The following is a 72,089-nucleotide window of genomic DNA, read 5'->3' as shown; positions in this document are numbered from 1 at the left end:
GGAAGCACTGAGAATGGATGGATGGTTATTTCATTAATAATTATATTTCATTCTCTGTATCTTCACCACACATGTGACTGGGTGTAGGTACTGTAAATGCAGTGAATGCTTACATTGTACTCACTGCAACATATTCATAGCACAGACTCAGCACACTGTGTTACCGTGTGTTCACACCGAACGCGATGGGCGTGTGAAAAAATCCCCAAACGCCCCTAACTTGACGCCTGCACATTCGCAACCTCTACGCGTGTCCAAGAAAAATCCCTCGCGCCCCAAAATATCATATTTTAACGCGCGTGAACTGGAAATGTGTCAGCTGCCGTTAAACCCCGAAGAAGAAGAAGAAGAAGAAGCTGTGTCCCAGAATTCATAGCGCGGCCCAGCGCAGTTTCCAACAATGGCGGCAGCTAGTTAGTTTTAATATTACTCTTATTATTCTTTCTGGGTTACAAAATAAACGTTTAACATGTTTTCAGGCGAGAATGTAGCTGTGTAAACCTCAAATATCTGCTCAGTTTATCAGGACACCACATATTTTCAAAAGCTCTCCGACATTTTCGGAGACGTCTGTTACCCACTAGCTCGATAGCTAGCCGGGGTCAAGGGTCACTAGAGCCGTGAGAACACCGGACTCCCCGCAGATCGTTTGCAAACCCACCGCCGTCTTTCACTACTCAGGTTAAACATGATATATGAGTCACTTAGATAACTTAAAATGTTATTGTTTGGCTTTTTTTTAGTATTTTATTTGTTCCTGAGTAAATCGGTTTGTCTGAGATTAAAGTTATAGTTTTTACACAGCTGAATAAACGTCAAGCAGACAGCTGATTATCAGAAGTGTGAGATGCTGAGAATTTACTCCGGTGTCCTGTTATATTTTAGAAAGCAAGGAGTTTATTAAACTTCACCGAAACAATCTGCAAATTTCATTAAAATTTAATAAACTATCATCTTGTCTTTATTTTTAGTTAGCACAGACCTTAAACACTTAAAGCTGTAAGCTAATGATAGTTATATAAGAGCAGATGCTGCTGGTGCAATAAGCTGTAGTTTTACGTCCAATGGATGATGATCTGATTAGTCGACTAATCGCAAAAATAATCGGTGACTAGTCGACTATCAAAATAATCGTTTGTGGCAGCCCTACTGTCTAGTGGACGACTTCATGGCTGTGCCTTCACCTGGAGACTGGCGGTCCATCACAGAGGGATTCCAGGAGCGCTGGAACTTCCCTCTGTGCTGTGCAGCACATATATCATATAGGAGACGCACACATTGATATACACTAAATATTCATTTCATTTCTTTTTTGTGGTGCCCAAATTGATGCACCTGCTTGATTTTGTTTAAACAATTATTGCACACTTTCTGTAAATCCAGTAAACTTCTTTTCACTTCTCAAATATCACTGTGTGTGTCTCCTGTATGATATTTAACTGACATTTTTTTATTGTAACAACCAACGATTTATACAGGAAAATGATGTCTATTAACAAGGTTGCCCAAACTTCTGCATCCCACTGTATCAGTATATTTTGTCATTAGTATAATATGAAATAAATTCTATATGTGTCGAGTCGTGTGCCAACATTTGCTGTGTAGTAGAACTGAGACATTAGTCATTATAAACATTTATTTGAAATAATATTAAAAGTCTCAAACAGAAAAACATTAAACATAAATATATAAAATATAAGAATTTACAGAGAGACAGGAATAAAAAGGACCAGCTGCTCTCCAGAGCAGGAACAAGGCTGAGGAGGAAATGCTCCATTGGAGACTGGTGTGGCCTCTTCAGGGACACCAGGATGGCCAGCTCCACCGCCGATGGACCGTCCTGGGACCCGTCCCTCATCTGCCTCGGAGCCGTCCTCCTCTGTGGGCCTGTAAAACAGCACAAAACACAAAGAAATGAGAAGGCTGCTACTAGATTTTAATTTCAACATTGAAAAAAACAAAACAAAAACAGGATATAATCAGGGGTTCTCAGAATAACTAGCCCCTGGCCACAGTTCTCACAATTGATTCTCAAAGTGCAAACCTTTGTAGATTGCAAAACGTAAAAGTATTATTATGCCGCGGTTTGTCTTCATCTGCCCGCCACTTTCGTGCGCCTTTTTCCCTCGCGGTGCAGGTGTCTATTTCCGAATGAGGCTCATAGTTATGGGTGTTTTTGTGCTGTTTTTTCTATTGGACGCGATGGTTATCAAAACCAAACATGATAAATTTGGCAAGCGCAGGAGATTTGTCAATCAGGCTGCAGAATGCAATGCTGTACTGTGCAGAAAAAAGGAAATCAAAAAAAAGAGGCAGTGACGGATGAACAGCGGGACCACTGTGTGCTGTTTATTAATAAACAATAAAATATATTCTTAAATGACAACATGCCTTTAATAAGGAAAACGCTCGAAAGCCTGTGAGAAAAAACAAAAACAAAACACCCCCAGCCTTTCCTATTGGTCGAAAAAATGTACCATGTTGACCAATCAAAACGTGGCATCTAGTTGTTAAGAAACAGGAGGAAGTTTTAGGAGTGACGGCGGTGTTTTGAGATGTGAGAGATTTGCGACGTTTAGCGCAAATCTTGCATAGTTAGTGTGTAGTTAGTGTGTAGTTAGTGTGTAGTTAGTGTGTAGTTAGTGTGTAGTTAGTGTGTAGTTAGTGTATAGTCTAGTCAATAGTTGTGTTGTGTGTCAGAACAATGAGGCGACTGCTGAGTGTTACAGGTGTTACAGCAGTGATACATCTGCTGCTGTCAGGCCTGCAGGTATCAGGCTGTTGTTCTCCTTCATCTCATAGTGCACACAAATTATTTTTTGGAGCGGCACAAATAATTTGTGTGGCATCAGATTTGATGCAGAACAGCTGATTGTTCTGTAAATAGTTTGAAATGTTTGTTTAAAAAACGCCTTGGCTGCAAAAAACTTTGTTTATCAAATCTCAGTAACTTTTTTGAAGAAGTAACTATATAATTAATTGGCCAACATTGGTCATTATTTACTGTATGTTGCAGACAGAGTTACAGACTCTCTCCTAGACCACAGACTCAGAATACAAGTCAGAGCTTTATTTAAAAAAAAAAAGAAAAGAAAGAAAGTTGTGTTTTCAAAATTGGAGTTCAAGTTATTTTTACTTCCAATAGTGTTAACATGCTACAGGTCATGAACAAGATTTTATTTTTCATTGTAAGTGAGCTAAAGCAGTTAATTAAAAGTAGTCTAACATAAATGCTGTAATTTGATTACTTTAATAAACATGTAACTTGGATGCTGGCGTGACCACAGTGCACACGTCTGCTGTCGCTCACAGTGGTCCAAGGGCTGCTCAGGGAGTTTGTGTGTTCAGACACATGAAACATTTCAGGGAACGTTGGTCATCAGGTGTATTCCAGTCAGCTGTTTCCTCATGTGTTTCTACTTCCCCTGATCACCTCCTTGTGTGCATTTAGGCTACGTCCACACGTACACGGGTGTTTTTGAAAACGGAGATTTTCCGTTTTCGTTTTAAAAAAATAATCCCGTCCACACATAAAGGCAGAAATGAAGGAAAACGCTGCTATGAACATGCCAAAGCAGCAGGTGGCGCTAGATTCCTAACCGTGCAGAAATGTTGGCCAATCAGAAGTCTAGAAGCCTCGGTGGGAAAAAGTAAACAAAGCTGGGACATAGAAGCAGAACCGAGTCGTATGTGTGGAGGGACAGTAACTGTGTGTATATGTAAGCATTTAAACACTGCAGAGAGTACAAGTAACAGTATTGTAGAAATTCATTTCACAGAAACAATAACGTGGCGCACAGTGTGACGTCAAAAAAGGCGCACACCTTTGACGCTGCGTTTTCTCCGTTTTTCTCGTCCACACGTCAATGCAAAAACTGAGTTTTCAAAAATATCCACCCTGGCCAGAGTTTTTAAAAATCTCCGTTTTCAGTGACTAAAAACGCCGTTTACGTGTGGAGGAAAGGTGCAAACGCACAGAAAAATCTGCGTTTTCAAAAATACCCGGGTACGTGTGGACGTAGCCTTAGTCTCTGTGTTTCTGTTCATTCCTTGTCAGGTTGTCTGTTTTGTCTTCATGCCCAGTCACATCACATCACAGAGCTTTTCACTGTTCAGGTTCATGTTTATGTCATAGTTATATTGTTGCATGTTCCTGTTCAGTTTCACTTTTGATCAGCTGTAAAACTGCCTGTTTCAGTTTAAGCATTGTTTTAAATAAATTGCAGGCTCAAAAACTGTTTTCTCCCATTTCTTCTTGTTGCATGTTGAAGCTCTACTTGGAACCTTGTTAAGATCCAACCAAGCAAAACAGGATTTTTTTGACATTTTTCAAGCAGTCTTAAACTTTTGATCGGGACTCTCAGATAATTTTATCTTTCAGAGCCTCTGAACAGCTTTACTGCACATTTTCCCTCTTTTCTCTTTCTCTTTCTCACTCTAGCTTGTTCTTTCTTCTTGATAATCTGCCCCTCCCAGCCTGTCAGCTCAAACACTGTTACACAATACATATTATTTATTCACATACAAGATAAATAAACTGACGAAGCATTCAGATCATAATTCTCCTTCTAAAGCTGCTGAACAGGACAGAAAAACAACAATAATAATAAATCTCAAACTAAAAATCAATCATTTTTAACCCTTGCATGAAAATGAAAGTGAAAGTAAGCTGGTGTTTGTGCAGCAGCCTCTGGGAGTGTCTGCAGTGCTGCTGCGTGTGTCTGACTGAGGATCAGATTTATGAAGATGCCACTGATGCTGATGCTCCTCTTACTCGGTAAGAAAGCTGCTCTGATACTCTGCATGCATGTGCGCACACACACACACAGGTTATTATATATGCAGTGCATTGATGTCTGCTCTCTGTGTCCTGCTGAATGAAGCCCTCCCTGCTCGGGTGATGCAGGGTGGATCCCACCATGTGGCTCAAATAACTGAGAACTATGAAGCTCAGTGAGGTTTTAGTTCATCATGAATAAAGCACTGACACACATTCACTCAGATCTCAGTGTTTTATTCATTTTGAAGCAGCTCATGAAGAACAGGTTGATGACTCATGAAACACAACATCACAGCAGTTTGTTTAGAAGCTGTTTATATTTGAAGGTTGAAGTAAGTGTCTTCAGTTTTTTACTTCAGTATCTTAACATTTCAATGGTAACTTTGTTAATATAACATTAGGTCATATTGAACTTATTGTGAACAAACTGCATCTCTGCTGTTCACCTGTTTCATGTCACAGTGGCATCTTTTACATATTTGTCAGCTTCCTTCAGATTATTCTGATTCATTTTGCATTAATTGTTGTAAATATACAAACGAAACCTTACTGATTGTTTTTCATCAGAACCCAACACAAAGCTAAATTCTGCTGCATCATCTCCACACTGAAAGGAAATTCACTGTGTGTGTGTGTGTGTGTGTGTGTGTGTGTGTGTGTGTGTGTGTGTGTGTGTGTGTGTGTGTGTGTGTGTGATTATATCGTATGACATAATCACAGACACGCATACAGTGTAACTGTTTTGGTTGTGCTGCATGAAAGACGAGTGTGTATTGGGGAGGTTGAGTTACTCAGGAGAAATCTCCCCGTACATCAACTGTTACTGTACCCCCTTAATAAACCATGTGCTTAAGACTCTGCGTGAAAGTTAAAATATCTATGTTCAGTGCACATAGATAGATAGTCTATATAGTTATATAGGTATACATGTCACACACAAATCCACAAAATGTTCCAGCATCAGAGCTGTGTCCATCAGAGGGACGGCTCAGAGTCAGACAGGCTGACATGTTTGCACATGTGCAGAGGACGTCTGCTTCTACTCAGTCACTCACTTTCCTGGTTGTTGACTCAGTCGGCTCCTCTTTACCTGTTTAGTTCATCTGTGAACCATCAGGAAACTCTTTGGAACTTTACCTGATGTCCTGTGTCTCTCAGCTGTTACAAAATCACAGCACTCACCTGCTTTATATTTTTATCCTCAGGTTCCCAGCATGCCTCAGGGGTGGAGGTGTATGAGGGGGTGGAGTCTGTCCTGCTGCCCTGTCAGGTACAAGCTGATGTTACCATTGAGTCCACAGCAGCAGTGTGGGACCGTGAGGAGCTCAAGGACCCAACGGTCCACGTGCGTCTGCCGAGTGGTGACGATTTTAAAGATCAGAATATTCGTTACTTCAGTCGAACATCACTGAGAGCCGAGGCTCTGCAGACTGGAGACCTCAGCCTCACTCTGAGGAAGCCCACAGTCTCTGACAGTGGAACCTACACCTGCACATACCGCAAGCATGGACAAGATCGGAACAAGACCTATGCAGACCTGAAGGTCACAGGTCAGTGCTGTCAGGTCAGATGCATGCTAATGGCAAGTTCTAAAAATCTGTTGGTTGATGTTCAGGTTGTTTGTTTTGTGTCGATCACAGAACTTCCTCCTCGTTCTGCAGTCTGGTTCAAAGTCCTCTCAGGTGTCCTGGTTCCTCTGGTTCTTCTGGCTGTTATGCTTGCTGCATGGCTGTCTTGTAGATACAAAACGTTAAAGAACAAAGAAGGTGAGTGTTTTATTGGACCATCTGATGAAATATCAGAACCTTGAAGGTAATCAGCAAAGTTTGATTTGGTGATTTGACAGCACCATAGCTGACGTCTCTGTCCTGAATGAGTTGTTAGTGATCTTTACATCACTGATGGTTACCACGAACTGTTAGATCCCAGTTATCCTGTACAAGACGTCTGGACCGACTCTTTGTTTGAAGGGCCAAAGTTTCTGGTATTATCATTATAGTGTGATATTATTCTGTTACCACATGTTACCTTATATATGTAATCAAAGTAGTTGAATTATGATAACAGCTGTAGGACAGATATTATCCTTTAGTTTAGATGGTGTGATCAGTATGTAGTTTTAGTTTGCATTATACTTCTGACTTAAAAGAGTGTGAAAATCATTAGATCTATTGGATTGACCTGTATTACTCGACACTGTTGAATGTGTTACACTGTTTCTTGACATTTCATACTGCTGAATCATGAAGAGAATGTTGTGTGCAGAGGACCTTGTGCCGATAATAGAAGAGACAGACCCCCACCTTACAGAGAGCAGAGAAACAAGGAGCCGAGGTCATAACTTAGTAAGAGAGAAAGAATGTGAATGTTTAGGCTTTTACGACTAGGTGGGGGCCGCTAGAGGCTATAAGAAGCTGAGCAACCCGTCACCATTTTGAGACTTGCTGTGACCCTCTGCAGGCATGTCTCCCCATCATGATGGTTCTAATGCTCATAAGTGTTGAATTGTATGGAAATAAATGATTGTTGATTGAGCATTTATACACCGAGTACTGTCCTTCCTTCAGCCCAAAGATTCAAAGAATTGGGAGATTTCAACAATAGGCTAACAGAAAGTAACTAAAGCTGGTAGTGAGGAGACGCGCTGAGCTCTAAGTGCCTGCAGGAGTGTCCATCCTGCTATCCACTGATGATGCAACTGACTGATAACATAACAGTTAGGTGCAATCAATAACCACACCTGTTAGTTTCAGCTCTCCTCTGATGATCCTTCTCTTGGTCAGATGGATTAGTCTTATAATAGTTAAAGAAAAAAGGCCCCATGGATAGAAAAAGCTGTGACAACCATTGAAGAAGCTCATCTCCAGGCTGGAAGCAGGACTTCAGAAAACACAGAGTAACATCAGGACAGCAGGTCCATGTCTTACCCTGTCCATGGTTTACTGTAAGTGCAGTCAGATGTGTGATGAGTGTTACAGAAACACTGCGTCCACCTCTCCCTCGAGCTTTTACACTCTTCACAGCTTTGACTGCAGTGAAACCATGAGACGCTGAAAGCTTTGACTCTGTGGTATCTGGCAGACACGTTCAGTTCAGCTCTGCTGCTGATTGGACACCAAACACAGCGCAGTCTCTTCATGGAGCAAAGGAACACGTTTCAGACTGGAACCAGTCCAACATGTTTTACTGCAAACATTTCACTTCATCCTGTCAAAGGAAGTGTGCTGCTGATGCTGTGCAGCTCATGTTGTGCTTGGTTGTTCTTTCAGTTCGTGAGGTAGAGGTGGGTTCAGGTGTGAAGTCTGCCAAGCTGCCCTGCAAAGCCACAGTTCACCTGTCTCAGGTAAATAAAGTCGTGTGGAAGGACAGAGATGGCAGGATAGTCCACGTGTATCAGGAAGACTCTGAAAAACAGCACAGACGTTACAGGAGCCGAACAGAAATGATCGAAGACCCGCTGAAGACTGGAGACCTCAGTCTGACCCTGACATACCCCACACACACAGACAGGGACACCTACACCTGCACCGCCTACAGCAGGGAGGGAAAAGTCCTGATGGAGAAAAAAGTGGAGCTGAAAGTCGAAGGTCAGTGCAGCAGATGATCCTTATTCACAGATTGTGTTTGATAAGTCAGTGGTTTGTAATGACTGAAGTAGTTTGTGGGAGAGAAACTGGTAAATGTCAGCAGTTAAAGCATCAACCAGGCTCAAAGATAAGTTTGTGGGAAACTGTAAATTTGATTCATTTTTGTAGTGGTTCAGATATTGTGAGGACGTTCATGAGATGAGATGAGTGTAAGAGAATCACACATAAGACTTCAGAGCTCTGACTCTATCAGCCCGGCTATAGTGTTGCAAAAACAAACCCTGAGCTCGTTCCCAATGTCCTAAAATGAGACGAGTGATGGAAACCTTTACAACAGCAGCAGGTGTCTGCAGAGAGGCGTGTGAGCCGGAAACATCCTGGTCTCAGTGTTGCATACAGATTTCCCTAAATGCTTCTTCCAAAGCTGGATAGATGCTGTCTCTCCTCATCAGAATCTCAGAGACCCACATGAGTCTACACACCGCTCAGACAGCCAATGGTTTAAGGATGATGCTGGGCTATGAACAGGCTGTAGACGTTTTATGTTGATTCAGCTTTTATGAATCAACATAAAAACTGGGGGATTAAGTAAAAACATAAAGTCCACGACTGGTGTGTCATCAATAACAAGTAAAATGTTAACATGCTCACGTTGTTTGTTGTCCTCTCAGAGTGTCAGGTGGAGGAGGAGGAGGGGGCGGAGTCCATCTGTCTTCCCTTTCAAACCACAGAAAACCTGCCTGACGACAGTGAAGTGGTGTGGAAATGTTATGAACCAGAATACATGAAGGTCCACGTGTATGAGAACGGCTCTGACCGGCCCGACAAACAGGACGACCATTACAAAGGTCGCACTGAGATGAATTAAGACGCTCTGAAGTCTGGAGACCTCAGTCTGACCCTGAGACACCTCAAAGTGGGAGATGCTGGGAGATACGGATGTGAGGTCAACAGCAAGGAGGCCTGGAGATACAAGAGGGTGTGGCTCACAGTCAAAGGTTAGTTAGTTCATTCATGTTTGTGTGTGTGTGTGTGAGGTGTGACTCTTCTGTTTCCTCTGCAGGGAAAAATCAGGCCTGACACCAACATGATGAGTTCACCTCGTGCCCACTAGAGGCCAGCAAAGTGAACCACAGGGTCCCACCAGTGGCCTTTTCTTGAGGGTTTTTTCTTTTCATGTGTGTGTGGAGTCCTGTCTGTGCCCCTCAACAATAATATTTAACTATTAATCACAATTTTGTTAAATAAAATGAGCTGGCTCGCAGCAGTCACATGACTACCATTAACCAATGATCGCTCTTAACGGCAGAGTGCACTGGTTACGAGGTGGGAACGAGCTCACAAAGAGCCCCATGGGTGGTGCAGAGCTGTAGGACAAACTGGGAGACAGACTGATGCAAAGGAAACCAGTAAGCAGGTGAACAGCGCACACTGTAGCCTGTAACACACAGCAGTGTCAGCTTATTATGGACACGTTCAGCTGTTTTGTGGCAACTGATGAGTTGAAACAGACGAGCGTGCTGTGTGTGCAACAGCACGACAAACATCACCTGTGTGATGCTCGTCAGCTGCCAGCTCACTGGGTACAGCAGGCAGGGGTCTGTAGGTCTGTGCACCATTTTAGGGAACATCTTTAGTTTCACAGTAAGCTGCAGGGCTCTGTTTCTATAATATTTTCTATCATCACTTTATTATGGATCAGGTGTAAAGGTGTCATGTGTGGATACTTAAGTAACAGATCAATACAATAGCAAAGTGTTTTCAGATGGGCAGCACGTGGAGAGAAGATGGAAGGAGGAAGAGAGTCAGACAGTGATTCACAGGCAGAGTTGATTTCTCACAGTTTTGTTGCCTTGTGTTTCCAAGCACTGTCATTTTATTATTATCTCATAACACGTGTTTAATCAGCTCCCATCTCTCCTGTGGACTCTGTAATGTCTCAGACCGACAGCAACATTGTACCCATCAGGTAAAACACCGGCTACGTTTGCTCTGCATCGTCCCCACATGATCACAGTGATGTAACATGATGTGCTTCCATATGAGGTTCTTGATGAATGTGTTGTTGTTCTCCAGCCTGGTTTTTTAACTTTGAGCCCCTTCAAACGTCTCTGCACGGCCCTGCCTCTGAGGAGCAATCTAAGTGTGTGAGGGCAAAGGACAAAAGAAGACTGAAACATCTTTTCTACCATTGAAAACACAAAGTCAGAATTTCAACTTCCTGATTCTTCTTCTTCCAATTATCTGCTCGTGTGCTCCAAGTAGAGAAGCCCAGACCTCCGTCTTCCCAACACCACCAGTCCACCCGAGAGATGTAATCCAGCACGTCCTCACCCAGGAAACAGAGACAACAACACCGAAAGAATAAATGAACTCTAATCAATATATTACCTGTAAATTCAGTCAAAATGCTTCCAGAATAACCCAAAATCATGACTTGTGAAAAAAGTTGAAGCCTTTTTGTCCCACGTTGTTTGAACAGTTCGGTCCACGAGACATGAAAGGAGGCTGATATTAACAATATATATGAATACAGTTAAAGCTGTTGAAACATGCAGTAAACACTCGTGTGAGTTAGGAGATTTATAAATAAACTTTATCACCAACACACGGTGATGGACGACAGTCAGGGATGATCATTACAGTAAATGAATGTTTACACTGGCAGGTGTAGTTTTTCTTCTGTCAGCTGACGGTGTTTCACAGTTTGAGAGCAACAATGAGCACAAAGACAGAATTCAGGCGTGTCCTTGATACTCTAATCCATTCAGTAATCAGATTACAGTCACAGTCATGTTCTTACTGCGTGTAACTAAAGTTCATCAGTGATGCTTTTATCTTGCTGCCTCTGCACTCAGCTGCTTTCAGTTTGGGTGGAGGAAATCGCCGTAGCAGCAACATTACACACGGAAAATCACAACTCTGACTTTAATGAAACCTTTTCTCTTGAACATTATTCAGTAGGAACCACTGAGAGGATTTTCCTCCTCGCTGACTGAAAATGTACCAACTCTGACTCAAGCATCACCACAGAAACGTGTGGTGGGGAGATGAGGATCTGCTGACTCTGCTGGAGTTTGCTCTGTGATAAAGACATGAACAGTCTGTGCAAAGTAACCTCAGGGTGTCAGAGCTTCAACACAACGAGGCCGAGCACAAGAAATAAGACAGCGAGAGAGAGAGGGCCTCTCCTGAGTCCTCACATATACACACTATACTATGCTAGCATCACCATGGCAACTGCACAACAGCTCCATCCCAGTGCGCTCTGATAAGCTCCTCCTTCTCCACCCTTCAAGGCCTGTGTACGCTGCTGGGTGGACCTATGATGCAGAGCTGCCCAATCACAGCAGCACACAGCAGACATGTAGCATCAACAGCTCATCACATCAACATCTGTCAGCTGTCTGTGTTTATGGTAAAGCTGATCCTGACTCTGTTCATGCCCATGATACTGGTCCTGCCTGAGAGCTGCTCATCATCACCAGCACAGACTGAAAGTCCATCACTTCCCTTTATCAGCAACGACTCGCGGTCTAAACTCCTTTTAAGGAAAAAGATGAAGCAGGAAAGGAAACAGTTTCAGGAGCATCATGTAGAGACGTGCAGGATAGAAACACAAGCTGAGAGTCGCAGCACTGTGCAGGACCAAAAGCTGACGCTGCAGGACAAACGGACAAACATTTAAATCCACACACAGAGAAAAATGTTAAACACACTGAGCAGGTGTCAGGACTCCATCAGCTCAGGATGAAGGTGATGGTGTCAGGAGTCTGTGCTGACCACTGTGTTATAGCTGTTTACTCCACACACACTGATGATGACCATCAGCAAGGATACACAGCCGGACCTTTTCCTGGAAGCAGGAAGCCCCTCCCCCACCGAGTTAGTCCGTTTCACCTCCTTTGTTCTACACAGAAGCTTCCTGATGGGCAGCTGGACCTGATGAGTCACATTAACATGTGCAGAGGAGATGAGATCAAACTCAGTCACAGAAACAAGTTTCTGTTTGGTGAAAATGAGGCCAAACTGACTCATTTAGTGCAGACAAAGTAAAACTACAATAACATGGTTACACACATGTGCATTTGTTCACCAGTCACAGCACATTGATGTTGGATCAGCACGCACACCACCAGCAAACCAAAGGAAAGCTGCTGCAGTCAGAGCAACAACCCTGGTCCACAGAGAGCTTCAACACAGCATCAGAGGACCACAGAGAAGGAGACCAGAGCCTTACATACATCAGAGATCAGTGAAGACAACACGCAACAACAGACTTCCTCACAACATGTTGCTCACGCTGAGCCTTCAGTGAACTCAAACACTTTTAAGCATGGTGGTTTAGCACGGGAAGAAGATGAAAGTGTCCATCACCACCTTCAGCTAATTGATCACCAAGCATTCTAGCAGCATCGGGGATTCGTCTCTCTGGACAGCTTTGAATCATTTTGTCCATGAGAGAGAATAATGCATGTGAGGATCCCCTCAACATCTCACCTTCTTGCTCCCTTCTTGCATAAAAGGCTTCCTTCCTAGCAATAAAAGACACGGGGCGACTTCCTGTTTGATGCAAACAGCCTTTGTTGCATCTAGGCTGGATTGTTGTAACGCACTTTATTGTGGGGTTACTGATGCATCCATTATGAGTCTGCAGCTTGTGCTGCAGCACGTCTTTAACTGCAACAAGTCTGAGCACATTAGCCCATTTTAATTTCACTCCACTCCCTACCTGTACATGTGAGGCTCGTTTAAAGTCTTTTATTTGTCTTTAATCTCTTAATGGGACTGCACGTGCTGTGAAACAATTCATTCACAAGCTTTAGTGCTACTTCAGGAAGTGCTTCCTGCTGCTCTCCATCAGTCTGGATGACGAGTCTTCAGCCTGAACTCACCTGTGAGCCACAAGAGCCCAAACATGGTTTGTATTTCACCTTCATGCAGTTGTGTTTATAGTGTACATGTTAGTTATTAATGCAGTCTGCACTCCTCTCTCACACAATGTCAGCCTGACTTTGTCTTTAACCAGCTTCATTTCTACTTTACTGTAAATATTAACGTTCCTGCACTACATCACAGTATGAGACCCTTACCTGTGACTCTGTAACTGAATGTGTTTATTGTAGTCTGAACGAATGTATCGTTCTTTATCACGCTGCTGTTGGATCTGTAGAGTTAACCTGCAGCTTCTGTTAAAGACCTGGATGAGCTCTATTGGTTAAAAGGGCTTTGAGGGCTTTGACAACAACCTCACCACTGAGCTGATGGAGCCTCTCGATGACTCGAAAGCTTAAAAAAATTAAAGTCTACAGAGTCTCTGATCTGTTCACTCATCCATCAGTAATCTCCAATTCATTTTTGAGGTGAATGAATGAATGAAAGTGTGGAAACATGAATGCGACTGCCTGATAAACTCAAACTAGTCTCAATACAACAACATGCACTAAATGAAGAAACTAGGGACGTGTAACAGAAACACAGAGCACACTCATGCTGTGTGAGAGATCACACAGCACGAGTGTGAAGCATGAAATGAACAACAGGAGACAATAAACACACAGCAGGAGCAGGGGCGGAGCGTGGGGGTGGCTTACTGGGCTTAAGCCCGGGTTGTTTTGTCAGAAGCCCGGGGTCTTTTGGAGTGTAATTTTTCATAGTTAGATGCCTGGCTGACAACTGCATAAAACAAAAAGTACACACAATATTCGAAGCACATAGTGCACACTGTGGGAATTTACGACTGTGCGTGAATCCCCCCTGATATTGGTATGATCCGAGCTCAGGCACTAAGCGACTGAGCGAGGGGGCGGGGCAGCTGCTGCCTGTGAGTGCGCTGTTGGAGAGACGGAGCCAGCCATACTAAGGAGAGCTGAAGTTTGACCAGGTACCAAAGCAAATCATTCGTACTGTACAAATAATGTAAATATGACGGTGCATCACGAAAGATTGATATGAAACTGATCACTTGACCAATATTACGTTACTCGCTCTTCAAGTGAATCAACAAATGGCGAAATGAAAAGCCAACAAATGCTATTTTTTTTAGAGAGTCTTAGGTTACGTGTGTTTATTTCATATTTTCAGTTCTTACTAGGGTTGCCAACTCCCTGAAAAATAAATAAGGGACACCTCGTGGCCAGGGCCGGGCAACCCAGTTGTCTTCACCCTTCCCAGTGTGGTAGCTCTTTTTTTGTGTGTGAAATTATTCTTTAACCATTTGACTTGAATTTGATTTAAGCAGATGCATATTCTTTGTGATATGACCATATGGGAAACAAATGATCATTTAGCCATTTATTTTTAGCTCACAATGACAACATTAACACAGTAAAACAGGTCTCTTTCTTAAACAGAAGCCTGTCATGCTTAACTTTTGAGAATATAAGTAAATCTTTCTTTAAAAGAACTCTGTCCTGCTTAACTTAAAATTATATAAATTAATAGAAAACAATAGAACAAAATCATTCTTGTAACAGTGCACATTTAGTGCATTTAGTACAATTGGCTTCAGCTGAGGTATTATTTCAGCTTTTCTAAAGCTAATCAGCTGCTCCTGTTTGTAAACCCGCTTGTTCCCATGGTTACGCATCATAACTCATCATCATTATTCATCTATGTATTACTTTTATGTATTATTCATCTATTTGTTGTAATCATCTATCCTTGCAGTTGTTTATTACACAAAATAAATTATATTATTACACTTCTGGCCACATAGCGCTGATATTCACTGCACATGCCCATATTAACCTTAACCAGAGGGTTTAAACAACAAACCAGTGTTTACATACCATATCTGCTTCTGCCGTGGCCTGGTGGACAAGAAATTGGTTAAGGGTTCCCCGAGCTTTCACGCCCCTCATGTTCTTCATGTGCCCACCAATAGAAGCATGCCTATGGAAAAAGTGCGCCGGCACACAGTGCAGTGCGCTTTATAGGCGTTATCGTGCACTTTCCCAGCCAGGTGTTTTCCTTTTCCCAGTCCTCCCTGTACTTTTGCAGCCTTTTTTTCTTTCTCTGAGGGGAACAAACATTGCTGCTCTAATGCTGGGCTTACACTGTGCGAGTTTTGGCCCATTTTGAGCCGATTTTTGAGTCGTGCGACCGATTTGGTGATCGGCCCGATTTTGGCCTTCATCGTGCGTCGTGTAGTATACGTGGGGTAACGAGAAGCGATTAACACCTCGAGCAGCTCCCGATCATCAATCGCTCGTGAGGGTGTCACCACAGGCGCTCACACTGCTCACGCGCAAACACGTAAACGTCGGTGAAAAAGACGGAGCAGCACGGCTGTGCAGCGTGTGATCTGGACACAAGCGATGGAGGCACAACTTGTAGAACTTTGGAAAGCTCATCCGAGCCTTTTCGATGTGGCATCACAAAATTATCACGACCACAACAACCGTGAAAATAGTTGGATTTACACTGCTGCTCAATCACAGCTGATCATGTTTTTCATTAGCAATTTAGCAAAGTTGATGGTGGTAATGTGTCTGTGTGAGTGAGAGACAGAGAGCGCGACAGATTATCTGTTATAACCTTCATGTTATGGAGGCACAGTGTGAGCTCTCAGGTCGCATCAGAGCATCGGGTGAGACCCTGCATCGTGACCTACCAACTTCTAACCCCTGCGAGTCAATCGTGCAGTTTGAGCAGGAGCTGAATAACGTGACTGAAAAAATCGCACAGTGTCTGCCCAGCTTTAGGTGTACTGTCGTCCGAGACTTGCACCGCAGTGTCGGCGTTTGTTTCCCTGTTGGCCATGCTTCTTGTTGTGGTCATCTGTTGTCTTCCGGTATTTTCTCCGTAAGCGACCTTTCCTCGACCAATGAGATGAGCGGTAATCTGAATTGTCATACTCGAATTGTCATAAGTGTGCTGTCAGCTCATTGGTCACAAAGCAGGAGAGGGGCTGGGAATTATGTTTTCAAACAAAGCGTTAATTCCATTAACATTTATAGACTACTTTTGATTCTCACTGTATTACGGGACAAAGTGCGTCCCTTATTAGCTCAATACGGGACGTGTACTTTTGTTTCTAAATACGGGACGATTCAGTTTTTTAAGGGACGGTTGGCAACCCTAGTTCTTACCCTCCCCGACTAAATCGGTTTCAGTTATGTACTGAAATATAAGAATGGACATTAGAGGCTTCTTTCAAAGAAAAAACTCAGGTAAATGTTATTTTATATATTATGCTTTGTATGTTGTTCAGTATATTTCTATGCAAAACAAGAGGGATTTCAGTACACAGCAGGATATTCACATTTGTAACCAGATATTTACACTTTAGGGAGAAAACATAAAACATTTTTACTGTACAACATCAATTTAGAGTAAACTTTTGTTTTAGATAAATATTGAAATATCTTTTGAATTAGTTAAATGTCAGAATAAAGAGAGACAGAGCTTCTATTTTTATCACTTTCATCAAATTTAGGAGCACATGTACACTAAGTTTGTTAATTAATAGGAAAACTCCAGACGAGTCCATTCTGAGCTGAAGAAGCTTCTGATAGGTTAGTAGAGTCCATGTGAGTAAACTGGTGGCACAGCTGTGGATGCATATAAGGCAAAACACAGAGGCTGTTTCTGTGACATGGGAACATCAAGAGATGTCAATCAAAACACCAGGAAAAGAACTGTGGAGCTCCATAAGTGTGGCTCAGTTTGAATACAATTTGGTGCCATTTACAATTAAGAAATACAGACAGTTTCTCTCTTTACTCTTAAAGTTAACAAATATGTTTTTATATTTATTTTTTATTTTTATATTTATCAATCTAAAAAAATAAACATTTAGTCTGATTTGATGTTACAATTAAAAAAGTGTTTTTATCTGAAGAGTAAATATCTGGTTTCAACTGTATATTTGATGATTGTCAGCACAAAGAGAGAGAGAGGAACAGAGAGAGAGAGAGAGGAACAGAGGGGGAGAGAGAGGAACAGAGAGAGAGAGAGAGGAACAGAGAGAGAGAGGAACAGAGGGGGAGAGAGGGGGAGATGGAGAACGAGGACAGAACAGAGATGAACAAGAGCAGGTGAGACACACATGTTAGTCACATGGTTGTTTGCCAAAAGTATCACCGTATCATAGGTCCTCATGTATCTCGTACCTAGTGTTTCTTTTTAGGTTTGCTATTTTTCAAATTCTATATTTATTAAGTTATGCAGGCTTGTTTGCACAACAAGGATAAATAATTATATAAACTTTTCTCAATCTAAATATTGTACTTTGGTAGAATTAAAAAATAAGTGTAGTGCAGGTCTATGATGATTTTTAGTGCTGCTATCATCTAGTTCTGATTCTGGTTCTGTCTTGGTTAAGTCCTCAGTAGTCCTGATTTTGAACTGTTGTAGTCCTGTTTTAATTCTGGATCAGTTCTGGGTCTGGTTGAATTGGGGTTTAGTCCTCGTGTCTTGATACAGCCCTGACCTTGTTCTGCCTCGCTGCTTAATTAAAAAACTAGTTTAAGATGTCCTGCACATGTGATATATATTTTTCCCTATATGAAGTCATTCTTTTTTGAACAAAACTCAAAACAGAGCCTATTAATCTTTCAGTCATTTCTACCCCCCCCCCCCCCCCCCCCCCCAAAAAAAAAATAAAATAAAATAAAAATCCCACATGCAGACCCCGACAGAGCCGAGCTGAAGGAGGAACACCATCAGGACGCCACACCCCCAACCGCACTGAAATAACCTGTAATGACAACATCCACAGACCAACCAGGAGAGAGCACAAAGAGCAGGACTGATCTCATTGGCTGGACGCTCGCTTCTATTTAAATCTAATGACAGCAGCTGCGTCACACCTGAACACGACACTTCTGCTCTCGTGATCTACAACTGTGACTTTAACGTCAGCGACACCAACATCTGACATTATTGTAACGACATGTTTCATTATGTCATCGTTTACAAGCTGCAGAGCAAACACGCTGAGGAGTCAGAGGTCAAAGGTCAGTGGTTTGATTCTCCTGTGAGCAGAGAGAGGATCTGAAAGTGCAGCAGGAAGTGTTGATCAGGAAGCTTTGGACAGTTTCAGACAGTAAAGGAGACTCTTTAATACGTCCTGATTCACACACAGTTACACAATGATGCCATCAATAACATGACCTGCTGCCATGTGTGGTTGCTGTGGGACACCAGGACCCCCTGACATCCCTGTAACAGACCCTCTGTGTGACGTCTCATCTAACCCATCAGCAAAGACACCAACAGTTCATCCACCCTCCTCTGGTCTCTGTGAGGAGCAGTGAGGGGCTCGTAGCGTCTCTGTGCTTTGACAAGATTTAAAGTCACCAACAGATTTTTGTGTCACTTTGAAACTGCACCACAATCTGAACTTGACAAGAACAATTCAATAGTAAAGCAAAGGGTTTAAGTTCTGTACGAGAGTTTAGATTTAGACGTTTGTCTCACTGGTGGATGCAGGCGATGCGTGCAGAGTGTCAGGCAGCAAAGTTACCTGTCAGACTGTCCAGTAGGTGGTGCAGAGGGTGGAGGGGATTCTTCATGATGATAACAGCTTGTTTAATCATCACAGCCTCAGCAACTCATCAGAGTAACACAGCAGCATACTCACACAGAGAGCACACACCTGATGAGATCAAAGGGAAGCTGGAGGCGTCTCTCAGTCAGTGCAGACAGCATGAAGGCTGCAGCTGCCTCCCTGCTCCTGCTCCTGAGTCCCACCTTCATCCTTTCACTCTCACAGCTCAGGAGGTCGAGCGGGCACCTGTTAAGACCCTGGAGGTCGGTAGTTTGACTCCTGGCGGCTCCAGGCTGCATGCTAAACATCCTCGGGCGGGACGCGAACACAAAGTTAGATGCATTGGACTGTGGATGTGTGTGCGTTAGACAGAAAGCACTTTGATAGAAAAAGCACAGAAAGAAGTGTTTGTGTGAGGCGAGTTTCATACAGCCAGTAAATATTGAGTAAAGTGAGAGTTCAGGTGGTGTAGAAGAGCACTACATGAGAACCAATCACAGCACAGACTCCAACAGGACAGGAGGCTTTCAGCCAGTTTGGACTGAGCAGCTCTCATTTCTACAAACCTGCCCAAATGTATGATGTGTTCAATGCTGTGATCATGATGTGCTGTTAGAGCCATTAGAGCAGGCTGTAGGTGTCGCAGGTGCAGTGGTTGGTATCATATCTCATTGATGTCATCAGTAGGAGGTAAGTGTACAGTTTCACTGACATGCAGCTGACACCATTTTTCTTTTGCCTGTCCTGACCTGTAACCATCAGAATAATCAGAACAATCTGAAAGCCAAGAAAAACGCCCCCACAGTTATTTCGCAAAGGGATCATTATGGCTTTGCTATGATAAATGTAATAGATTTGTTTTACTTTTGAGTTATTACACTCAGGACAGACAGGACTGGGCCGAGACAAAAGAAAGACAAAGTAAAGATAAGGAGAGAAACATAGAGGAGAAGAGGGACAGAGAGAAAAGACTAAAATCTGTTTGATCCCATCCTGCAGAAAAACAAGCAAAAAGAAACAAAAAGAAACAAAAAGAAGCAAAAAGAAGCAAAAAGAAACAAAAAGAAACCAGCACACCAAGGAAACAACAACAACTTTATTTATAGAGCACATTTAAAAACCAGCGGTACACCAAAGTGCTTAACATAAGACACAGAGAAGTAACACGAGTCTTATGAGGCCTCAGCAAAGTATCAAATATACTCACAGGTCAATGCCACTAATACACAGGGGTAATATAAAACATAATGAAAGCACAAGGCATTAAAAATATGTATAAGGGAAAATAGAGTAAGTCTAAGGTGCGAGCATGAACGAGCAGGAAAGGCGAGATTAAACAAACAGGTTTTTAACCGTGATTTAAAAGAATCACGATCAGAAGGTTATTCCACAACTCTGGTGCAGCCAGGGCAAACGCCCGGTCACCTCTAGACTTCAGCCGAGATCCAGGCTGCACCAAGAGTAACTGAGTAGATGATCAGGCAGGAACGTACGATTTAAGCAGTTCCTTAAGGTAGCTCGGTGCCGTGTTGTTGGTAAACCACAGCAAACCACAGCAGCAGCATCATGTGCACCAGTAACAGTAACTAATAAACACTGAATCCTACTGAGCAGCACACTGGACTGATAATGCACGATGTGTTTAGTGTCAGCAGCCCAGGACGACACAGTGTGTGTCTGTGTACACCTGTGTGTGTGAGCTTGTGTTCAAAAGGTTTCCATCAAGCCACATGATACACATCAGCTAAAGTGCAGGAATGTGTTGATGACTGAAACAATGCTGTGTTGAACGTCAGAGTTTTCATTTCACACCATATTGTTATACAAGTGTTCTTCTTAACACACAAGTGTTGGTCACAGAGCTCGATGTGCTGGAACGTTTTACATGTGCATGTTTCCCCAACACAATATGATTAGAAAACACTCCAACCATCTATTCTGGGAGATTTCATACAATCAATGAGTTAAACTGCAGGAATGTCTTAAAGACATAAAGACCTGGATGGCCGCTAACTTTCTGCTCCTTAATTCAGATCAAACTGAGGTTATTGTACTCGGCCCTGAAAAGCTTAGAAATATGGTATCTAAGCAGATTCTTACTCTGGATGGCATTACCTTGGCCTCCAGTAACACTGTGAGGAACCTTGGAGTCATGTTTGACCAGGACATGTCCTTCAACGCTCATATTAAACAAATATGTAAGACTGCTTTCTTCCATTTGTGCAAATATCCTCTTAGTTGTTATTAATCTCGGCTCTGCCACCGTTTCTGGAACTGGGGACCATCACACTCCTCTGAGCTCTGTCTATAGGTTCACTTTTAACTCCCACTCTGACTAAACCATCACACTAAACTGGTGCTACTTCCTCCTAAACCAGTCCATGTTTCCTCTGACATCGTCTGTCTTTCCTGTATGTCACTGACAGAACAGGAACTGTTCTTCACCGTGTTCTTCGTTCGCTCCGGTCAGCTGAGCGGCCGTTGCTCTCAGTCCCCAAATCAGGGCTGAAACTGAGGAGACGGAGCGTTCTCCATCGTGGCTCCTCTGGAATAATCTTCCTCTTCACACGAGGCAGTCGACATCAGTGCTGCTTTTAAATCCAGAGAAACACATTTTTATTTGCTTGTTTTTGACTCAGTGGTTAACTGACTTGTATTTACTTACATTTTATTGTTTTTGCTATGTTTGTAATTTTATCCTATTTATTATTCTTATTGTATCTATTATGTTTCTATTGTTCAGCACTTTGGTCAGCCTTGTGTGTTTTTAAAGTGCTATATAAATAAACTATGATGGTGATGATACACTCAGGCTGTGTCACTCTGTGACCTCTGACCCTCAGTGTCCTCTGACCCTCAGTGTCCTCTAACTCTCACTGACCTCTGACCCTCAGTGTCCTCTGACTCTCAATGACCTCTGACCCTCAGTGTCCTCTGACCCTCAGTGTCCTCTGACTCTCACTGACCTCTGACCCTCAGTGTCCTCTTACTCTCACTGACCTCTGACCCTCAGTATCCTCTGACTCTCACTGACCTCTGACCTCCTGTTGCAGGTGTGTGTGCTGCTGCTGTCTGCAGGTGAGTTGATGAAGTCAAACCATCAGTGAGGCTCCAACAAGAACACAAACACATTTGATGCCAGTCACAGATTTATGCATCACTCTGTTTGTGTCTGCTGATCCAATAAAGCTCTGATCCTGGAGATCCCTCCAGATCCTGTGCCAGCAGGAAGTGATGTCACTGCGCTGCAGACAGAGCAATGGTGACATCATCACAGCTCATTTCTTCTTTAATGGAAGTCATGTTGGAAATAAATCAGAGTTCATCATCACAAACGTCCAGCAGTCTGATGAAGGTCTCTACTCCTGTGCTACTGATGTGTTTGGAGAATCTCCTCAGGGCTTTCTGAGGGTCAGAGGTCAGACAATGACATCACATCCTGTATAAAGACCTGAACTCACCTGAAGTAAAAATAAGCTGACTGAACCATCTTCACCATGTCTCCTGCAGATCCTCCTCCTCATCTCCACACCTGCACCTCCTCTAATCCTGTGAACTCTCCTGCTCTTGTTTGGCCTGTAACAGACTCCTCCGCTCCTCCCTCCTCCTCCACCCTCGTGCTGGTTGTAGCAGGTCTGGTTTCGGTGGTTCTTCTTGTTCTGCTGGTTTGGGGAGTTCTCTGGAGGAAACAGAATGAAATCTTTCAGAGTTTAAAGCATGATGTCAAAGCTAGAAGGTCTCCTGACTGCAGACTGGGAGCTGACGCCACAGTAGAGCGGGTAGAACAGGAACCAGTGTGAAACAAACTCTCTCTGGGCTAACTGAAGGCTTTTCAGCGAGTTTTTAGGACGTCCTGATAATAATGAATTATGGTCGTCCAGCCTGGAAGTAATAAATGCATGAACTAGATCTTCTTTTATGAGTTCTTATATTATCTGATCAGGCCGTTTGCTCCTGTTAAAGATAAATGTGCATCGAACGTTGTGGGTATTCATGAGTCTAACAGTTTAAACCTGTGTGTGACGTTGTGTCCTTGAACGGCCCTGACAGACGGCTGTAGTCCATAATATTAATGTTTCCTGCTGACTGAAATAAGCAGCTGAGCTCTGTGAGGGCAGAGCTGCTGCTAACAGGTGAGTCTGTTACCTGGACTGGACTGAGTGAGCTGCTGTGTCACAGCTTTATCAGTGACACACTCAGCATGTGTGTGTGTGATATGTCACAGTGCTTGAAACACACATGAAAATATATTAAAGGTTGAATCTTTTTTCTTTTGGTTTGTGGAACAAAAATCAGCAACGAAGAAACGCGAGCGTAAAACTTGGTGTAGAAGTGCAACAAACGTAAGCCGGCTCATTTGACGCTGTGAAGCTTTAAAAGGATTTGCGCACCTACATCATTATTTACGGTTTAAATTGTGCTGCCTTCAGGTGCACCTGGTAAATTCAGGAATCTCTACTCCAAACCACAGCAGGTTGTTTTAGAGGCTTTTCTGGGTTAATGTTGGTTTGTTGGCAGAAACATGTCTGTGATCGCTGTGTTGTTCTTTTTGATGCAGGATTTCATGTAACTCGGTGCTAAAGTCATAACAATGAAGTTGAACAGTTCTAGTGCTCATGCGTCAGCTAGCATGCATCAGCTAGCATGCGTCAGCTAGCATGCGACAGCTAGCATGCGTCAGCTAGCATGCGGCAGCTAGCATGCAGCCTGTTTCAGTTGCTCCTGCTTTTACTCTTTACTCTAATTTTTTCTTACTTCTTTCTTTGTCCTTTACTGAGTGTGTTCATCTGTTTAAAAGCTTTCTTTTCAAACATGTGGATCGAGAGAGTTTTTGTTCTGCTGTTGCTTTCACTGAGGAATGGGACCGCAGCACAGCAGCTACACACCAGAGATCAGCTGAGCCGCCTGATGCTGCTGTTGCAGATTAACTGGTGTCTCAGATTAACTGGAGACGGTCAAACAGATGTGTGACAGACTTTAAGGAGCTGCTGCCAACAAACCAGCAAATAAACACTGAATATTTCATGTGTGACATTTGTGAGGTGGCCTTAAACACAGTCCGTCAGTCTTTTTGCTCTTGAACAGTGAAATATTAAAAACTGTCTGGAGTTTATTTGGTGATGTTCTCGTGCACGAGGCGAAAACAGCAAACAAACGTCACAGTAAATCTTTCCAGCTGATGTTAGGCATCCTCCACCTGCTGAATCCACTTCAGCCTCTTCCTGCTCATGTTCCTGTTTAGAGGCACAGTCGGCCTGTAAATGGAGAAAACTGAACACAGGAATATTTGGATTTGCTTCTTTTTCTCTGCTCATGTTCAACTTGTCTGATTCAAGCTGGGAATATTTATTAGAAACAAAGTGAATAATATTATTTTATTATCACGTTGATGCAGCACATGGTTCAGTTAGCTTTGTATAAACACGTGTTAGAAATGTTCTTCAATCAGCTCTTTTTACTCTCATTTCACAGCCAGTACTTTTTACTTTTACTTCAGTAAAGAAGTTGAATTAGTACTTGGAGTATTTTTAACAGTAGTACTTCTACTTCAGTACACACTGTGTACTTTTACCACCTGTGTCTGAGACCTCCTTCAGGGTCCACCTGAAGCTCTCAGTCTGCTGTGGAAAAAGGAAATCCAGGTGAGTTTCTCCTGATCACCTGAGGCCGTCATTACTGTGTGAACCCACACACCACTCCTCACTCCTCCACCCGCTGCACACAGTCACTGAGTACAGACCGGCTGATTCCTGTAAAGGGAGAGGCAGGAAGAGGCGGAGCAACAGCTGAAAAACAAGAAGCCCAACGTCATTTTGCAGAAGTGAAAGTGTGAGAGAGCAGCAGCAGAGCTGCAGTCGAGTCCTGTTTGTCTCTAAAAGAAGATTCACTGGAGTCCATCAGGTTCCTCTCAGCAACAGTGGTGAGTGCAGCTGATCACACTTCCTGTTTCTACACAAATCTTCACTCTGTTCACTTCATCAGGACTCATCACAGTCACACTGGATCCATAGAAATCTGCTCATGTAACCACAGATCCACTGTAGGAGCATCGAGCTGCTGCTTCAGTCTCACTGTGGCTCTGCTCAGGACTGTGGACTCAGGCTGTGCTCTGGACTTCAGACTGACTCCACACTTCCTGGTTATTCATCACTTCCTGTTCCTCTTAGATTGATTCTGGATCTGATTGATCATAAGGATTACAGACGTGAAAACACCTATTTATTCTTTATTGATATAAAGCCTTTGATACTGTAAACCAGCAGATTTTGGTCAGTACTTCAAAAAGTCATTCACACATTTTACAAAGATTATCTGACTTAGTGTATCCTGTAAGAGTCACAGATGATCCTCAATCATTCAGAAAACAGTCGATGCTGCACTTTATAACTTTGTGTGGAAACATGAATCTCATTATTTAGACAGATGTGTTTGAATCATCCTGATAATCAGGCTTTAAACATGTCAGAGTTCCACACATCAGCTGTGATATTCAAGCTGACCTGGATCAAACATGTCATCAGACACAAACATAGATGATGCTGTTTAATCCCAAAGCTTATTTAAACAAACTGGAGGACAGAATTCCTCCTTAAATGGGATTTTGATCAAATCCACTGATCTCGTTTTCACACACAGGCTTTATCATGGTGGCTTCTTCTCTACTAACATCAATCTTTGATTTGGACAAACAAATATGTGAAACACAAAAATAAATCAATGTTTTCTGAGGATCCAGAATAACATGAATGATGTATCCCAGCGAGTGACTGGAAAAGTTCATCTTCTTCCACATCCTGAGTTTGTGAGGATGTTCCAGTATCTGTGAGAGAAAACAGGACAGTTTTTACTGATGCACAAATGGACCAAATATACAGACACCTCTGAATAAACATGTTCTCATCAATGCCATTAAAATACTGGATCAACAGTTAATAACACATTTCTGAGGTTTGTGATTCATCGTCCTCCTCACTGTCAGCTCTACTGGAACAGTCACTGTTTAATATTAATGGCTCGTTGATCTGGACGTACAATAAGAAGTATTCAGTCACCAACAAGGTCGAAGTTTACTTCACAGTGATTGATGGAAAATATCCAACAAACTGATTTATTCAAGTATACAAATGATCTGGATGAATCTTGGACCTTCTGTAAAACAGAGAAACAATTTCACATCTTTGTAACGACTGTATTTATCTTCATCCCCAAACGTTGATCCTGTCCATCTGGACGCTGCACTGTACAGCAGACACTACGATGTTAGGTTTGTGTTTGGATGAACCAGTTTGTGTCTGAGTGTGTTGCTGGGTCTCCACCAGTTACTCTGAGAACTGAAGAAGCTTCTCTGATGAAACGTCTTCAAGAAACTCAAAGAAGTCCAGACGCTTTTCTCTCCAAGCTCCTCAGACTACTGACGCTTGTTTCTCTCTTTGTAAAATGAAATTTAAAGTGAATTTTGAATCAAATGTTTCTTTTCTTTCTCCCTCAGAGTGCAGACATGTCTGCTGCCAGCAATCTGCGATCTGAAGATCAGTTTCTGTGCTCCATCTGTCTGGATGTGTTCACTGATCCAGTCTCTACACCATGTGGACACAACTTCTGCAAAACCTGCATCAGTCAGCACTGGGACATGAATCAGAGCTGTCAGTGTCCCATGTGTAAAGAGACTTTCTACACTCGACCTCAGCTGAGGGTCAACACCTTCATCTCTGAGATGGTTGCTCAGTTCAGACGTGAAGCTCAGCAGAAAGCCAGCAGCAGCAGCTCAGAGCAACAAGCTGCCAAACCAGGAGAAGTTCCCTGTGACGTCTGCACTGGAACCAGACTGAAGGCCCTGAAGTCCTGCCTGGTGTGTCAGACCTCCTACTGCCAGACTCACCTGGAGCCTCATCTGACACTGAAAGGTCTGAAAAGACATCAGCTGGTTGATGCTGTGGAGAACCTGGAAGGCAGGATGTGCACGAAGCACGATAAACTCCTGGAGCTGTTCTGTAAGACCGACCAGACATGTGTCTGCGTGCTCTGCTCTGTTTTAGACCACAAGAACCACGAGTTTGTTCCTCTGAGAGAAGAATATGAAGGAAAGAAGGCAGAGCTGGAGAAGACAGAGGCTGAGATTCAGCAGATGATCCAGAAGAGACGACTGAAGATTCAGGAGATCACAGAGTCGGTGAAGATGAGTAAAGATGCTGCAGACAGACAGAAAGCAGAAGGTGTTCAGGTCCTCACGGCTCTGATGGAGTCTGTTGAGAGACGCCTGAAGGAGCTCATGAAGGAGATCGAAGACAAACAGGAAGCTACAGAGAAACAGGCTGAAGGTCTCATCAAAGATCTGGAACAGGAAATCTCTGAGCTGATGGAGAGAAGCTCTGAGGTGGAGCAGCTCTCACGCTCTGAAGACCACCTCCACCTCCTCCAAAGCTTCTCCTCCCTGAAAGCTGCTCCACCCAGCAAGGACTGGACAGAGGTCAGAGTTCATCCACCATCATATGAGGGGACTGTGGGGAGAGCTGTGGCTCAGCTGGAGGAGACAGTCTGGAAACTCATGAAGAAGAAGCTGTTTGAGGCTGCAGAGCTGCAGAGGGTGCAGCAGCATGAGGTGGATGTGACTCTGGATCCTGATACAGCTCATCCTAAACTCATCCTGTCTGATGATGGAAAACAAGTTTATCATAGTGATGTGAGGAAGAATCTTCCAGACAACCCAGAGAGATTTTCTAAGTGTGCTAATGTTTTAGGAGAGCAGAGTTTCTCTTCAGGCAGATTTTACTTTGAGGTTCAGGTTAAAGGAAAGACTGAGTGGGAATTAGGAGTGGCCACAGAGTCGATCAACAGGAAGGGAGAAATCACACTGAGACCTCAGTATGGTTTCTGGACTGTGTGGCTGAGAAATGGAAATGAGTACGAAGCTCTTGCTGGTCCTTCAGTCCCCCTCTGTCTCCATCCTGGTCCTGAGAAGGTGGGGGTGTTTGTGGATTATGAGGAGGGTCTGGTCTCCTTTTATGATGTAGGTGCTGCAGCTCTGATCTACTCCTTTACTGGCTGCTCCTTCACTCACAGACTCCACCCATACTTCAGTCCCTGTCCTAATGATGGAGGTAAAAACTCTGCACCTCTGATCATCTGTCCTGTCAATCAAACTGATCAACGACTGATTTTATTGGATGAATGATTGATTTTTCTTGAAGGGAACAAATGAACATATTGAGTGTAAATCCTCTACAGTCTCCATGTTTCTATAGAATCTGATCATCAGGACTCTGATTCACACTTTGATTCTCATGGAGTTTGATTTGAACAGAAGAAAAGTTGAATCAGGAAATGTTCCCACTGATGGAGACTCGAGCTGAAGAGCAAATATCAGAGAACAAATGTCCAAAAGCTTCATTTCCAATAAAGTTTGTTCAATGCTTTGAGTGAATCCAGACTCATGTGTGGCTGTTATACGGAGCATCAGAGTCCAGCTGAGTTATGTTGGATACAAACTGCTTATTTTGGCTCTGTGAGGAGTTTTGTTCACTGAAAACTGATGAGACGGATAATATTCAAAGAACTCTGTAGAGATTCATGCATCCATGTTCTCCACCTGCAGGTGTGGAGGAGAAAGGTGGAGCACAGACTGCTGCATCCTTCCAGTCACATCATTTTGATGATTATATTTGCATGTTGTGATGATTTGGGTTAAAGACAAACAGAGTTGAACGGCTGCAGTCACAGCATGAAGACGATGCTGAAGCTGAGCTGTCAGTGAACATGTTTCACTGTGATTTGATTTGAAGAATAGAAAGTGTGTGTGGCTGCTGACAGCTGCAGTCTCTGCTAGTCTGCATAACACACACACAACTTTCCCCCTGAGGCAACGATGCAGCAACAACACAACAGCTGCAGACACACACACGATTGTGCGCTCCCTTTCAGTCTGAACTCTCAAACACACAAACAAACTCTATCAATGTCGTACTGTTAAAGAACTCCTCCTTCTTCAGTAACAATGATTTGAGGTCTCTACCAGTGTCTCTTGTTTTGACCTTTGACCTCTTTATTCCTTATAACCAAAAAAACCCTTTTATCTGATATTTTCACCTTATTGATTGATTATATATATCTATTATATTTTCTCACCTTATTTTGACCTTTGACCTATGTCCTTGTTAGCCTTGATCTTCCTTCATCAAACGTGAAATTTCTTTCACCTTTGAACTTAAAGCTTAAATCAAACCTTTGTTAAAAAGCTTCTTACCAACTTGTAATTCCAACTCTCTGCATTAAACACGTATCTTATCATATAAACACTGGATCACTGAGAGAACTTTAGGCAGAACCAAATGAAGCAGCTGACCTCGTCAAACTCACAGCGACAGTAACTGACAGTGAATTATTTTAATCTTCTTCATTGTATTTGTTAGAAACATTTATTTTCCTTTAATTGGACTTTGGTTAAGTTCAATCCGATGTATTAACCGACCTTTGAGGTGAAGTGCAGCTGCGAAGAACGCTACGGCAGGCAATGAGGTGCGTTTAATGTCGCTTTGTTAATTTGAGCGTCCATAAATTGAATGTCTTATTTTTTCTTACTTTATTATTGCTCATTTATTGGAGAATTAGGCCATTTAATCAAGATAGATTTTATGTTGTTGGTGGTAAAGATCTGGATGGATGTTTTATTCTGTGTTTCTATTTTTCAGTTTTACTTTTCAAGACTTGGTGAATTGCCTTTTTCTACTTTTTGTTTAGTTTTGTTAAAATTAGCAGCAGTGAGAAGTGTTGTTGTCGGTCTTGAATATATTTGATGTAGCCCATACTGTTAAGGTAAGTGTCATGTTTTTAGTTGTTAGTCTGATGAAGAATCTTTTATTTTTCTCCAAAAGTTGATTGTGTTTATCTGGACATAGTGTTTTTCAGGTCCAGCTGAATGCAGGTTTCCCCAGTCTTATACGTTGTGACAGCCACTATGGTGTGGTGTCCCTTTAAGACACCCAAGTCGAGGGTTGATGGTGTCATCAGTTTGTGCCGCTGCTCTCTCTCTGGGATTATGAGGACACGTGCCTGCACGCTTCTGCTTAACGAGGGACGGATTTACGTTTTCTTCTTGTTTTGTTTGCAACGCTTGGGTTGTATGAACGCTGGGCGTTATGTTGTTGAGCCGCAGCCGTTCAGCCGGGCTTTTATATGGTTGTTGAAGAAGGCGTATTAAAGAACCACCGTGGATTACCGATACCAGCGTGGGTGTGTGTTCTTCCGACTAGCCTGCTAGGTGTTTTGCCGCCTCCTCTCAACCACGCAACACAACCCAACGTTCCAACGTGTCAGGAGCATCAGCACAGCTGAAATGCATTTTTTCTACGCACCGCGTCTCTGTGGCTTTTAAACCCCAAAACACGCTACAACAAAAATGGGTCCACCCCAAGGATGGGGTCCCCCGGTGTAGTTTCCACTGTGACAGACTGTGGGCTTCCTCAGAGTGAGGCTGAGAGCGGCAGGCCCAGGTGGAGTCTGACCTGTGGCCCTTCAGATAAAGCTGAAAAAGGCCAATATATGATATTAAATATAAAATATAATTAAAAAACAACATCAGAATGAACAACGAGCTGCTGTTAAGAACTCCCGACGTCCATCCAAGGCCCGATTGGTTTCTGTTTCCATGACAACAACAACCGTATGTGGAAAAGACCAAAAACTGAAGCGGTGAAAAAGTTTTGTTGCAGATTAACTATTAACTTTATGTTATTCATTGTCAGCTCGTGCCATCATTAAAGCATGTTAGAACACACATGTAGGATTTCACGAATCATCGCTCCTAAATTTAATCGTATCCATTAGAGATGGCACGATACCACTTTATGTCCGATACCGATACTGATATCATAAATTTGGATATCTGCCGATACCGATATGAATCCGATATAGTGTTTTTTAATCAACAAAACTGTTTTTTAAATATCTTGCTGCATTTTGCAAGTCTGCAAGTTCATACTCAAGTTTAAAACAACAACTACACTAAAGCTATTCTGTTATACCTGTATACAAAAAAAATATTTCATAGTTCAGCAATACTGATCAATCTAATAAACTTAAACCTACACCATCCTCCCTATTCTGGTATTTTAAAGAGTACTTAGCGTAAATATTAAGCAACCTAACTAATAGGGTTCCAACTCCCAGCAACAACATAAATAAATAAAAAATAGGGAACCACCCCTCACGCTCCACCTCATGATGCTTAATCGACGTAATCAACCTTAATTTGATGCAGTGTGAAAAAAATACACAGAAATCAATTATTTTTCAAGAAATATTAAATAGATTCAACATCTTTCTTCAACAAAATTGCAGACTGCACAGATGGTACCTTCCCAAAGGAAAAAGTACTATAGCTTACTAGGGTATATATATTAGACTTAATAGTCACTATATACAGTAATTGACTTCTATTCATTTTACATCAAATTAAAACTTTGGGTGTCAAATAATTATTTATTAAAAGCTCGACATTTTAAATGAGAATAAGAAAGAAAAGTATGTCTTTGTGCCCCCTTTTCCCAGTTAATGCCCTACGGCCCCCCTGGCTAAACTTTGCTAGATCCGCCCCTGCACAGTTACCAGCCGTCAGCTACGTAGAAAAAGATCCTGGTGTAGAAAGTAATATTAAATAAATTCTAACAGCAGCTGATCAAGCTTAAACGTGCTGCTGTTGTTCAGCCGCTGGTTTCCTCTTTCTGGTGCAAAGTGGGCCAAAAACAAACAAGAGAGACGGACTCGCGACAGAAAAGCCGATCAGCTGATCATTAAGCAGTTTCATGATTGAAGTAGCAGCCGGAGAGCGAGAGGCAGTCGCTTGTTAAGCTTAACGCAGGAATGCTTTACAAACATTCAGAGATGGACTTACACACTTGCTTTACTTCTCTCGGGGATAACTTTGTCGGAGATGAAATGCCGGGTTGCTAGCGAAGCTCCAAATGCTATCCAGACCACCGACAGGTCCCGCATGCCACAGCCGCTCTATCACGTGATGCATACTGCTCCGACGTGCTAACGTTCTGAGGCGAGTTACGGCGTGTTGCAAGTTTTGTGAGGTGCTTTCGTGATATTTAATGGATCGGATTACATTTTTTATTTTTCTCCGATATCCGATCCAGTAATTTAGGTCAGTATCGGACCGATACCGATACGTAATATCGGATCGGTCCATCTCTAGTATCCATAACAACTGTTTGTACGTGTTCGCTTTGAAAACATCACATTCTTTATGTTGGTTGGTTTAGACGAGTGATCTCCAGGATGAATGAGGGCAGAGGCCCGTTTCATGGAGACTGTTTAAGTGTAAACCTGGATTAAAAGCCACATTTGAACACCTTCATCAGAGGCTGTGACCATGTTGAAGGACTGATGCTGACGTGCTCTGACACTCATTAGCATAGAAAACAAAGTGGTGAAAGCACAGAGCCCTGAGGAGCTCCACTGGACGGTCTGTTCACAGAACATTTAATTATTTCACTTTTATTTACATGCAAAACAGCCTCAGAGAGAACAGCTGTTTCAGAGCTGCCAGCTTTATTGGAAAGATGAACTGAAATCCTAAAATAGTCCAATTCATGACAAACTGACACGGTGAAATGTTGCAGGATTCAAATGTGTCGATGGATGAACTCTTTCAGTATAAGATGCAATAATACAAAACACATGAAGGTGAGGAGGAATTCATTTAAAGTAAGTGTGATTTAAAGAGGACTGATTCTTTCCTGGTCAGGCTGAAGCTTTCACCGTCTGACCTCTGTAAACAAACCGAAACACGTTCAGTGTTTAGTTTTACCAATTAGGTTTCATGAATCACCATCTGAGAACGTCTCCGATGTGGGCGCCACTCACAGGGATCACTTCCTGTAGAAGGGTCACATGACCTGTTAAACCCAGAGAGCTTCGTGTGACCTCTGACCCTGATCACCAGCGTCAGGGTCAGTGAAGGTGAGATACCGTGTGACAGGAGGAGGAACTATAAAGTTTTTATTTGTACGAACACGTAGAACAGATGAAGTCAGAACGAAGCAGGTGGAGCTCAGTCAGGGTGGAGGTGCAGACAGGTGAGCTGAAGGGGAGGAGCCAGTCTGGTCAGGAACTCTCTGTCTCCTCGAGTGAACCTCCTCACCTCTGAAACACACACACACACTCTGAAGGTTGCAGTCAGGGTGGTGAGGGTGGTGTGTGAGGGTGAGGTTACCTTCTGGTCTCTGGTTGGTGCGTTTCCTGCAGGTGAGGCTGAGCGGCCGAATCATGACATCGCTGCTGCACAGACACAACAGGAAGTGGAGGAGGAAGTCGTCAGCGTCCCCGTCACACACCTGAGACAGACACAGAGGTTATGTCTCTGCAGACTCACGGCTCGGCCCTGTGGAAACGTCCTGCAGGACGCCTGTTTCTCTCTGTGGTGGCCCCCCCACAGCGTCCCCACCGTGCTTCACTGTGTGGACGCTGTTCTTTGGGTTGCAGCTGCATCTTCTTCTCGTTTCACCTCCTCTGACCACAGGACGTTTCAGTCTGCAGGGTCTTTTAACACAGCTCCACCTGTGGGTGGAGGGGCCCTGTGGGTTCTCCTGGTGTGACCCGAGTCCTAAATGCCTCTCGCTGTCCTGCCCCTCCCCTGTGGTCTCCACCCTCCATGTGGGAGGTGTGGCATTCACAGTCAGCCCTGATTACCCTCAGAACTACACCACCTGCTGCTTCATCAGGTCGAGTGGGTGGAGTCAGGGGCACGACCTGAGTCTCGCTGAAACACACGGCTGTAAGGCCCCTCCCTCCTGTTCACGTGAGCCCAGCGTGGGTCCGTCACACCTACAGACTTTTAAAGGTGGAAGTGGCCACGCCCCCAAACCAGTTCAGCAGTAAGGTGTGAGCAGACGGAGCTGTTACCAGGATGCAAACAGGATGTGTCCTTTCAAAGTTAAAGCCTCATCTTAAATTTTAAAGACAAAATAAAGTCTAAAGACGACGATGAGCACGTGACTCACCTGTGACAGGTAGACATATACACCTGACAGGTGCTACTGACCTGGCTCTGCCCACGAGGGAAGACTCTGATGTGACCTCTGACCCTGAGTGCTCTCTGAAGCCCCTCCCACTGAGCATCAGCCAATCCCAGCAGAGCAGGAACCAGAGCAGCTGAGAAGCAGACGTGAGCCTCACCTGTCCCGTCATCGATCACCAGCCTGATGGAAGAGCAGAGCCACATGGTTTGATCATGTGACTGTCACCTGACTCATCCAGGTGATTAACACGTATCAGCAGGTGAGCTCAACAGGAAGCTGCTCTTACTTTGCTTTGGACTGAAACACTGACGAGGTCGAGTGACACTGAGAGCTGCTGCAGCCCTGAGAGAGAGAGAGCAACAGGTAAACACACACACCTGAAATCGTGAGCAGTTTCCTCCAAAACGACACTTTACTTACTGCACCAACACTAACACGCCACCAACACGCTAACAACACATGAAGCACTCTGAGTACTTTCACTGCACCCGAGAAACTGACACTAAACACATCCTGTACACACTGTGTGTATTTTATGCAGTACCTGTGTGTACACGCTGCCACACAGCGAGCAGCTCCACTGCAGTTGCAGGAACAGGAAACACACCACGTGACCTTTGACCTGTCCCACAGCGCACCTCTGCTTGCTGCTCAGAGCCCACTCACCCAGGTGCATGATGGGAGCAGGAGGAGGAGGCTGGGCCGAGCTGATAGAAACCAAACAAACAAATAAACAACAGCACGACAAACACGTGAACCAGACTTTACCTGTAAACTTACCTGGTGTCTCCCAGGGAGACCACAGTTATGGAGCTGACAGGTAAGTACGTGCAGTACACACTTCCTGTCCTGAAACACACACACAGGTAAACCGCACAGGTACGTAACCATGGGCGTGACTTTGTATTGAACATTGGGGGGTCAAGATCTCTGTCTAAATAAATAAATCTGGGTACATTTCCAGATGATGAAACAACTATTTTGCTGGTAACACCTGAAACCAGTAAAGAAAACCAGCAGCCTATTGATGCAAGATGATCCAGAACTTTATTGGGGCTGACATTGTTGGAAATGAGTCCAAATAAAGAGTCCAAACTTTTATAAGCCTGTCTATGTGTGTCTCACCTGGACAGCCTCCTCTGGAAACCAGACAACAGCAGAGTGTTACCCGGCAACAGGCCAGGTGGGTAGGGGGTGTGGCTTAGGTCCAGGTACACCTGCAGACTCCTCCCAGCTTGGTCACAAAGAGTGAGACGCACACCTGCACACACACATTCAGCTAACAGTCAGACCTGAGACTCAGACCTGAAGCACTGATGCCTGCAGTTCCTCTAGTGTCCAGCAGAGGCAGCAGTGAGTCGCCCCCATAGATCCCCATGTTACAACTTCACAGCAGAAAAAGCCTGATACACAAACCACCTGTGTGTTTGTACCTGAGTGTGTGTGTCCAGAGTGGGCGGTCCTGTTGTTCACACTGATCCTTTCAGACACCACACCCTGAAAACACACCAGCTCTGAGCTGAAACACACACACACACACACACACACACACACACACACACACACACACACACACACCAGTAAGAGTTTAAAGCAGGCTGCAGCTGCAGTTCCTCGGATGGCCACAGGGGGCGACTCAGTGAGGGACGAGCAGTTTACCTGCAGTCTAAGACCTCTGAGACGGACAAGACTGTGGGTGGGACGGCCTGAAAACACAGAGAATAGAGATGGAAAATGTGACGTCATTCAGGGGTAAAACCGCAAAGGATTGTGGGAACGAGTGGCAAGCGGTACTAGCGCACGCAGGCTTTCACACGTAAACAGTCACACAGTAATAAAAAGAAACACAAAAATGGCAAGAAGCTGCTGTATTATTAACTGTGTTGTATTATTAAGTCTTCTGTTGGAGTTATTACGTAATTTATCACAACATGATTGATGATGTAGGTTACAAATAAGTCTTATATTGATTTGAATTGAATTCGTTGCTATGCTGCTTTGTTCACTGTGGCTTTGCGGGCTAATGTTTGTTGTGTTTTGTAGGAAAACCAGAAACAAAATGCAGGAATGTGATCCAGACTGGCCCCTCTATCAGCCTGGGTCATACCGAGTTTAAAGCTGCTACCACAGCCAGATCTGATTGGTTAAGAGAGAGAGCGAGATCAAAACAGCCACGAAACGTCCGCATATATGTGCCCAAGGGTTGTACTGAAGCAAGCAAGTGATGAATAACTGTTTTCCAGTTTGTTGTTAGCAAAGTTTTTTTTCTTTGCATTGTTGATTTGTTTTTCAGGAAGCAGCTAATAAAGATGGATTTTTACAATGATGCCTCTTTCTTGTAAGATTCTATAATAGAATGAAACAATGATGCCAGTTATAAATAAAGACAATAAATTGAATGAATTACGAAACACTCATTTTATTTATATTAGATCTGAAAATGTTGTGTAACACTACAACCTGAAACGACAAACAGATTGTGTTGGCCTGTACAGGAGATAAAATATTTAACAACAGCTAAATAAACGGTAAATGGCCTGTATTTGTATTCTTTACTTAGTCCCGAAGGACCCCAAAGTGCTGGAAATGCTAGCGCTTAATGCAGTGTTTTGATTTTGTTGCCACTTGTACCCACAATGCAATGCGTGAAAGTCACATGGTCTGTCAATCTCTAAAAAAAAAGTTTAAGGGTCCTGGAGGAAGACGGGGAGCAAACCGAGTGTTACCTGTCTGCAGGTGGGCAGCAGCAGTGGGCGTGTCAGAGTGTGGAATCTCCAACCACATCTGACTTGTAGGGTCGACTCAGCGTGGAGATCCACCCCACTGCGCTCAGAAACTCCACAGCCAATCAGAACACTGGGATCCTGATTGACAGACACATGGGCCAATCAGCTGCAAGGATTCAGGTCAGATCAACTCCCCACAAACAGGAATGGTGGGAGTCATCTGCATAGCAGTAAAAATGTAAGCTGTGTTTTGATGATGCTGCCTAAGGGAAGCATGTATAATGTAAACAGAACTGGTCCAAGCACTGAACCCTGTGGAACTCCATAATTAACCTCAGTGTGTGAACAACTACAGTTAAAGCTGAAAAACGTGTTCATGTGTACTAATATCAGAGAGCAGAGACCGATGAGGCCAACCTCTGGCCACGCCCCTTAGTGACATCATCAAAGCTGGGTTGATACCTGAGTGTTAGCGGCGATGAGTCTGTAGAAACATCCAGGCTGGAGGACAGGAAACCACCGCGTACACACACCTGAGAACGCCAGCACCACCTGCACACACACACACACACACACACACACACACACACACACACGTAACTGTGTATCCAGGTGAGCTCAGGTAAACACACACAGGTGCGTCTCTCACCTGTCTCTCCTGCTTTTGTTCACTTTCTTTCTCTGTCATTGGCTCATTCTTTGGGTCCCGCCTCCAGCTGACCACTGGACCAATCACAGCAGCTTTCACTGAGAAGCACAGTCTCAGCCCTGCCTCCTGATCCTCTGCCTCCGCCCCTGTATTCCTCCAGGACACACCCTCCTTTTGCTCCACCCTGATCACCATGGAGACACAGGGCCAGGGGTTGCCGGAGTTGGCTTCTTCTTCTTCTCTTCTCCTCCTTTTACTCCCAGCAGTCTCTTCTTCTTCTTCTATTGTCTGCTTCCTGGCAGTGACATCCCCTCCTGGCTCCTCCCCCTTGTGTCTCAGGTGTGTCTCCATGGCAACAGATGGACTCAGGATGTGCAGGTGGTCCAGAGAGAACTGCAGGTAAACCCTGTGAATTGAACCGAGCTTTATTTAACTCATAATGTTTACAACCAGGAAGGAAGCTCACACCCTGAACCAATCAGACGCCCTCCTACATCACAGAATGGACCAATGAGCAGTCAGCATGCTGCAGGTTGTGTGTGTGTGTACCTGCAGTGTTTGTGTGTGATGAACCTGTCCTGGTCCAGGTGTTGGTAGGAGGGGAAATCTGATTGGAGGAATCTCTCTGTCACCATGGTGAACTGCACCACACCCACCAGACAACCTGCAGCACACACACACACACATTAAAGAATAAAGCTGTGTGTCCCTGTGTGTGTGTCTGTGTGCGTGCATTGTACCGATCCAGGCGCTGTTAAAGACCGCCCTCTGCGCTCCCTCCTCCTCCTCGCTGCTCTCCGTCAGCACGCAGGCTGCAGCTCCCGCGGCGTCTCTGAGCTGCATCGAGTGTTTGAACTCAGACGTCTGTGACGGCAGCTCCAGCACGCCGACCAGCAGCAGGGGGCGCTGCCTGACACACAAACCGGCAAAAACCATTGGTACGTAATCACACGACTTCATGTGGGAGCTGCTGTCACCTTACCTGACAGCGTCTCCACCCCGAGGCTCGGAGGACAGAGTCCTGCAAGACCAGGACAGGAACCCGTTGATCTGGGCGGAGGTCAGGTTGGAGCCATCAGGGGGCAGCAGAGAGCTCAGAGGGGCCGAAGACCAGCAGCCAGTCTGCAGGGACTCCAGGAGCTCCGACACACCGAGGTACTGCCGGACCGCCGAGGACACGCTGTACTGCAGGGACACAGAGCACACTGAGCATGCTCCACACTCACCTGTAAGGAAGACAGGTGAGAGTGGGACCTACCTGCGTCACAGGACAGGTGTGAGGCTCGTCCAGCATCTCAGCGTAGATGTCTCTGCGTCCTCGTCCTCCAGCTCTGCTCAGAGTCTCCATCAGCCTCCAGGACAGCAAGCACACACACTGCTGCCTCCACACACCTTGGACCAGACTGAGGACCAAGACCAGAACCAGGACCAGGAAACAAGCCAGAGCCAGCGGAGGACAGGAGGACAAAGGTTAGGCTCTGCTGTCTCTGACTGTGGACAGGTGGTGGTGGGTGGAGCCTCACCTGTGTGCCAGCTGCGAGCTTAGGTGACAGGTCCACAGGTAATCGGACACATCTGTGTTTCTCTGCAGCAGTAACCGTGGTAACGCCCCATCTCCCGGGCAGCGGTTGTCGGGTGGCGAGCCTCCCGCCCTGCTGAAGGCCGTCACCCTCAGGCTGGAGCGCAGGCAGGTGCAAAGCATGCTGGGAGGGAAGTCCGGGCAGGGCCGGTACAGGAAGTGGGCGTGATGCAACTGCAGGAGGAGGAACCATCAAACTTTATTAGTCGTGGCTGCCACGAACACAAACGGGCATGATGATGTCACATCATGTGACTCACCTCCACTCTGTCTCCCGCCCTCAGCTTCCTCTTCGCCGCCGGCTGATAGGCCACGCACAGACCCACCTTCCCATCCAGCACGTAGAGCCCCGCCCCCTCACTCACAACCTCAGTCACCGTGCCCTATCACAGCAGAGGAGGCTTAGTAATCAGCACACAGGTACAAACCTGTGGTAGCCAATCAGAGCTCACAGCACTCTCACCTGGTAGCTGATGACTTTGGATTGCTTTATCCTCACAGCTGATTGGTCCAGCTCCACCTCCTCATGCTCCGCCTCCTCACAGTCGTCCTCAGCAGGCTGTGACAGCAGGGACTCAGAGTGTGTGTGTTCCTGTGTGTGTTCCTGTGTGTGCGTGTAGTCGGCGTGCAGCTCGGAGCGCTTCGTCACACACAGGATGTTGTTTCCTCTCCAGCCTCGTAGCACACACACACGTAGAGCTGTCACACACACGCTCTGCCCGACACACACACGCTGGATCCAGCTGAGCCGGCTGCTGTCCTGCACACACACACACACACTGAGCTTCATCGTCCCTCCTCACCATCATCATCCTCAGAGAGCTGGTACCTGTACGAGCACGGGCAGCGAGCGCGACTCATCCGTCAGCGTGAAGCAAAAGAAGGTCGTTCCTGCCACGGCCAGCAGAGGGCAGACTGAGCCCACCTCTCCGAACACGCTCAGCCGCTGACCTTTGACCCTGGAGCACACACACACATCTGTCACACACACTGCTCAGAAACTCCGCTGCAGTTCAGAGGTCATGTGACCCACCTGTGCCTCAGCAGCCTGCCGGCCTCTCCGACTCCCACCGCTCCGCTTAGCTCCACCCTTCCAGGAGCAGCAGCCAATCCCTGCTCAGCACCAGGACACAACAGGACAGGGGAGCCAATCAGCTCCAAGAAGCCTGCGGCCTCTTCCTGGCCCGATGCATTGTGGGGGATGTAGTTCCAGTGAGGGAGGAAAACAGGACGATCGAGCCACAGGGGCGAGAGAGACAGGCACTGGATGAGAGAGAGAGAGACGCGGGTGAGAGAGAGGCGGAGTGTGTCCTGGGTGGATGCTGGAAGCCTGTACTGATGATGACAGCTTCATCAGCTCTGATCTGCAGTGATGCCGTTTGTTTTATAGCTGCAGTAGATCAGATTAGATCAGATCAGATTAGATTAGATCAGATCAGATCAGATCAGACCTGATCAGATTAGATTAGATCTGATAAGATTAGATTAGATCAGATTAGATCAGATTAGATTAGATTACATTAGATCAGATCAGATCAGATTAGATCAGATTAGCTCAGATCTGATAAGATTAGATCTGATTAGATTAGATCTGATAAGATTAGATTAGATCAGATCAGATCAGATTAAACTTTATTGATCCCTCGGCTGCGTTCCTCCAGGAAATTCGGTTTCCAACAGCCCAGCACCGACAGAAGTTACAGAAGGTGAGCAGAAATATACACATATACAAATACAGAGTATAGAAAAGGGATGAATAGAATAAATAGCAATAAGAACACAAGAGAACTGCACATTTCAAGTACTGTGAGTCATTAATCCGTGCGGTGATGCTAGGACCACACTGAGCCTGCTGCAGCTGTCTGACTGTAATCTGTCAGGTTACTGCAGGTGATGCTATCTGTATACTTTATGTGAGGAGGAGGCTCCACATCTTTATAAAGCTCTGCTGTCATCACGTCTGTGCCAGCACAGTTACTCACTTGCTGACAGACTCTGTCTTTACATCCTTACTTATCGATCAGCTAAGTGAATCCATATAAACACAGCTCACATTTAACAAGTCCTGATGTTTCTGAGTTACAGAAATGAAAGTCAGCTGTTGAGCTTGTTTGCTTGTTTCATGCTGATGTAAACATCAGCAGAGAAGCGTGTGATGACCAGACTCTATCAGCACTTGTGTCCCTGCACAGAGAATGAGCTGAATTAAAGAGGAATTCGATTTCATTCACGTTGCACATGAACACCTGCAGTTTGTTGTGACCTCGTTACCATCAGTTCTGACCAGATCCGGTTTAGTGACGCTGCTGTGAAGAAGCTCCTGAGAACTAACCAGCTGATGGACGATGGGTTAAGGTTAGGCTCCTCCCCCTCTGACTCACCTCACACATGACGCTGCCGCTGGCGTCCGTCAGCCTGTACTCTCCGTCAGGGCCTTCTCTCAGACAGCCAATCAGCAGCAGGTTGACCCTCGGCAGCGCCCTCTGACCCGGCACGGCGAGCTCCGCCTCCCTGGCCCAGGCTCTCTGCTGATTGGTGCTCCAGGACAGGTTGCTGACGCAGGCCAGGTACTGCTGGGAGACGAGCTGGGAGACGGACAGCAGCCTGCGGACAGACGGGAGGACAGCGGTAAGGCCAGGTCACGTGACCTGCTACAGCGATGATGTCAGCGGGCGTTACCTGTAGCTGACAGGTAAGCTGTGGGCCACACACATCTGCTGCTGGATCGCCTGCACCGCACACATGCTCAGATCGAAGAGGCTGAGGTCACCGTGGTTACCTGGGAAAACAAAGTTTAAAGGGTAAACACAAACATAAACAACTGAAGCCCCGCCCACTGAGAACACCTGAAGTGGACACCAGAGCTGGTGTGTCAACAGGTGGGACCACCTGAGGAAGCAGCTGCTCTTCATCCTCAGACTCTTAGTCCTCCCTGTTCCTCACTGACAGTCGGTCACCTTCATGGCTCTGACCTTTGAACCACACTCACATCTACACACTGGACTGCTCTGATGACACCTGTGAGGGCAGGTGAGCCCTGCTTTCACTGTTTAAATAATGGTTTAAATAGTATTTGGTTTCATAAGTGGACATCGTCATTAAGGATTTAAAGTACAGCTGATTTATCAGCCAGCTGTTTCAAACAAACAGGAACTCACCTGTCTGCGAGGGGGCGGAGCTACACACCACAGGACTCAGGTGTTCAGAGATGGAGGTGAAGATGCTCTTTAACCACAGGGACTCCTAAAGAAACAAAGCAGCAGGTCGGAGGTCACAATAATAAATGTAGAACAGGCTCACATCCTTATATTCTCTTTTCTGTGTGGATTTCTGCTATAGAATTAGCTCGAAACAGCGATCGGCTGCTGCTCTTAATTGCCAGGACAGGCCGGGTTTCGGCAACCCTCAAGGGTGCTTCGCAACCAGCGGGCCTTAACGCCGTTAAGATGCCGCCTAAGAGGAGCAATGTTAAGGAGGAGGAACTGGAGGACATAAAGAAATCCCTAAACTTTATGTCTGAAGAAATAACAACAATTTCAAAACAACAAAATCTGATACTCAATTTAATGGATGATATTAAAGAACTAAGAAGGCAGAGCGAGGAAAAGGACAAGAAGATTGCTATGCTGGAAGGACGGGTGTCAGATCTGGAACAATATTCAAGAGTAAATGATGTGATAGTGACAGGACTGGAAACCAAGCATCAGACATACGCACGGGTAGCAGCATCAGAGAGAGGGGAGCCACCCGAGCAAGAGCTACGCTCTTTGGAAGAGCAGGTAATGGCCTTCTTTAAAAGCAAAGGTATCAAAATGGACAGTAAAAATATTGAGGGATGCCATCCTCTTCCTGCCATTATCATTCATTTTGTTAATAGAAAACAGAAAAAAGAACTGCTCAAGCAAGGAAGAAAGCTAAAAGGTACAAATGTTTATTTAAATGAACACCTAATCAAGAAAAATGCAGACATTGCAAGACAAGCAAGAATATTAAGAAAACAGAAGAAAATACAGTCAACTTGGACGTCAGACTGTAAAATATTCATTAAGTTAAATGGAACACCAGAGCAGGCTAAGGTTCTAGTCATCAAAGAGATGACGGAACTAGAAAAATATAACTGATAAATGCAAAGCAGTGCTAAATATGATGGGACCGTCCAAGTGCACAACCAACGCAGATGTCTGACAATTTTCAACTAACAACTCATATAGATATTGAAAATAAGACATTGATGTATGACAGCAACATAGATCCTGATTGTAATTTCTTTAACAATAAGACAAATGAATGCAATTATTATACAAATGAGCAACTTAAAAAGGAATTCAAGGTAGAACAGGGTATAACAATGGTTCACTTTAATAGTCGAAGCTTCTATGCAAACTTTCAATCCATCAAAGACTACATAACAGTTTGAACAGCCATTCAATGTGATAGCCATATCGGAGACCTGGATAACTCCTGGAAAAGAAGAAGACTTTAAAATAAATGGATATGAATTCCTTCATGTAGACAGGATCAACAAGAAAGGAGGTGGGGTGGCACTTTACATTGATAAAAACCTAAAGTACAAAAGAATGGGAAGAATGACGACTGTTATTGATGGAGTGATGGAATGTTTATCAGTGGAAATAAGTATGGAAAAAAGGAAAAACCTAATTGTCAGTTGTATATATAGAACACCAGGATCTAAGATTGAGATATTTAAGGATAATATGGAGGACTTATTTACAAATATAAATCAGAAAAGAATGTTCATTTGTGGGGACTTTAATATTGACTTATTGAATCCAAATCATAATAAGAGTACAGAAGAATTTATTGATTCCATGCACAGCATCGGTTTATTTCCACTGATAACAAGACCGACCAGAATAACATCTCATTGTGCAACTCTATTAGATAATATATTTACAAATATAATAGAAGGAAAGATAAAAAGTGGGCTGTTAATCAATGATATAAGTGACCATTTACCAGTCTTTGCATCTTATAAATGCCATTATAAAGTGAACAACGATGGACATAAGATTATTTACAAAAGAATAAGAACAGAGAAGACCTTAAATTGTCTTAGAAATGAACTTTTAAAGCAAGATTGGAATATTGTATATGAACAAACAGAAGTTAATAAAGCTTACGAAGGATTTTTAAGAACATTTAACACATTACTTGATAAAAAATGCCCAGTAATTGAAATCAATAGGAAACACAACTATGCAGGAAGACCATGGATGACAAAAGGACTACAAAATGCCAGCAAAAAAAAGAATACCCTATATCGAGAATTCATAAAAAAGAGAACAATAGAAACTGAAATGAAGTATAAAACTTACAAAAATAAATTAACTAATATAATGAGATCCTGTAAAAGAGAGTATTACATTAAAAGGTTAGAACACAATAAAGATAACACAAGAGATATATGGAATGTATTAAACAGAATAATCAAAAATGAATCAAGGAATAATGATTACCCTGGGTACTTTATAGAAGGGACAAGAAGTATTAATAACATGGAGGAGATAGTAAATGGCTTTAATGAATTCTTCGTAAACATAGGGCCAAAACTGGCAGAAGAAATAAAGGTTGATGGAATAGAAAGGGACACTGGTGAAAATATTGAAAGGAATAGTAGCTCAATGTTTTTAAGAGCAGTGGAAGAGAAAGAGATTTATGACATGGTTAGAGGACTTAAGAACAAAACCAGTACAGACTGGAATGATATTGATATGGTAACGGTAAAGACAGTTATTGATGGTATCGTAAAACCATTAAAATATATATTCAACTTGTCGTTTCAAAAAGGAGTTTTTCCACAAAAAATGAAAGTTGCTAAAGTTATTCCCATTTACAAAACCGGTGAAAGACATCATTTTACAAACTATAGACCAGTGTCAATACTCTCCCAGTTCTCTAAGATACTGGAAAAACTCTTCATAAAAAGATTTGACAGTTTTGTGGAAAAATATGAATTAATGACAGATAGTCAGTATGGGTTCAGAAACAACAGATCAACAGCTTTGGCACTGATAGATTTAATGGAAAAGATAACGGAATGTATGGATAATAAGAGGTATGCGCTCGGAGTTTTCTTAGATCTAAAGAAGGCGTTTGATACTGTTAATCATGAAATTCTATTAAAAAAAACTGGAAAAGTACGGGTTTAGGGGAGTGGTTTTGGAATGGTTAAAAAGCTATGTAGGGAATAGGCAACAATATGTACAAATAAATGAATATAAATCTAATTTGATGGATATAGCTTGTGGAGTACCTCAAGGTTCAGTACTGGGTCCAAAAATGTTTATTATGTACTTAAATGATATCTGCAGAGTATCGGAGATTTTAAAGTTTGTAATATTTGCAGATGACACAAACATACTGTGTTCAGGAGAGGAATTGCCACAGGTTTTGGAGATGATCACACAGGAATTAACGATATTAAAGAAGTGGTTTGATATAAATAAATTATCATTGAATCTAGATAAAACCAAATTCATGTTGTTTGGAAACCAAAAGAAAAACATCGAAGTAGAAATATGTGTTGACAATGTATATTTAGAAAGAGTCAATGAAATAAAATTTCTTGGGGTAATCATTGACCACAAGCTCTGTTGGAAGCCACACATTACTTATGTTCGGGGGAAATTGGCACGGGGCATTGCCGTCCTGGGGAAAGCAAAGCATATGTTGGATCAGAAAGCACTGCACATTTTATACTGTGCTTTACTACTGCCTTAAATGAGCTACTGTGTAGAGGTCTGGGGAAACACATACAAAAGTAACACACAAACAATAACTATAATACAGAAAAGGGCCATTAGATTAATAAATAATGTAGGGTACAGGGACCATACAAATGCACTCTTTGTCAAAATGCAAGCTATTAAATTCCAAGACTTGGTGAAGCTTAAAACAGCGCAAATAATGTATAAAGTCAGAAATAAATTGCTTCCCAAAGAAATCTGTAAATTGTTCATAGAAAGAGAAGGTGGGTATAACTTAAGAGGGAAATGGAATTTAAAAATACAAAGTGCTAGAACAACTTTAAGAACTATGTCAATTGCAGGAGTTAAATTATGGAACAGTCTAACAGAAGAAATAAAAGACAGTCAAAACATAAAACAGTTTAAAGTAAAATATAAAAACCTAATTTTAAATAAGTATAAGAATGAAGAAAACGGGGTTAACCCAGGACGGTAATGTAGCTGGTAATGGTGTTGTGGTTCTTTTTTTTTTGTTTGTTTGTTTTGGTTTGTTGTTTTTCCATAACTTGTGTATCTGCAAATATACACATTCTGTATTTTTCATATGAAAGAAACTATACTGTGGTGGGGCTTGCTAATTTCTTGTTTTTGATTTATGTATGTTATGTTTTGTTTTACTTCATATGTTTCATATGTTGTTTGTTTAATTTAAGACAAAAAAAAAATTAAATGAATGAGAGGTAAAACTTGAAGGGGTAGGGACAAATAAGTAAATACTTCAGCCTACTCCTTTTCAAACAAATACTGGAATGATATTTTGTAATGATTGTGAAGGCACATGTTTGAAATGTTTGAAATAAAAATGAACTGAACTGAACTCTGCCTACGTCATGACGCAGACAGTCTACGTACGCAGGGCTGTGCGTGTACGTAGACTGTTATTTATCGCTCAGTTCGGGCAAACAGGGTCAGACTGGGACTCACCGCCTCGGTGCTGGGCTTGACCCGGTCCAGGAGCTCCTGCAGGGGGTCCATGTCTTCGCTCCGGGTGCCGGTTTCTCCCCCTGCTGACAAACTCCCGCTCACGGCTTTCAAACAGCTTCCGGTCCTCCTCCTGTTGATGTCCTCCCTCTGACCGTCGCCGCCGTGTTCCCGCCTCTTACCGTTCATAAAGCCGCCATGATGCCCTACCGTCCTACTTTGTTTACTTTTGTTCTGTATTTTAAACAAATCATCAAACTTATTAAACTGACTAGTCTCTGCTGACGCAGGATCTCTACCGCGCATGTGCGGAACAACTTTTCCCTACCCTGCATTTCACAATAAAAGCCCTTCACGTTCACATACACTCAGTGGTCTGCTACCTCCTTTCCTAAGCACTTTTCCTTGATAGAAACGTTCTGAGGTGGAGGAAATGTGTTTAGGAGATGTGATAAGAACTCAGGAAAGGAAACAGCTGTGTTTGAACTACAAGTCGATCACGTGACTCCAGCCCAGCGTGTTCTCAGCCTGATTAGTGCAGGTGAAGAACATGCTTTTATTATGAAGGGGTCAGACTTCCTGCTGAGGCTCAGGGTCATGTGACTGACAGCACCTTTTGCAGCTCACCTGACGCCACAAGGTGTTTCCTTTTCAGGAGGATGACACCGTGCGAACCTCGGGAATCTCAAACAAAAACACATTTCTGTCAAGTGGAAACTTTAAAATAAAATAAAATTATATATATATATAATTTTATTTTTTTATTTTTTGAGCTTGCAGAGCATAGATGCAGATCAAACTGAAGGTTTGTCGCTGTTTTTTGTTCACTTTTTATCCAGGCTGCAGGTGTCTCAGTGGAAAAATAGAGCGTGGCTGAGCGCACCTGTGCTGACCAGTGATACAGTTTAAGATCAGAGAATTGTAACCCCCTCTTTCATATGGCAGGTACAACAAGCCAAGTCTTCATCTAGGACCTTTGTTATTCCAAATTAACCAATTAAAGATATCGTTTAACTTCTGAAAGGATTCTTTTGGAGGAGGCAGAGGACGTGACTCAATATAAAAACTTTGCATAACCTTTCATCCTTGTTCAGGAATAGGACGGAGGAGGATTTTGAATCATTTATAGCCAGAAAATCGTCTAAATAGCTCCATTTGTAGCATTAATTTTGCAACTTGGCTAACAGACAGCCAGTCTAGGGCCTAGGGCCAATCTCTGCTCTCGATCTCCTAACTGGAAACCAAATAGTACAGCTCTCATTGTAAGTGTCATCACCAGAGGTTCCATAGTCAGAATGAATAGCATTGGAGATAACGGGCACCCCTGATGAGTGGAACACTCCAATGTGACGGGTTAAGTTGAACCCATCTGAGAAAATGATTTCCAGATCCATATCTTGGGAGAAGGTTAAATAAATCTGACCAGTCTATTCTGTCCGAGGCCTGACGAGCGTCCAGTGATAATAAAGCTGCATCGTTAGCATCACATCTCTCATGAATTATATGAGAACCCTTCTTATATTGTGAAACCCTTGATGCTTTGGTACAAAGTGAATCAAATGTGGGATCCAAGGCTCTGATCTTCATGCTAAACATTTAAAGTATTTTAGTGTCAACCCCCGTCAGACTCTAAATGATGAGTGTTCTGCAGGTTTAGCAGGTTTCTCAGTACTCACTGCCTGTCTCACAGTGGGTGGAGAGCCTCCGTGTGATATGCTTCTACATACATGTTAAAAAGTGGAATTATTCTTTCTTCTGGGAAGGTTTTGTAAAGTCAGAAAGCCATCTGGCCCAGGTGCCTTACCACACAGCAAATCCAACATGTCCAAATGAAGACTGTCAGATTTGATTTCAGCTCTTTTAAAGTCTCTTTATAAGTTAATTTAACTCTTATTGGAGAGTTGGAACGTTAACTCTGACTTAGTGTTGAATACCAAATCTGTCTGGAGTTGATCATTCAACACTTATTCATGCTAACTAGGTGTTAAGAGTTTATATACTAACCCCCACAGAGGATTTTAGTTTAACTACATAAGAGTTATCTTCTAATTCATTCTGTGAATTTTACTGTTCTGAATTTCTAGAAATTCCTTTGGAAATAAACATTATTGCAAAGAGGACTGCATCAGCTGAGGCAACATGGTGTCCTGTGAGCTCAATTTCCTTTTAATCAGAAAAGGTCAGACACAACAAAAGCCAAGCAAAGCATCAAACAAAGGAAAAATAAAGACAAGTCAAATGTCCAGCCAAAGGATTTATGGGAGACTCCATCAGGGATGGATCGAGTCAACCGGAGCCACAGCTGGACTGGCCAGAGTGGCAACAAGCTCATCAGACCTCTGTGTTGGGAAGGTTTGGGGAGTGTCTGTGATGATAAAGCCACGACTCTGAAGACGACTGCAGAGTTTGGTGCAAGATGTTGCGTCCTTGCAAAACTCCTGCAGCTCCGAGAAGCTCCAGAGTCGACCTTCCCTGGAAAACAGCTTCTGGGAGGCTTTAGCTCTGGAAGCTTCTTGCTCCCTCTCCTGTGCTGTGCCGTGTTTCAGGCACACTCCGCTCAGGTGATTCCAAATGAACAGCTGGGGCTTGTTGCACAGCAGGCAGTACACAATGTTTTTCTCCATGTTGTTTGGACTGCAAATACAAAGAGAGAGACAAACTCTGCACATCACTTTATAGCACCAGTAGCGTGTCTCGGTATGATGCAAAGCTAGCTATGTCGCTACACTGGACACAGAGCAGTACCTACTTTAAAACTGAACCTTTGTTGATCCTCTGCTGTTTCTCCAAAGCACACAATGTTCTGCACAAAGACATTTAACTTTAGCACATGTATAAAACATGCACGCACACGAGCAGTTCGTTCAGCTAAAAGAAACGCTTCATAGAAACCATTTCTACAACCAGCAAACGCAAAGAAAACAAGCCATGACTAAAACAGCAGTTACGTAAATGAGCAGAAGTTGCTAAACAAACAAAACTGAACCAGAAAGTCTCCAGACATCATGTAACCACTGTTTGACAAACGGTCCTACTGTAGGATGATGTTACAGTGATGTCTGACAAACCATCCCACTTAACCGAAGCTGCAAATTCGATAGTTTTGTGCCAAAAGCAGATGGCGTTTTCACTTTAAAATGAACAAACATTCACAAAGGCTTAAAACAATATAGTATCCAAGTCAATAACATGCTAATACTTCCAAGTATGAACACAGAGTAGCGTTAAATCACCCGGTGTTCCAGATTAACTGGTGACGGTGGAACAGATGGTGGATTTTTTAATATTTTGTTGTTAACAGCAACAAGACTGGCGGAGTGTGTCGGAGGGAACCTCACAAATGTCACAGCAACACACTGCAGTGGAACCCCGACTTACGAAATTAATCTGTTCCCGACGGTTTTTTGTAAATCGAAGCAGCCATCGCGCCTTTTGAGTGAGAAGATGCTGGCTGGAGATGGAGTTCTTGGTGGCGGAGGTGGTGGAGGCTGAAGAAAGCATACGTATGCATGCATACATACAGCACCACCACGGGGGAAACTGGCATAACATTAAGGTGTAAAGTTCTTGATTTTTTAATTCAAAGATTAATCAGGCTTTAAACATCAGGAGGTAGTGCAACAGACACTGAAGTGCACATTAAAGACCAGAGAGAACATTATTTTTATTAACAAAAAGTTTTAATCCACCAACAGCCCTGACATCTAAAACACTACAAGTAAAAAAGAAAGGCAACAAAAAACAATTCAGACATTTTTACACAATTAGTAACACTTCAGCTTTCTTTGTAATGTCTGCTTGTATTTTAAGAAGTATCGCATTTGGGTAAAACATTACCAATAACTCAAAATTAGAGGAATAAGTGTATATATGTGTCAGCTGTATGCATGCATACATATGCTGCATGTAAGTAAGTAAGTAAGTAAGTAAAATTTTATTTATATAGCACATTTCTAGATAGAGATCACAAAGTGCTTTACAAGATATAACAGATTAAAAAGACAAAATACAAACAAAGTTAGCAAAAGGCAGTTTTAAAAAGATGTGTTTTTAGCTGTTTTTTAAAAGTAATCAATGAATCAGCGGATCGTAAGTCCTGAGGAAGGGAATTCCACAGTCTGGCGGCCACAGTAGCAAAAGCTCTATCACCCCTAGTTTTCAGTCTCGTATACTGAATGACAAGTAGGCCCTGACTACTCGACCTCAGAGACCTACTAGGGGCATAGGGCTGTAAAAGTTCAATGATATATGGTGGTGCTTGTTGTTGAAGAGCCTTGAAAGTTAAAACCAAAATCTTAAACTGGACTCTAAATTCAACAGGAAGCCAATGTAACTGCATGAGCAACGGTGTTATATGTGAAAATTTAGAAGCTTTCGTCAAAAGTCTTGCTGCAGCATTCTGAACGATCTGCAGACGCTCCAAAGAACCTTTATTTAAACAAGTAAACAGGGAATTGCAATAGTCCAGTCGTGAAGAGATAAAAGCATGAATAACAATCTCCAGTTCGGTATAGGATATAATAGAGCTCAATTTAGAAATATTTCTTAAATGATAAAAGCAAGACCGAACAAGAGATTTAACATGACTATCTAACGTAAGAGCAGGATCAAGGATAATCCCTAAGTTCCTGACAGATGGTTTTACAAACGTTGAAAGAGGACCAAGAGCATTTATTATACTGGGTATATGTCTATCTGGGGCACATAAGAGGACTTCGGTTTTACTTTCATTTAGTTGGAGGAAGTTTTCAGCCATCCAGCCTTTAATGGTTTCCAAGCACACATTTAAAAGCCGCAGCTTAGAAGCCTCTTCCGGTTTAAAAGATATATAGACTTGGATATCGTCCGCATAACAATGGTAACAAATATCCTCAAAAGGGCTCAAAATGTGCTGAAGAGGGAGTAAATAAACTAAAAACAGTAATGGCCCTAGCACAGAGCCTTGTGGCACACCAAAAGACAGGGACGCAGAAGATGATCTATACTTAGAAACTGCCACAGAAGAATATCGTTCAGAGAGATACGAGGAGAACCATTTCAATGCAGTCCCAGAGACACCAACCCAGTGTTTCAGCCTGTTAAGTAAAATATAGTGGTCAACAGTATCAAAGGCCGACGTAAGATCCAACATTAAGAGAACAGAACATTTACCTGCATCGCTTTGTAACAAAATGTCATTAGAAACTCTAAGAAGGGCTGTTTCAGTGGAATGAACTTTACGAAAGCCAGATTGAAATTTGTCGAAAATACTATATTTATCTAAAACTGCTGTAAGCTGCTTAGCCACGATCTTCTCTAGAATCTTAGCAATTAACGGAATTTTTGAGATCGGTCTATAATTGCTAGTGAGAGATGGGTCCAGCATAGGCTTTTTTAACAAGGGATGTATAACAGCAGTTTTAAAATAGGCAGGGACTATGCCCGAGGCCAAGGAGGTATTAATTATAGTAAGAATACAGGGACCAGTAGAGTAAAAGACATTTTTAAATAATGATGCAGGTAAAAAATCAAGAGAGCAAGAGGATAATTTTGTTGCACTAACTATTTTTCCCAGCTCTGGTAGTGAAACAGGTGAAAAACCTTCTAAAACAACAGGCCGAGCTGGCGTGGGAACAGACAGCGCAGACGCTGAAAAAGACAGGTTTTTCCTTATGTTGCTAATTTTTTCTAAAAAGAAAGCAAGAAAAGTTTCACAATCTTCAACAGAAGAAATAATAGCAGCAGGTGGAGCAGGAGTAATAATATTAGTAATAGTATCAAATAAAACTTTAGGATTACCTCTGCTCCTTGCAACCAACTGAGAAAAGTAAGCAGCCCTCGCAACTCTAATAGCATTGTTAAAGGAGGCTAAAAGATCCTTTAAATAGAGGAGATGAACATTTAAGTGAGTTTTCCTCCATAACCGCTCGGCTTTACGACAATTACGTTTTATAAGACGAATGTTGTCATTTAACCAGGGTACAGACTTGGAAACAGGCACAGGTCTCATTTTAATCGGACAGATTTCATCTAAGATCGAAAGACAATGATAATTGAATAGATCTATAGAAAAATCAACATCGTTTTGTGGGGATAATGTTAAATTAAAAACATCAGAGAACTTCTGTGCTGTGGAGGAATCTAAAGTGCGGGAAATAACTGTCCGATGAACAGGAGACATAGGCTCATAAAAAGACATATTAAAAAAGACACAATAATGGTCAGAAATAAAAATGTCCTTAGAACAGATATAATCAATATTCAGACCCAAAGAAAAAACAAGGTCCAGTGTATGGCCTTTGTTATGTGTGGGGCCAGATACATGTTGGATAAAATGAATTCATAATGCTGGTAAAACTCCTAGCAAAGCGGTCGGACTCATCATCAATATGTATATTAAAATCCCCCACAAGAAGCAATTTAGACAACCTCATAGTAGAGGACAGAAAATCACTAAACTCGGCTAAAAACGAGTTGTTTGGGCCAGGAGGGCGATAGACCAACGCACAGTAAAAAGGATCCTTCTTTCCAATTTTGATGAGCTGCAGTTCAAAAGACAGAAAGTGTCCAACTTTCACTGAACGGCAGTTAAAACGGCTCCGATATGCCACCGCGAGGCCTCCTCCACGACCAGATCCTCGAGGCTGGCTAATGACAGAGAAGCCATTTGGGCACATTTCAATAGTAGACGAATAATCCGACCCCCGTTGCCAGGTCTCAGTCAAGAACAGGAAGTCCAGATTTTTAGAAACAATAAAATCGTTAAGCACAAACGATTTATTCGTCAAAGATCGGGCATTAAAGAGCGCCATAGACAGCGGGGTGAAAACATTGTTGTTGGAAGAAGCTAGAGTTTCTCGAATTAAAGGGCGTAAATTCTCGGGATCAGACCCTTCACGTTCATATATTCCACTCACCGAGGGGATGAAAAGCCAGTCGGCAGGAGAGTCTGGATGAACCCTTCTGAGATAACACGGCCTTGGAAAGCCGGGCCCCCTATATCCAAGTAGGGCCTTGGGAGACAGATTCCTCTCCATATAGCTGTCATGTGCGTAGGCAACGGAAAACGCCCGACATCGCTTTCCAATTCGTCCCCGCCGCCAGAGGAGCCTAAGCTTCACCTGGATGCCCGATCTCTTTCCTCTTCTTCTCCGTAGTCTACGGGGAACGCTGAAAGCGCTGGCCGAAGATCCAGTCACAGGCAGAGGGTGGAAGGTACCAAAGGAGTGCGGAGAAAAGTGTGGAGAATGGAAAGTCCCACAAAAGGAAGGAGAAAAAACATCTTTGGCCGTCATTGACGAACGGATGGATAACAGCGTCAGACGATCGTAGACCAAGGCAGCCAGTACATCATTAAAACAGTTAAAAAACAGCAGAGTAGAAAGAAAAAACACGACAATAGAGCGAGACCAACTACACCCGGCAGCGGCGAAGCCAAACACAGGCGCCATCATGCCGGAAGCTGAGATCTTACATGTAGGCACACTTTCACCTGAAGGTTGACTTGTTGCTGGCCTCTTTGTGAAAAATCTATCCAACGACGTCTGTCTCTGTCTACTTTTCAAAATGGATCTGAAGTGGGAGATGTCAACAAAATGCTCTATAGCATGAGCGGTAAAGTTCTTTTCAGGGTGATTGTCCTTGATATCGGCCGATGGTATGACGGCCTCCTCCTCGCTGAATTGTTGCTGTACTGATGAGTGCAGCATCGCCTCCAACTCTTGCAGCTCTGCCGTTGACAGCTCCTCTCGATGTTCATGCACAAGGTCGTTTATATCCTCCTCGTCAACCTGCAGTCCCAGGGCGGTGCCGAGATTTACGATCTCCTCAACCTTGACTTCAGGTTGAGGTTCCCCCTCAAAGCCTTCAAAATCTCGAGGGGCAACAGCATCAGACCACAGCTTCCTCCAAGCAGAATTTAGCGTTCGACGACTCACCTCCCGCCATGCCAAAGAAATCAACTTGAGGCATGCAACGATGTCGAAATGATATTTCCAAAACTCCCCGAGGCTGAGCTGCGTACTCTCTGTTATGTCCGAACACCGTTTGAACATGTGTTTCGTGAATCGAATCGATTCGGGACCTTGTGAATCGGAATTGAATCGATTCTAGAAATCAGTGACGATACCCAGCCCTACTTTACGCTTCATTTTGCTAGCTGCGTGGTTCAAGTGGAACAGCGAAGCGCAGGTGTCACTACCCGATCCGTACCGGAAACCCGATCGGTACCCCGCATGCGCGAAAGGTGTCTACTTCCGGTCGAAGCATTTTACGATAGTTACAGGTCAGAGTATCTGTTAAGATGTTAAGAATAACAAGTATCTCTTAACATGTTTCCGCTAATGAAACATTTAATATAATGTAGACAAAAATAAAAAAATTAAAAGATAGTGACGGATCGGGACTCCCGATCCTTACTGCGCATGTGCAAAGTCAGACCGTACAAATCGGTTCTACCCGATCCGTACCGCGCATGTGCAGGGGTTTTCTTCTTCTTCTGTTCCTTTAATGGCAGTGTACTCCCCAGTGTACGAGGATACCGCCACCTGCTGACTGAGCGAATGAACCCTATTGTAAACTGAATTAGCATCATTACAAACGTGTGTTAAATTTGATTTAGTGATAATCGAGTGTGTTTATGCTTGTCTGTGTGGAGAGGATTGTTGGAAAAGTGATGATAATGTCTGCTATCACTGTCAATTGCCAGTAAACACTTCATCTGGCTGCTGAATCTTCACGTGACATATTATAAAGTCTGTATTATTAACTCTGTCATTAGGCGCCATTCTTCTTATTTTACGGCGCTGTTGTTCAATCGGGGAACGCCTTCTGTTTAGGAGAAAAGCAAAAATTTGTTGCGGATACGGATTATTCATTGTTTAAATGTCCTGGTAGTCGAAAAGGAGGCAGAGCTGCTGAGAAATGCTAGGAGCTAACTGGGCGCTAACCGTATCATTCAAATATATTGAATGTCGCAATGTTGGCAAAGAGAGGAAGTGACGTAAGATTTGCGCATGCGGGGTACCGATCGGGTTTCCGGTACGGATCGGGTTTTTTTTTTTTTTCTTTTATTAGTAATATAAACATACAAACAAAATGCACCATATATTACAGATTCAGAGAATAAACATTTCTTACATATTAGCAACTTTCATATATAGTGAAAATAAAATATAAAGATGGGGTCACATAAATTAACAGATTATTAACTCACTAAATCAAAATCTTCTACAAAGGAAACAAAAAAAGCAGCCTTTTTCTTTTTAACTAAAGTCAAAGATTTAACCAACAGGTTTAGGTCGTTTTTCCAGTGAGCCAGTGTTGGTTTAATCTTAAAAAAGCGACATTTATGTATAAAATACTTACACAAGATTAATAACACATTAACACCATAATTAGCTTTCTTTTCTTTCAAAAACACTCCAAACATTATCATATTTAAGGTAAATGGGGTAATTTGAATCCCACTGGAATAAAGCCAGGTATGAAAATCCAACCAAAATATTTGTATAAAATTGCACAAAAAGAATAGATGGTCCAAATCCTCCTCTTCTGTTTCACAAAATACACAATTACCCGTTTCTATTTTGAAGCTATCACTAAGGAGTCTATTTGTCGGGTAAATTTTATTCAAGATTTTAAATTGGACTTCTTTCCCTTTAGGAGGGATAGGGAAGGTGATATAATCAGGTACGGATCGGGTAGTGACAGCAAGTACGGAAGCCAAGGGGTTGTCACATGATTCGGAAGGCACTGTGGGCATTGAAGGCTCAGCCAATCAGAGCCAGCGGATTTCGTTACGCGGGCATTTTGCCGTAACACGGGCAGAAGTATTGCCGTTCAGTGCCTTCGTAACTTGAACTTTTCGTAAGTCGGGGCTCCACTGTATTCTGCATTAGCCAAGTCGCTAGCATTAGCATCCATCAACCTGCAGCCTAAAGCCACAGTGTACACACAATGACCCGCATCCTGATGTGCGAATGACCGAACAACAGCCTGTACTGTGAGGTGCGCCGTGCACATTCATTGTAATGTTTACTAACCTGAGGCAGTGAAGCTGCTGTCAGCCTGGGTAACAAGTAGACGAAAACACAATAATCTTCTGTAAACCGTGAACACAAACGACACACATGCTGTGCTGGCGTTAGCTTCACAACAGGAAGTTCTTTCTGTGAAATTCTTCTTCTGCGCCCCAAAACACTGCTCGGTACCACCATCGCGCTCTGCGCCCTCTAGTGTCCGGATGTAGAATTGCATTTAATGCCTGAAACTCACAATCCAACAGGTTTCTGCAACGTTTTTAAATCACTGTAACGTTTGAACCGTTCGCTCAATTGAAACTAATCCAATTGTTTCTGAAAGCAGAGACTCTGCGCTTTCTCTGCATTTATCTTTAGCGTGAATATGCATGCACACTTTGTTCACCTGATAGAAAAAGTCACATATAAAATTACCCGATACTTGAAAAAACACCAAAGTTAGCAGGTTTACTCTCGCTGTAGTTTCTCCGTAGCGTTACATTCACCTGGAAGTATGTCGGTTCTCAGTCATCCAGCTCAGCATAGTGTAAGGAGCTGCTGATGGAGAGTCCCACATTTAGCCATATGGGAGAGTCCCCAAAAGGGTCATGGACCCCTAATCATCCTCTACCTAATCATATGAACCGAGGTGTGAAGATAACAAAGCCAGCAGGCAGGGTGGCACCTTTGTCTCTCATGCACGAAGAGAGACGCCTCTGAAAAGGCCTCCAGGCCTCTTTAAGTGCAGTCACACCTGACAAAAAGGGATCTTAAAACTGGATTATAGATGTTCAACGATGGTCGTTCACACAGCACAAAAGCATTGCACATCTGCCTTTCACGAGCTGCCGTCTTCCAGCAAAAAGCATTTACAATTCCTCATCAGCCGTCAAAGGGTTTCCTACAGCTCGCCTCCTGCCTCTGCACAGCCAGGGAGCTTCTAACGACCTCTGACCTCCTGTAGTTTGGAGTTATCAAAGTAACCCATGACAGTAATGTTTATGCTCCTCCTCTGCCTCACCTCGTGCTCTCATCCTGGGTTTGCATTGAAAGTATCCCCACCTAATCCCTTATCCATGTAATGCTGAGCTTGCTAAACCTTTTTTATACTTTTTGTTTTATTGGTGACTCCAGAACTCGTGCAGCTGTTAGTGATCACAGCAAGTTTCCCAACCCCAGTTTTAGTTTCCACTCACCCTTTATTTACAGACAGACATCAGTAACATTGTCAGCTCTGTCTTGCCTGTTGATGGTCTTGTTTTCACATTTTGGGGTTAATCCTTTTAAATAAACTATAAAAACAATCCATGTGTCAGAGCCTCGTTTGTGCTGATTAGAGTCAAGTTTCTTTATTTGTCACATGCACAGTTATACAAATACAACACGCAGTGAAATCTATCCTGACACGCTCCTGCACTGTGAAGGGGACAGAAGAACATGATGTTATATACATTAAGTATAGCAAATATACTTTGATGTATATATTATATACACTGTAGGTGTTGGAGCTGTTATCGATGAAACACTGTCCTTCTCCCTGCCGTCTCTCTTCATGAGATCCTCCACCGATGGGCCAAAGTCGGCTGTCATTCCCAGAATGGTCCAGGTCTCTATCTTACAATGAAACACAGACCGATCTCTGCTTCCTCCTCTGCCTCCTTCATCCCCTCTGAGGATCCAGAAAAGGCTTCAAAGACTCTACTCCCTGTCAAAATTAGGGCTTAAAAAGTTTTCTCCCCCAATAAAGATTAAACCATAAGCTGGGAGGGCTGGGTTTGTTTGCTCTCACTGGTCTGATCGAGCATCCCTGACGTTTCACACTGGTTACCAGTTCTTCAGAGGGAAAAACACAGGTGGGAACAGGAGAGAAACAAGGCACAAGATAAACAGCTCCCCACGGGGTCACATGGGACTATTTCACACATGGTGTGTTCAAAAGCACATCATTAACCACGTACATTCTAAACCCTAACCAGCTTCACAACATCATTCACACTATATGAGGGTTAGTGTTGAGGAAAAGACTGCAGAAGCTGGTAATCCACAAGTGCACGGTGCTTCAGGAGACAGGTGGTCAGGAGCTGCTGAAAAGAAAGCTCACCATGGTAGGGACAGTGAGGAAGAACAAGCCTGAACTTCCCCCTCAGCTGGTATCAACCAGAGGAAGGACTCTCATCCAAATGTGCTTTCACTGACACACACACTCTTGTGTCATAAGTTCCCAAGAAGAATAGAAATGTCATCCTGACATCTTGTCGTCCTACACAAAGACGCCGCTGTCAGCACCACAGAGGACAGGAAGCCTCTGATGATCCAGGACTACAACAAGAACAAAGGAGGCGCTGAGAGCCTTGATAAGGTTTCATCCATCATACATTTTATTTTTATTTATGTGAATCATAGCATTTTTTATTGTTATATATAATATATATAATTATATATATTATTTATTATATTATATATATATAGATTCAATATTGTTCCTAATCTCTTATTTATTGTTCTTGTTATTACAGCTTAATGGTACAAACACCTGCAAGTGAATGACAGCACACACACACGCACACACACACACACACACACACACACACACACACACACACACACACACACACACATACAGCACAAATTAGTTCTTAATTAATTAAGTAAGTAAGTAAAAGACAGCAAAGGAGTCGACCAAAAAGTCCACAGGGAACTTCTCCTGGTTTGGCAGCTTGTTGCTCTGAGCTGCTGCTGCTGGCTTTCTGCTGAGCTTCACGTCTGAACTGAGCCACCATCTCAGAGATGAAGGTGTTGACCCTCAGCTGAGGTCGAGTGTAGAAAGTCTCTTTACACATGGGACACTGACAGCTCTGATTCATGTCCCAGTGCTGACTGATGCAGGTTTTGCAGAAGTTGTGTCCACATGGTGTAGAGACTGGATCAGTGAACACAAGCTCCTCAGACTACTGACGCCTGTTTCTCTCTTTGTAAAATGAAATTTAAAGTGAATTTTGAATCAAATGTTTCTTTTCTTTCTCCCTCAGAGTGCAGACATGTCTGCTGCCAGCAATCTGCGATCTGAAGATCAGTTTCTGTGCTCCATCTGTCTGGATGGAGAGAAAAGCGTCTGGACTTCTTTGAGTTTCTTTTCATCACAGAAGCTTCTTCACCTCATCCTCAACACGGACAGAACCAAGGAATGAATACTGCACTTTTGGAAGAACCCCTGATAACACAACACTGAATATGCCACAGTCAGACTGATGGCAAACAAAAACACAGAACACTTAAAATAAACACTGCACTACTTCACCTCATTTTGAATGTACGATCGATTCACTGACTAATGTGCAACATACTCACAACAGACTTCTGTAACAGGTCCGTGAAAAATGTGCAATACTATAAGAGAACTACAAACGCTGTACAGTTTTTCCCCTTGTATATAGAAAATATTACCATTGCCCCATTCCTGACTTTATTTCTATCCTTCTGCTTTTTCTGTCTTTATATTGTTATATTATTATATTGTTATGTTGTTAGAGTGTGTGCAGTTTATTAAAGTGCAATTCGAAAATGTTTTTTGAAATGAAGACTTAAAAAGCGTTTTAAAAACCAGTTTATTAAATTGGAATTCAAAAATGAATTTACAAATACAGATTTTATTCTACAATTCATTAATTAAGTACAGAATTTCTTTATTTCGGTGCGCGTGGCTCTTGTGGTCCTCCATACGGCTGGACGGCGTCAACACGTTAACGAGCTAACTGCGCTAACGCACTAGTTCCCACCAGGGGCGATTCTAGGATCAGAGCTTTGGGGGTGCTGAGCACCCAGAGAGCTGCCCATCCAGGCAAGATAAACTTTACTCATCACGATGAGACGTCCTCCCCGTCTCTGTCAGTCCCTGCATCCTTAAATGTCTCCAGTTGTCCCGAGTTCCCTCTGTCCTCATCGTCTGTTGTCTTCATCTCCATTTTCAGTCATAATAATTTTACCATCTCTGTGCAAGTCTGCAAATTTCTTTATTAAATCGTAAGATTCTTAAATGCACCAAGTCTCTCTGTGCCTGAGTCCTCGTCACAAAACATGACATCACTGCTTTGTACATTTTAACACAATTTAATCCCACATTTGTGAAAGAAAAGCAAAACACTATTTTAAAGTCTGTAACAAAACCATCAAATCTGATAAAGGTTATTTAAATGCTGCTAAAGAAGAATGGATTGGAATTTAAATAAATATCCTAACCTTAATTACTGCGGGAGAATAATGAGTGATGCTCACAGTGAGTAAAAAGTAAACTGAGGGCATTTTTTGGACAGAGATTCACTTTTAATGTGTTTGTATAATACAATACAGATATATGAAAAAAGACTCCGAGTCCTTGAAATGTGCAAAATATTATTAATACGTTAGAAAACCTGAGACACCTTGGCCTATGGTATGAAAAGATGTTTACTGCAGATACTTCTATGGCCCTGCAGATCTTTTCTTTTCTTTTATCCTATGTCGCCTCAGCTTGAGGTTGGTAAATCTGTCTGTCACATTTTGGTGGTCAAGTCTCTCAAGCATCTCTTTCTCAACTGACATCACAGCCAGGTGCTGGAGTCTGCTTTGACCCATGGTCCTTCTCAGCCAGGTATGGAGCTGACTCACGCAGCTACTCAGCTACAGCTGCTAACTGGGTTTGTTAGGGCAACCTGAATAACAGTTTTCAGTGTGGGGAAGATCTGATTATCCAGAAGATTGCACAATGTTAACATATCTGGGATGGCACCAGCCTCACTCTTGAGCTTCAAAACGTTTTTGGCAACCGTGACTTCCTCTGACTGAAGCTCAACATGGTAATGCAGTGCCAGGGCTGACAGCCCAGTTTGTTTAGCAGACTCGGTATAGCAGCTTTAATATAGGGAGAACACAACTTCCAGATTGTATGAGTAAACTTAGTTGGGGTTTTTTCTTTGCCAGTTTAACAGTTTCTGTTGTGCCTGTCACTGTTTCCTGTCTGTTTTCTTACCTGGTTCTTCCTGACCTTGTACTTTCTCCTCATGTTCTCCTCTTTCCTCTCTCCCTCTTTGGACTGACAATCAAACACAAATAGGTTGTATTCAATTAGATTAAAAAAAGTATTATTAAGATCACTAATAAAAAAAGTCCTCTCTCAGTTTACTTTCAACCAAAAGGCAAATAACCAAAGCAGGAAGGCGGCCGGGCCAGATGGAGTGCTGGGCCGGGTGCTAAAAGACTGTGCTGCGGACCTGGCGGACGTCTTCACCTCTATATATAACACCTCGTTGTCCTGTTCACTGGTACCATCCGGTTTCAAAGCAGCAACCATCGTTCCCATCCCAAAACAGTCAAATGTCACATGTCTGAACGATTTCAGACCTGTGGCACTCACCCCCATTCCCGCCAAATGCCTGGAGAGACTGGTCATTAAACACATCAGAGCTGCTTTTCCACCATCCCTGGACTCGCACCAGTTTGCATACAGGGAGAACCGGTCAACCGAGGATGCGATCGCCACAGTGCTGCACACATTACTGAAGCACTTGGAACACAGGAACACCTATGCACGGCTCCTCTTTGTAGACTACAGCTCGGCTTTTAATACCATCCGGCCATACAAACTCCGTCCCAAACTCCACCAACTGGGACTTAACTCCTCTCTGTGCAACTGGATTGTGGACTTCCTCACTAACCGTAGACAGAGTGTCAGAGTGGGTAAGAACACCTCTTCCACCCTTGTGGTCAACACCGGTGCCCCTCAGGGGTGTGTTCTGAGCCCTCTGCTATACACTCTCTTCACCCATGACTGTATTTCCTCCTGCGCGTCCAATCTCATTGTTAAGTTTGCAGATGACACTACAGTGCTCGGACTTATATCCAACAATGATGAGACAAACTATAGGACAGAGGTGCAACAACTAGAGTCATGGTGCCACGACAATAACTTGGTCTTAAACACCAAAAAGACCAAGGAGATCATTGTAGATTTCCGGAAGAAGGGTCATAACAACCATCTGCCTCTCTTCATTGGCAGTGAGACGGTGGAGAGGGTGAGCAGTTTTAAATTCTTGGGGGTAACTGTGACCGAGGACCTGTCCTGGGGCAACCATATCACCTCAGTTGCACGGAAGGCCCAACAGCGCCTCTACTACCTGAGGAGACTGCGGAGCGCACACATTCCCAGATCTCTGATGTTGAACTTCTACAACTGTGCCATCAGCAGCGTTCTGACGTATGGATTTCTAGTGTGGTTCCCCAGCTGCACCAAGGCCGATCAGCAAGCACTCCAGCGGGTGGTGAAAGAAGCTGGCAGAATTATTGGAACAAGTCTGCCAGAGATCAGCAATATCTTCCCCACTCGCTGTCTGAGGAGGGTGCACAGTATCCTGCGGGACCAACATCACCCTGCGCGCCACCTTTTCCATCTGCTGCCCTCAGGGAGAAGGTACAGGTCTATACAGGCCAGAACATCCAGACTGGCCAACAGCCTGTATCCACAGGCTGTGAGGCTCCTGAACTCTCTGCCCCCCTCTCACGGACAATAACCATATCCAACTTCTTAATAGCAATGAACTGGTCTGCATTGGTGCATCATATCTTTATTCTCTTCCCCCTCCTGCCCCCCCCCCCCCCTCTTTCTTAAATAGATAACTATCATATCTGATATCATATCTCACAGTACAATAATATTGAATGGGTTGCATTGTTGTATTTTGTCATGTTTCTCAGGTCTTTGTCTGAATTTCTACGAACATTATTGCTAAGGATTGTCTTATTGCATTGGAGTCACACTGGGTTAAATATGTACACTTGGGTTTTAAGGGGTATTTATTATTTTCTTCTTTTTTTTGGGTTGTATGGAAGCCCCAAACGCAATTTCATTGTTCTTGACAATGACAATAAATAATACTACTACTACTACACATGTACATCTAATAAAGGATATAAATACTGAAACACTGATCCAACACTTTTACCTGAATGTGGCTCCTGTTTTTGAAAAAACTTCCTCATATCCATTATGAACCTGGCTGTCTCTCTGTACACAAACACACACGCACACAACAGGAGTTATAAGGTTAATGCACATATGCAGCAGCATGTTAAGTTTTAGATTTTAAATAGGCTGTATAAATTTCAATGGGAGCAACAGGACGGTCAAATATGGCTGATTTTACTACAGAGCAGGACGGATTGTAGGGCAGCAAACATAGTCGGGAAACACGTTTTTAACCCAGCAGGTAGTGATGGCCCGCTTGAAGCTGGCGCTCCGGAGCGTGTGTCGAAAAAAACAACACACTGGTTCAGAAGCACTGTGTCGAGGCTTGCTTCGTTTGGCAAAAGTCACGTGACCAGTGACGTCCGAAGCTTCATTACGCACGTAACTGCTTCGGTACCTGATTCAAACAGATATAAGGAAGTGAATCATCCACGGGATTCGTGGAGTGTGCTGATGGTGACAGAGAGCGAAGAGGTGATCATTCCACTGACAGATATGGAGCCAGCGAGGAAGAGAGGACGTTCTGGCGTGTGGGAATATTTTGAGTTGATTTTGCTCAATTCATTTTATCTGCCGAAGTGAAAAACTTGAAATGTCCAAAATCATGTTTTCATAATGTAAATATCATTACAGCATATGACTTTAGGAACACTTCCATGTGAATTAAAGCTAATGAAGACTACAAAAATGTATTTGACACTATACGTACATTACATTGCTACAGTTTAGAAAATCATTTTGTTTATTGTTTTTAGGTGATAGTCTGCAGGACCCAGGAATACCTGCATATCTACCAACTTGCAGTGTAGTTCCTGCACTCCACAGCCTCTTCTGTTCCATGCAAGTGGATTTTCTCCAGGGCAGGAGAAACTATTTCTAAGAAAAGAAACAGACTCAGCCAGCGCACAGTAACACTAATCCTCTTTTTAAATGTAAATAACAAAAGGGCTACCTGACATAGAGCATGTTTTTACTTTGCAAGTTCTTGATTAGGGGTGGGTTTTGATTATCGCCTTTCTGATTACAATCCATGCTAAATTGAATAAAGTGATATTGATTCATTAAAATCCCGTGTCGATTTGTAAATTAACGTTATTATGCCTGAAACGCCAGCATCTCAGGTTAAACCTCACAACATGTCGTCAAACACCATGCAGCTAAAACAGTAACTGGGAGCAGGTTTACGGATTCTGCATACAAACGTGAACACAGAGCGCTGACCCGACGCGTCAGAGTCAGATTTTGATGTGTCGTCAGGTCCGCGCTGTGTTTGCCTCTTTTTTTCTTCGCTGGCTTCTGCAGCTGCAGGTTCATAACTCTCTGTTTACATCTCTAATTAAGTCTCACATGTGTCAGCTTTCTTTTAATAGATATGAAATTATGGATATATACTGTTAAATGATCAGAATTGTAATATTTCTGACTGAGGCAAAACTTTCCAGATTCCAATCAAATTGAATCGGATCCTGTATCGAATCAAAATGATTCTACAAATCAGTGACGATGCAGCCGTACTCAGCTTCCTAAGCATTTTCCCTTTCCAGTTCACAATCAATCCCACCCCTAGGTCAAAAATATGTATAGGACAATTGGCCTCATCTAATATTTTGTATGAACCTGTCCAGCTGTGATTAAATGACAAGTAGATGGGGGCAGGACTTCACAGCAGGGGCATACTCCATAATGTGCTGTGCGTTATCATATGTATATTATATATATTGCTCACTTATTGTATTTACCAACATCAAGGAGTTATGAGCAGAGAAAGGCCACCATAGTGCATGTTTAAATAGGGAAAGTTTATTGATCAAAATGTATTACGCAAATACGCATTACATTTTTTTCAGCCCCCCAATCGAGTAAACAAAACCAATTACATGTTCAAAGCAACGGAACGGTGGCCCAATATCAGAGAGAACTCCACTCTTGAGTGAGCAGTGATGATTGAGCAGTCCGTTTTATTTTGCAGATTCAAGCTGCTCTTCAAAATTTTCACCACCAGATGTCACCGGAGAGGACTGTGTTGAAAAGCTTCGAGTAATGAACCGTTTTTCAATACAAGCTTCAGTGCTTCGGAAAGCTTCATTTGGCCATCACTACCAGCAGGTTACCTGGTGTAATGTTTTTCAGGTAAACAGAAACATGGTCTGACTCCTACCAACTATATAAAGAGTAACTGAAGGTTAAATGCAGCTAATATGTCCTGTTTTAAACCAGACACTTATGTCTCCGCTCCGCTGCGTCTCAGGTCTCAGCCTCTGCGCCAGAGCCAGAGCAGGGGAGAGGCCAGCTGGAACAAACCATTTTGGGAGGGGGGAGGGGTTATCTATACTTTTGTTGTTAAAATGTTCCATCTCAATTAAGTACTGTATGCTTTTGTAACGATGTAAAAGAATGGATATGGTTTTGTTGTTGTTAAATTCCTGTTAAACTTGGGATCTCAACCATGGGTTTATTTTGAAACTTTTATTTTGAAAATCCGCAGCGGAAGTCTGCTACTGGTAAACGGGTCTTTCCTAAGCTTATCCGTTAGTAGCAATGAAGCTTTTGCTGTGGTAAGTTCTTCCTCAGTCCGCCCTGACTCAACATGAGTTTAAAACATATTTGAAGATCCTCATTGAGGTTAACATGACAGTGCATTAACAGCATGAACTGCCCCTCCAGTAGCATCTGAGTAGATTCAGTTTTATGACCTTGTTTTGCAATTAATTGGTTAGGCGGTAGGAAAAATGGACACGCTGAGCTAGCGGCTAACAGCTAGAGGAGGCTGTCGTGTCTAATACTGTGAAACTTCTCTTGATAGTTTGGGCGGGATCCTGTTGCTGGAAACCCATGGTTATTCATGTCCCATGTTATTGCAGGTATGTGTATTTGAAACATGTATTTGGTTGAGCTGCAGGCTAATTCTGTTTAAGAAATACTGCTTATTAAGTTTTGCCCAGTAGATGGCAGCATCGTTCCATTTACTATTGTACATGAAAGGAAATTTTGGATTTGGTCTGGAAGTTTATTTATATTTACATGAATGTGCATTTAAGAGAATTAATTTCTCTTTTTTTACCTAAACCACAATGAAGTAATATTTTTATTTTATTTTCCGCAATAAGTTTTGTTGCCATTTTATTTTTCAATCAATATTTGTTTTTTTTATTTATTTTAAGAAAACTAAGAGTTCCACTATACGATCATTTGTTTATCCGTGAGTAGCAATGAAGCTTTTGCTGTGTTTGGGCGGAGTCCTGTTGCTGGAAACCCATGGTTATTCATGTCCCATGTTATTGCAGAGACCCACTAAAGGGGAATAAACCACGCCTGAGCTCTACCCATCTGAAGTCCAGCGAGTTTTACTCATACAGCACCGGACATGGAGACTGAGGGGGGTTACATTGGTGCCGTGAGCCGTCAATCATCTGTTTGGACGGTCGACTCCTCTCAGCGACGTGGGGCCAGTTTCAACGCTGCACATTTGTGATTTATTGTTGTTCTTTCTGACACATCTTTTTTAAAGGAACAAATATAGCATTTTTGTTTTATTCTAGTCGCTGTGATGGACATCACAGAGGAGGGATCGAGTACTCCTAATTGGGGCTGGGACAACGCGTCGACGTAATCGATTACGTCGACGCGTAAAATACGTCGACGTAAAACAATTTCCCTCGATGCGTCGTCACTTTCAAAAACAGACATGGCGGCAGCGAGTAGCGGTAACATGAGTGAGGCAGTCGCAGTCGACTTAAACCACTGCACCCGAACACGCAGCTCTACAGTATGGGGATATTTTAACCGAAAAGGAAGTGATTCAGTCGTTTGCCGGCTTTGTGAGGTGGAAATGGCCTATCATAAAAGCACGACGGCTATGCACCAGCACCTCAAACGACGACATCCAGGAGCAGCTTCTGCAAAGGACAAACCACCGTAAGTTTTCAACTTTTTTACTAACGCTAGTTTTTACCCGTTAATTCATCCAGACCCCCCCCCCCCCCCCCCCCCAGACATACACTCACTCATAGACAGAGATAAACACCCAACCTCCATAAATACAAAACTAATTTAAGCTGCTTAGCAGTAACATATAGCAGCTGCTGTTTAGTTGTTGTTTTTTTTATTTGTGGCCCATGCTGGCAAAATGAGTCTGAATGCGCGCAGGCTGATTATCAGAATCGGCGAAAGACGAAAATGTGAGACAGCGAATTGGCCGCAGGAGAAATGTTAACAAGGATAATGCACCACCTGCTAAACGTAGCCGTCGTGGACACTGTTAAAACATTGTTAAAGTGCTTGCAAAAGCAAAATGACAACGAACTCTTGATTTGTCAAGTTTAATGTCGTTCATCCTATTTGAACGCTGTTTTTATACATAATGCTTCTCCAGCTTGATCTTATAGGTCAAAGTTATGCCATCTAATGGCTAGAAAGCAGTGCACCAGTAAAGGTGCCATCAGCTATGGCTGTTTAAACGCTATTTTTTGCAGTTATTTTTTGCAGCCATATCATATGTTCAACATTGGTGATTATCATTAATCTCTTACTGTTATGCTATGATAGCACATGGCATAACAGTAAGGCACATACATGGTTTATATATATCTATATATATCAACCAGATCCTTATCTAATTATTTTGATATTATGCTTTCCATATAATTATTTTGTAATTATTCGAATTCATCTGTGTGCTATGTGTGATTTATGATTTCAGGAACAAACAGAAAAGTCTGGAGGACTACTGTCAGAGAAGAAGTACACCATGCACCCCCCAGAGCGTCTTAGCTGTGATTTTAAAAGACATGAGACCACTTGCTGTGGTTGAGGGTGAGGGATTCAAAGAAATGCTGACCACTTTCCAACCAGGATACACTCTGCCGTCTAGGCGTCATTTTACAAGCATGATGGAGAGAAAAGTTCCTGTTTGATCCAAACAGCTTTTTGAGACAGTAACCCGCCTTTGTTGCATCTAGGCTGGATTGTTGTAACGCACTTTATTGTGGGGTTACTGATGCATCCATTATGAGTCTGCAGCTTGTGCTGCAGCACGTCTTTAACTGCAACAAGTCTGAGCACATTAGCCCATTTTAATTTCACTCCACTCCCTACCTGTACATGTGAGGCTCGTTTAAAGTCTTTTATTTGTCTTTAATCTCTTAATGGGACTGCACGTGCTGTGAAACAATTCATTCACAAGCTTTAGTGCTACTTCAGGAAGTGCTTCCTGCTGCTCTCCATCAGTCTGGATGACGAGTCTTCAGCCTGAACTCACCTGTGAGCCACAAGAGCCCAAACATGGTTTGTATTTCACCTTCATGCAGTTGTGTTTATAGTGTACATGTTAGTTATTAATGCAGTCTGCACTCCTCTCTCACACAATGTCAGCCTGACTTTGTTTTTAACCAGCTTCATTTCTACTTTACTGTAAATATAAAAGTTCCTGCACTACATCACAGTATGAGACCCTTACCTGTGACTCTGTAACTGAATGTGTTTATTGTAGTCTGAACGAATGTATCGTTCTTTATCACGCTGCTGTTGGATCTGTAGAGTTAACCTGCAGCTTCTGTTAAAGACCTGGATGAGCTCTATTGGTTAAAAGGGCTTTGAGGGCTTTGACAACAACCTCACCACTGAGCTGATGGAGCCTCTCGATGACTCGAAAGGTTAAAAACGTTAAACTCTACAGAGTCTCTGATCTGTTCACTCATCCATCAGTAATCTCCAATTCATTTTTGAGGTGAATGAATGAATGAAAGTGTGGAAACATGAATGCGACTGCCTGATAAACTCAAACTAGTCTCAATACAACAACATGCACTAAATGAAGAAACTAGGGAAGTGTAACAGAAACACAGAGCACACTCGTGCTGTGTGAGAGATCACACAGCACGAGTGTGAAGCATGAAATGAACAACAGGAGACAATAAACACACAGCAGGAGAGAATCAGGACAACACAAAGTGCACGAGACCAGAGACTCACAATAACACAGAGACTAACCTCACACAGGTGCCCAAACAGAGACACCTGACTGACTTCATAACAGGGACACCAAAGGACAAAACTCACAGAGGACCAGGAGGACAAAAGAACCAGACGTCACCTACAAGAAGCCCAGAGACACAACACTGAGACGTCATGGTAACAGGAACCAGGAACATTTCACCAAAAACATGAAGAAGTTACAGAAACTCAAACACTGGACCTACGACCCCGACAGAGCCGAGCTGAAGGAGGAACACCATCAGGACGCCACACCCCCAACCGCACTGAAATAACCTGTAATGACAACATCCACAGACCAACCAGGAGAGAGCACACAGAGCAGGACTGATCTCATTGGCTGGACGCTCGCTTCTATTTAAATCTAATGACAGCAGCTGCGTCACACCTGAACACGACACTTCTGCTCTCGTGATCTACAACTGTGACTTTAACGTCAGCGACACCAACATCTGACATTATTGTAACGACATGTTTCATTATGTCATCGTTTACAAGCTGCAGAGCAAACACGCTGAGGAGTCAGAGGTCAAAGGTCAGTGGTTTGATTCTCCTGTGAGCAGAGAGAGGATCTGAAAGTGCAGCAGGAAGTGTTGATCAGGAAGCTTTGGACAGTTTCAGACAGTAAAGGAGACTCTTTAATACGTCCTGATTCACACACAGTTACACAATGATGCCATCAATAACATGACCTGCTGCCATGTGTGGTTGCTGTGGGACACCAGGACCCCCTGACATCCCTGTAACAGACCCTCTGTGTGACGTCTCATCTAACCCATCAGCAAAGACACCAACAGTTCATCCACCCTCCTCTGGTCTCTGTGAGGAGCAGTGAGGGGCTCGTAGCGTCTCTGTGCTTTGACAAGATTTAAAGTCACCAACAGATTTTTGTGTCACTTTGAAACTGCACCACAATCTGAACGTGACAAGAACAATTCAATAGTAAAGCAAAGGGTTTAAGTTCTGTACGAGAGTTTAGATTTAGACGTTTGTCTCACTGGTGGATGCAGGCGATGCGTGCAGAGTGTCAGGCAGCAAAGTTACCTGTTAGACTGTCCAGTAGGTGGTGCAGAGGGTGGGGGGGATTCTTCATGATGATAACAGCTTGTTTAATCATCACAGCCTCAGCAACTCATCAGAGTAACACAGCAGCATACTCACACAGAGAGCACACACCCGATGAGATCAAAGGGAAGCTGGAGGCGTCTCTCAGTCAGTGCATGAAGGCTGCAGCTGCCTCCCTGCTCCTGCTCCTGAGTCCCACCTTCATCCTTTCACTCTCACAGCTCAGGAGGTCGAGCGGGCACCTGTTAAGACCCTGGAGGTTGGTAGTTTGACTCCTGGCGGCTCCAGGCTGCATGCTAAATATCCTCGGGCGGGACACGAACACAGAGTTAGATGCATTGGACTGTGGATGTGTGTGCGTTAGACAGAAAGCACTTTGATAGAAAAAGCACAGAAAGAAGTGTTTGTGTGAGGCGAGTTTCATACAGCCAGTAAATATTGAGTAAAGTGAGAGTTCAGGTGGTGTAGAAGAGCACTACATGAGAACCAATCACAGCACAGACTCCAACAGGACAGGAGGCTTTCAGCCAGTTTGGACTGAGCAGCTCTCATTTCTACAAACCTGCCCAAATGTATGATGTGTTCAATGCTGTGATCATGATGTGCTGTTAGAGCCATTAGAGCAGGCTGTAGGTGTCGCAGGTGCAGTGGTTGGTATCATATCTCATTGATGTCATCAGTAGGAGGTAAGTGTACAGTTTCACTGACATGCAGCTGACACCATTTTTCTTTTGCCTGTCCTGACCTGTAACCATCAGAATAATCAGAACAATCTGAAAGCCAAGAAAAACGCCCCCACAGTTATTTCGCAAAGGGATCATTATGGCTTTGCTATGCTAAATGTAATAGATTTGTTTTACTTTTGAGTTATTACACTCAGAACAGACAGGACTGGGCCGAGACAGAAGAAAGACAAAGTAAAGATAAGGAGAGAAACATAGAGGAGAAGAGGGACAGAGAGAAAAGACTAAAATCTGTTTGATCCCATCCTGCAGAAAAACAAGCAAAAAGAAACAAAAAGAAGCAAAAAGAAACAAAAAGAAGCAAAAAGAAGCAAAAAGAAACAAAAAGAAACAAAAAGAAGCAAAAAGAAGCAAAAAGAAGCAAAAAGAAACCAGCACACCAAGGAAACAACAACAACTTTATTTATAGAGCACATTTAAAAACCAGCGGTACACCAAAGTGCTTAACATAAGACACAGGGAAGTAACACGAGACTTATGAGGCCTCAGCAAAGTATCAAATATACTCACAGGTCAATGGCACTAATACACAGGGGTAATATAAAACATAATGAAAGCACAAGGCATTAAAAATATGTATAAGGGAAAATAGAGTAAGTCTAAGGTGCGAGCATGAACGAGCAGGAAAGGCGAGATTAAACAAACAGGTTTTTAACCGTGATTTAAAAGAATCACGATCAGAAGGTTATTCCACAACTCTGGTGCAGCCAGGGCAAACGCCCGGTCACCTCTAGACTTCAGCCGAGATCCAGGCTGCACCAAGAGTAACTG

General features: G+C 43.2%; 2 protein-coding genes, 2 long non-coding RNA genes and 1 pseudogene across 9 annotated transcripts; 3 read left to right on the top strand and 2 right to left on the bottom strand.

Moving 5' to 3' along the window:
- Nucleotides 1-4,740: 4,740 nt before the first annotated feature.
- On the top strand, nt 4,741-9,370 carry LOC146712245 (uncharacterized; annotated as a pseudogene).
- A 15,450-nt stretch (nt 9,371-24,820) lies between these two features.
- On the bottom strand, nt 24,821-46,831 carry LOC146712242 (CST complex subunit CTC1-like). 6 transcript variants are annotated; one of them, XM_085451898.1, is made up of 26 exons: nt 46,528-46,831; nt 41,995-42,079; nt 41,516-41,615; nt 41,218-41,440; nt 39,870-40,099; nt 39,666-39,795; nt 39,300-39,596; nt 39,097-39,219; nt 38,781-39,010; nt 38,516-38,660; nt 38,240-38,442; nt 37,998-38,167; nt 37,807-37,921; nt 37,258-37,663; nt 37,071-37,160; nt 36,609-36,746; nt 35,542-35,588; nt 35,316-35,401; nt 35,008-35,143; nt 34,663-34,731; nt 34,427-34,589; nt 34,169-34,224; nt 33,906-34,062; nt 33,078-33,198; nt 32,878-33,007; nt 25,637-25,682 (listed from the first exon to the last, which is right to left on the bottom strand). In XM_085451898.1, the coding sequence occupies exons 1-25, from the start codon at nt 46,828-46,830 to the stop codon at nt 32,916-32,918; spliced, it is 3,915 nt and encodes a 1,304-aa protein (XP_085308024.1). In that variant the 5' UTR covers nt 46,831; the 3' UTR covers nt 25,637-25,682; nt 32,878-32,915. The 6 variants fall into 6 exon arrangements, with proteins under 6 accessions (XP_085308022.1, XP_085308021.1, XP_085308026.1 ...); XM_085451895.1 differs by lacking the exon at nt 32,878-33,007 and having other exon boundaries at nt 25,471-25,682; XM_085451897.1 differs by lacking the exon at nt 25,637-25,682 and having other exon boundaries at nt 32,290-33,007.
- LOC146712244 (E3 ubiquitin-protein ligase TRIM21-like) lies at nt 26,340-28,283 on the top strand. Its single transcript, XM_085451947.1, has one exon. It carries the CDS (start codon nt 26,361-26,363, stop codon nt 28,032-28,034), a length of 1,674 nt encoding a protein of 557 aa, XP_085308073.1. The 5' UTR covers nt 26,340-26,360; the 3' UTR covers nt 28,035-28,283.
- Nucleotides 29,392-30,077, top strand: LOC146712243 (uncharacterized). Its single transcript, XR_014919017.1, has 2 exons — nt 29,392-29,671; nt 29,755-30,077. It is a non-coding gene; the product is annotated as an uncharacterized LOC146712243 (long non-coding RNA).
- A 1,838-nt stretch (nt 46,832-48,669) lies between the features above and the next one.
- LOC146712241 (uncharacterized) lies at nt 48,670-56,716 on the bottom strand. The gene is made up of 3 exons (XR_014919006.1): nt 56,547-56,716; nt 49,274-49,327; nt 48,670-49,158 (listed from the first exon to the last, which is right to left on the bottom strand). It is a non-coding gene; the product is annotated as an uncharacterized LOC146712241 (long non-coding RNA).
- Between the last annotated feature and the right edge of the window lie 15,373 nt (nt 56,717-72,089).

Source organism: Copadichromis virginalis, linkage group LG3 (assembly GCF_057382275.1).
Source record: "Copadichromis virginalis isolate Kocher_CV1m ecotype Utaka linkage group LG3, C_Virginalis_male_GT1.1, whole genome shotgun sequence".
Lineage (NCBI taxonomy): Eukaryota > Metazoa > Chordata > Actinopteri > Cichliformes > Cichlidae > Copadichromis > Copadichromis virginalis.
Note: the sequence above shows the minus strand (reverse complement) of the source record. Positions and strands in the feature narration are given on the sequence as shown.

Excerpts from the sequence above, each read along its gene's own strand:
- LOC146712244 (XM_085451947.1), top strand. The coding sequence starts at position 26,361 with ATGTCTGCTGCCAGCAATCTGCGATCTGAAGATCAGTTTCTGTGCTCC.
- LOC146712242 (XM_085451895.1), bottom strand. The coding sequence starts at position 46,830 with ATGCGCGGTAGAGATCCTGCGTCAGCAGAGACTAGTCAGTTTAATAAG. Across the intron at positions 41,441-41,515 it reads AGCTTACCTGTCAGCTACAG|GCTGCTGTCCGTCTCCCAGC; the intron begins GTAACGCCCGCT and ends GTCTGTCCGCAG. Across the intron at positions 38,168-38,239 it reads CGGGGTGGAGACGCTGTCAG|GCAGCGCCCCCTGCTGCTGG; the intron begins GTAAGGTGACAG and ends TTTGTGTGTCAG.